The 68,951-nt window shown below is 52.6% G+C and overlaps 3 protein-coding genes across 3 annotated transcripts; 2 read left to right on the forward strand and 1 right to left on the reverse strand.

Moving 5' to 3' along the window:
* The first annotated feature begins 12,852 nt into the window (after positions 1-12,852).
* Positions 12,853-37,046, forward strand: COPG1 (COPI coat complex subunit gamma 1). Its single transcript, XM_061197340.1, has 24 exons — positions 12,853-13,003; positions 13,891-13,943; positions 14,381-14,461; positions 14,701-14,772; positions 14,901-14,980; positions 16,043-16,118; positions 16,328-16,420; positions 16,852-16,938; positions 18,108-18,265; positions 18,360-18,493; positions 20,228-20,295; positions 20,483-20,671; positions 22,580-22,675; positions 24,654-24,897; positions 25,681-25,756; positions 27,134-27,237; positions 27,621-27,746; positions 28,061-28,129; positions 30,694-30,836; positions 31,122-31,293; positions 31,917-32,014; positions 34,192-34,330; positions 34,565-34,663; positions 36,562-37,046. The coding sequence occupies exons 1-24, from the start codon at positions 12,967-12,969 to the stop codon at positions 36,690-36,692; spliced, it is 2,625 nt and encodes an 874-aa protein (XP_061053323.1). The 5' UTR covers positions 12,853-12,966; the 3' UTR covers positions 36,693-37,046.
* A 981-nt stretch (positions 37,047-38,027) lies between these two features.
* HMCES (5-hydroxymethylcytosine binding, ES cell specific) lies at positions 38,028-54,003 on the forward strand. Its single transcript, XM_061195619.1, has 7 exons — positions 38,028-38,097; positions 38,529-38,737; positions 45,080-45,223; positions 46,010-46,135; positions 48,456-48,637; positions 51,675-51,867; positions 53,328-54,003. The coding sequence occupies exons 2-7, from the start codon at positions 38,555-38,557 to the stop codon at positions 53,562-53,564; spliced, it is 1,065 nt and encodes a 354-aa protein (XP_061051602.1). The 5' UTR covers positions 38,028-38,097; positions 38,529-38,554; the 3' UTR covers positions 53,565-54,003.
* Positions 54,004-62,295: 8,292 nt separating this feature from the next.
* LOC133094863 (histone H1.10) lies at positions 62,296-63,684 on the reverse strand. Its single transcript, XM_061195621.1, has one exon. The coding sequence runs from the start codon at positions 63,348-63,350 to the stop codon at positions 62,709-62,711; it is 642 nt and encodes a 213-aa protein (XP_061051604.1). The 5' UTR covers positions 63,351-63,684; the 3' UTR covers positions 62,296-62,708.
* Between the last annotated feature and the right edge of the window lie 5,267 nt (positions 63,685-68,951).

The raw sequence follows: 68,951 nt of genomic DNA on the forward strand, positions 1-68,951 counted from the left end.
CTGGACCCCGCTCTGTACATTTTTTCCTTTGCTGATTTTATAAATTTATTTATTTATTTATTTATTTTTGGCTGCGTTGGGTCTTTGTCGCTGCGCGGGGCTTCCCCTACTTGTGGCGAGTGGCGGTTACTTTTCCTTGCGGTGCACAGGCTTCTCACTGCAGTGGCTTCTCTTGTTGTGGAGCATGGGCTCTAGGCATGCTCCATACGTCAATAGGCATCTATTGAGCTCTTCGACTAAGTGACCGTTTGCTAGCCAGGGAGTGACCAGAGAAGGTTCGTGTGGGTGAGGCCACTCTAGCTGCAGAGTGAGGGAGGACCAGGAGTAAAACAGGGCGGAGGCGACTGCAGAAGCCCAGAGAGACAGGCTGGCATGTGGACCAGGGGGGCTCAGTAGTTGCGGCGCACGGGCTTAGTTGCTGCGCCGCACGTGGGATCTTCCTGGACCAGGGCTCGAACCCGTGTCCCCTGCATTGACAGGCGGATTCTCAACCACTGCGCCGCCACTTCCAAAGTCCCTCCTTTGCTGATTTTAATCTCTGTTCTTCTGCTATAACGAACCGTAACCACGAGTTTAACAGTTTTTCTGAGTTGTATGAGTCCTCCTAGCACATCACTGAAGCTGAGGGTGGTCCTGGAGACCCCCAACACACCAATTAAACAGGAAACTTTGTTCTTCCCAGAGACAAAATGTCTAGGGTCCCCTGAACTTAAGTAACTTAACTGAACTGGATGCAGGTTCCACTTGACTCCAAAGGCCTGGCCCCCGTCACCACACACCATGTACTGCCTCTGGCAAGGAAGGAATGTGGAAGCGGGAAGGCCACTTGACTGAGGAGCTGACGTAGGGACGGCTGAGGCCCCTCCTGACTCCAACAACTTATCAAGCCATACGCCAATAGGCATCTATTGAACTCTTTGACTAAGCGACAATTTGCTAGCCAGGGAGTGACTGGAGAAGGTTCGTGTAGGTGAGGCCACTGGAGCTGCAGAGTGAGGGAGGACCAGGAGTGAAACAGGGCAGAGGCGACTGCAGAAGCCCAGAGAGACAGCCTGGCGCGTGGACCGGGGGTGGCAGTGGGGAGGGAGAGACAGGATGGATTCAAGCCACCACACGGGAAGCGGCTGTTGGGCCTCTCCGCTGGGAATCCACCCCCCCTTCCCCAAACTGGTGGTGTCCCGGCTTCAGCACTGAGGTAGGTGATACTGGATAATTAGAGTGAGAAACATAGCATCCTCTGGTCCCTTCCTTCCCCTTGCTTCACCCACCCCAGCAAATCATGTCATGTCTGCTTCTGAAATAGATCTGCAAGGGCCCTGTTTTCTCTCTCTCCACCTCCACCACCAAAGTCCAGACCGGCACCCCCTTTGCCTCTGCACCACCTGCTCTGTCCCGGGATGCCTGCCTGGCTAGTTCCTTCTCATCCCTCTGGCTCCGTGCGAGATGTGGCTCCTCAGAGAAGCTTTCCCTGCCCACCCAGGGAGAGGAGGCCACGCTGTCCTCTTCTACGGCCTCCTCTTTTGTTCTCATTTACAACTTTTCTCACTTTCTGCGACAATCACAGCTAGGACTTGTTGAGCATTTACTGTGTGCCAGACACTGCTCGAAGCATATTACTTCATCTTAGCTCACTTGGTCCTCATTTACCCAATTCCATTTTAAATTAACTTTACAACTAAGGAAACAAGTTTAAAACTACTGCCTCAACACGCCTGCGGGCACGAGGAGGGCAGGGAGCCCACCTGCCCAGGTTATTGCTGATCCAGAAGCCAGGCACACAGCCCGGTCCATAAGCAGGAACTCTGGATGTATCTGCTGGAGAGGCAGAGAAGCGTGCGGATGGACTGGATGTGGAGACGGGGAAGGAAGGTGTTGAGGGTGGATCTCGGTCTCTGGGTGAGGCAACCGGGTGGCACCATTGACAGAGGTGCGGAGGTTTGCCGGGCGAGCTGCTGTGCAAACCCTGTGCAAAGCCCTCTCTGAACGTGGGCTGGACCTGATTACTTGATTCTACCAAGTAGGACATGACAAAAGTGATGTGATGTCACATCTGTAGTTAGATTACAAAAAATTGTGACTTCCATCTCACTAGTAGACTTGCTCTATTGCCCTCCTGGTTTGCACACTCTACAGAAGTGAGCCGACATGTGGAGAGGCCCGCATGGCAAGGGGCCGAGGGCAGCGTCTGGCCAAAGCCATTGAACGACAGAGGCCCTTGGGCCAGTGGCACACAAGGAACTGAATCCTGCCAACAGTCACGCAATCTTGGAAGACCTTTCCCCAGCCTTCAGATGAGACCCCAGTCCCTGTGCAGCCTCGTGAGAGAGCCTGAAGCAGAGGACCCGACTAAGCTGGACCCAGATTCCTAGCCACACAAACTGTGAGGTAAGAAATGGATGGTTTTTTATTTTTTATTGTGGTGAAAAGCAGGTAGCATAAAATTTACCATCTTAGCCTTCTGAAGTGTCCTGTTCAGTACTGTAAACTACATGCATATCGCCCCAGGGCTGAACTTCCTGGGGGTTGCCAAGTCACAGGCCCTTTACAAGCTGCACCAGGGTCACCCTCCAGAGGAATGCCAGTACCAGGTCCCTGCACATGAAATGTGTCCCCGCCTTAGTCACACAGTGTGACTTGTGTACACTCCACGATACCATGTGTGTGTATTTTAGCTGTTCGTGCAAAGGCAGACTTGCTCTGGGGCCTTTCTGACTGCAAAATCCGCAGAACCACGTACAACCCAAGGTTGGTGGGCCCCGTGGGGTGGGTGTAGGGCTCGGAGAGCTCATCACAGGTACTCCCTGTTGGTTTATTGAGCTGTCACTATTCTGTCACTGTCCTCCAGTCTGCTGGCGGGTAGAGATGTGCCCAGCCCTTTCTATTCACTGTCACCAGCTCCTGGTGAGTCACTAATAAACAATCCAGCCCCGCCACCCCTCCTGGAGGGTGAGAGCCTGCAGAGGACTGCTTCTCCTCCTACTTTGCAGCGACAGGAGAACTGTCTCTGGGGAACCTTGAAGCTTTGTTGCAGGCCCATCAGGCTTACAGCCACACATCCAGAGACGAGCAGGATGGGTGTTAATTTTGTTGCTTGGGAACTGAGAAGCCACAAGAAGCTGAGTTGCCTGACACTCCCAGTCCGGGGCTCTTTCATCACACAAAAAGAACACCATGCGGGGCTTCCCTGGTGGCGCAGTGGTTGAGAATCTGCCTGCCAATGCAGGGGACACGGGTTCGAGCCCTGGTCTGGGAGGATCCCACATGCCGCAGGGCAACTACGCCCGTGAGCCACAACTACTGAGCCTGCGCGTCTGGAGCCTGTGCTCCGCAACAAGAGAGGCCGCGACAGTGAGAGGCCCGCGCACCGCGATGAAGAGTGGCCCCCGCTTGCCACAACTGGAGAAAGCCCTCGCCCAGAGACGAAGACCCAACACAGCCATAAATAAATTAAAAAAGAAATTAAAAAAAAAAAAAAGAACCCCAGCCTTGTAAATGGTCTAGTCTTTAAAAAAAAAAAAAAAAAAAAAAAAAGAACACCATGCATTTGCATGCGGACACTGATTTGACTTCAGATGTTAAGTTTTTCTTTTCAGTCAACCAGCAGTGATCAACGTTAAGGAATGTCTTATTGCAGAAGAAGAATAAACATGGGGTCGCTCAGAGCAGGGCTGGAGTCTGGGCTCTGTCATTCATTCATCCCACTGCTATTTACTGACCACTTATTATGTGCCAGTTGTCAGGAATATGCCAGACAAGGAGCTGCCTTAGCAGCTGAAGGTGGAGAGATGACAGTAAACAAGTGTGATGGTTAACTTTATGTGTCAGCTTGACTGGGCCATGGGGCACCCAGATATCTGGTCAAACATTACCCTGGGTGTGTCTGTGAGGGTGTTTTTGGATGAGATTACATTTAAACCACCGGACTGAGTAAAGCAAACTGCCCTCCCCAATGTGGGTGGGCCTCACCCAAACAGCTGAGGGCCTGAGTAAAACAAAAAAAAAACTGAATAAGAGGGAACTAAACCTGCCTAACGGCCTTTCAAACGAAGATATCAGCTTTTTTCCTGCCTTTGGACTCAAATTGAAACATCAGCTCTTCCTGAGTCGAGCCTGCCAGTCTTCAGACAGAAACCACTACTCAGCTCTCCTACTCCTCAGACCTTTGGACTCGGACCAGAACTTAATCATTGGCTCTCCTGGGGCTCCACATTGCTGACTCACCCTGCAGGTCTCTGGGACCTGCCCACTCCCATAACTGCACGAGCCAATTCCTTACAGTAGATCTCAACCTCTCTGTCTCTCTGCCTCTATATATACACACACACAAACATACACATCCTATTATTTCTGTCTTTTTGGAGAGTCTTGACTAATACGACAGGCCAACAAATGATCAATCCAGACAGTGATAAATTGCCATGAAGAAAGTAAAACAAGATCGTGGAAAAGAGAGGGGGTGGTACTTTAGCCACAGAAGTCAGGAACGCCTCTCTGAGCAGGTGGCCTTTCAGCTGACCACAGCAGGATAGCAACAGGCACATAAAAGCTGTGGGGGACGGGCTGGGCAGAGGCCTTGCCCACAGGGCAGGGTCACGGAGAGCTGGAGGAACAGGAAGAATCCCAGCGAGGCTGGAGGGGACCATGGCAGGAGAGTGAGGCAGGATGCAGGGCCTCACAGGCCACGGGGGGGGGGGGGTCTGGATTTTATTCCCAGTGTGAGGGGAATCCTCTCGAAGCTTTTCTACTTTTTTGGGGGGGGACCGCACCTCACAGCATGCAGGATCTTAGTTCCCTGACCAGGGATTGAACCCATGCCCCCCGCAGTGGAAGCACGGAGTCTTAACCATTGGACCACCAGGGAAGTCCTGGAAGCTTTTAAGAAGTTGCTAACCCTCTGGCTGCTTTGTGTCCCTAGCTTGCTGTGTGATCTTGAGCAAATGAATGTACCTCTCTGAGCTTCAGTTTCCTGGCGTTGTTGTGACGATCAAATGAGATAACGTAAGAGAATGAGTTAGCGTCCTGTCTGGCGCAAAGAAGCGGCTGTGGAAATGTCAGTTTCTCTTGCTGGTTGTTCAACGGGGGCACTGATTGGTAAATGCTGACACTAGAACTAGCTGGGGAAGTAAAACTGACATGAACTTTCTGGAAACAGGGGCAAAATGTATACCAGAGATGTTTATCACAATGTCGTTTACACGTGGAGAAACTGGAAACAGCTAAATGCCTGAGAGGAAGACGCTTTGGTGCATTAAAGCTAGAGGTGTGGGGACTTCCCTGGTGGTCCAGTGGTAAAGAATCCACCTTGCAATGCAGGGGACACAGGTTTGATCCCTGGTCAGGGAACTAAGATCCCACATGCCGCAGGGCAACTAAGCCCGTGCGCCACAACTACTGAGCTCGGGTGCCTCAACGAGAGAGCCCACGTGCCACAAACTACAGAGCCCACGCGCTTTGAACCCCTGCACCACAACTACAGAGCCCACGCACCCTGAAGCCTGCACGCCACAACTAGAAAAGAGAAAACCCACATGCCACAACTAGAGAGAAGTCCACGCACCACAACTAAGACCTGATGCAGCCAAAAATAAATAAAATTTAAAAATAATAAATACATCTTTAAAAAAAAAAACTTGTAGTCAGACAGACTTGGGTTCAAACTTTGGCTCTTCCGCTGCCTCCCCCGGGCAACTTTTGGCAAATCATCAAATTCTGTAAGCTTCAGTGAACTTGGAAAATGGGGACTGTAAGAATTAAATTAGAGAGCTTGTGCAGCCCATAACACAGTACCTGGCACCTGTCAGAGACACCGGGGGAAATGCAAGTACCAAGGTTACCTTTATTTTTTAAAATTTATTTATTTTTTATTTTATTTATTTTTGGCTGTGTTGGGTCTTCGTTGCTGTGCGCAGGCTTTTTCTAGTTGCGGTGAGTGGGGGCTACTCCTCGTTACAGTGTGTGGGCTTCTCATTGCAGTGGCTTCTCTTGTTGCGGAGCACGGGCTCTAGGCGTGCAGGCTTCAGTAGTTGTGGCACGCGGGCTCAGTAGTTGTGGCTCGCAGGCTCAGTAGCTGTGGCGCATGGGCTTAGTTGCTCTGCGGCATGTGGGATCTTCCCGGACCAGGGCTCGAACCCGTGTCCCCTGCATTGGCAGGTGGATTCTTAACCACTGCACCACCAGGGAAGCCTGACTTAATTCAATTCTAATTAAAATCCCATGGTTTGTCTATGGAACAAGCAGAGGCAAGAATAAGATGGAAGGACTCGCCTTCCTAGATACTAACATCAACGCTTATCCTGACTATGATGATTAACGCAGTACGGAATTGACACAGGGATAGACAGACTGACAATGATACAGAACAGGAAGCCCAGAAACAGACCCACAGAGATGGCCCTTGATGGATAACATACAAACAGAATATAAATGGAAGTTTGATATGGGGCAAAATGGCATTGCAAATCAGTGTGGAAAGAAAGGATTATTCAATAAAATGTGTTAGGCAATTGATTATCCAAATGGAAAAAAAATGAAATTGACTCCTTACCTCACACCATACAAAAAAAAATTTATGATGAAGTCAGAACTTAAATGTGAAAGGCAAATTTAAAATCTTTGGAAGAAAACATAAAACTGTGCTGTTCGATACAGCTCAATATAAAAAAACCAAACAACTCAATCAAAATATGGGCAGAAGACCTAAATAGACATTTCTACAAAGAAGATACCCAGATGGCCAACAGGCACATGAAAAGATGCTCAACACTGCTAATCATTAGAGAAACGCAAATCAAAACCACAGTGAGGTATCACCTCACACCAGTCAGAATGGCCATCATCAAAAAGTTTACAAATAATAAATGCTGGAGAGGATGTGGAGAAAAAGGAACTCTCCCACAGTGTGGGTGGGAATGTAAATTGGTGCAGCCACTATAGAGAACAGTATGCAGGTTCCTTTAAAAAAAAAAAAACTAAAAATAGAACTACCATATGATCCAGCAATACCCCTCCTGAGCATATATCAGGAAAAGACGAAAACTCTAATTCAAAAAGATACTTGCGGGTCTTCCCTGGTGGCGCAATGGTTAAGAATCCGCCTGCCAAAGCAGGGGACACGGGTTCAAGCCCTGGTCTGGGAAGATCCCACATGCCGCAGAGCAACTAAGCCCGTGCGCCACAACTAGTGAGCCTGCGCTCTACAGCCCGAGAGCCACAACTACTGAGCCCACGCACCGCAACTACTGAAGCCCACGCGCCTAGAGCCCGCGCTCCGCAACAAGAGAAGCCACCGCAATGAGAAGCCCGCGCACCGCAACGAAGAGTAGCCCTCGCTCGCCGCAACTAGAGAAAGCCCGTGCACAGCAATGAAGACCCAACGCAGCCAAATAAATAAATAAATAAATAAACATAGACCTGTAACTGCTAACCCCTCCCCCAAAAAAACCCTGGAAACAATTTAAATGCCCAGCAATAAGAAAACAGGTAAGTATGTTGTGGTTTATTCACAATGGGGTATTATATAGCAGTGAAAATGATGAACCACAGCCAAGTACACTCAGGATAAACCTTGGATAGTGCTGGGGACAGCAAGTCACAGAATACTACCTATTGTGTGATACCATTTTCATGAAGCCCAGAAGCGAGCAAAAACTACAGGGTTCATTAAGCGTCTACACGTACGTGATTTTTTTCAAAAGGCAGGGAGACAATAAACTAAAACCTCAGGATGAGAGTTACCTCTGGGCATGGGCAGGGCATGACAGTGCGGGGGGACTCTGGTTATTGGTAATGTTCTAGATCTGCACTTGGGAGGTGAGTTCTTGGGTGTTATTGCATTGCTATGCTCTAGAACTTACATGTCAACATATACTCTTTCGTATGCATCAAATATAAATAAAAATGTAGTAAAGGAAAAAAGTGGCCAATTTTCTCCTTTTTTTTTTAAACTTTGTTGTATTGTTCTAATGTTCCCTCCCCTCAAATACATATGCTTTTTATCCCAATCAGAAAGAAAAGAAATATATTAAATTACCTGGGAAATGTCTCTTGATAAATTCAGGAGTCGTTTACAAGTAGAATTGTGCTAAAGGGCTCAAAAGAAATGGTGTAAGAAAGCGTATCTCGGTGGCCATCTAATAACCGTGTGTCCAGGGCAAAGCTTCCTGAAGGTGACTTCACCCTGAGACTCCCTCTCAGTTGGTGGATTGGGGTTCAGGGAAGCAGCCGTCTTTGGAAACCCAGCTCTGTCACTCAGCAGCTGTGTCTCCTTCGAACACGGACGTAACCTCTCTGAGATTCATTTTTGTGACTATGAAAGCATAATGATGTTTACTTTGAACTTCCTTCTGGTGGTTAAGGATAAAATACATGAAGTGTCTGTCCCCTGGTGAGTCCTTGCTAAATGCCAGCACTTGCATTGTGATCCCCTGCCTCAATAATGATGGTAGCTTATTAAAGAGTAGCCCTTGACAGTTTGCAAAGGTGCGCATGGGGGGGGGGTTATATTCTTTATCTCATCCTTAAAAAGTCTAATTTTTTAAAATTCTTTTGGCTTTTTTTTTTTTTTTTTTTGCCCGCGCTGCGAGGCTTCAGGAATTGAACCCGGGCCCTCAACAGTGAAAGCGCCAAGTCCTAATCACTGGACCTCCAGGGAATTCCCAAAAAGTCTAATTTTTATTACTAATAATGACTTACATGTCTAGAGCACTGGCTGTGTTTATAAGCAGTATATAATAGTGGGTCCTCAGTAAGTGCTGAATGAATGAGCAAATGAGTGAGTGAGTGAATGAATGAATGTTCTCAAAGCAGGAGCAGAGAAGAAACAGGGAGAACTCTCTTATAAGGCTAGAAGCCACCCCTAAAGCAAAGGCAGCCCTGAGTCTCCCTGTTACCTTGGGGACAGACAGGGCAGGCCCAGGACTCTGCCTGGAATCATGCTGGTGGGCAGCCAGGGCCTGGCAAGGGGCCCTGCTCTTGGCGAGAGGTCCTGGCAGAACCTCTTCCTGCTGTGGCTTCTGAAAAACTAGAGGTAAAAAGAGAGAGTTGGTGCCACCTGGAGGGCAAGAGTGGGCACCTCAGAGGAAGGCTGGGGAAATTCTTAGTACAAAACAGTTTTTTTTAGTTTGGGGTGGGGTGTGGTGTCTGTGTGATGGTAGTGGTGGTGAGAAGGTACCATTAAAATAATCTCTGCCTTTTTAAATTAAATGTTTATTAAGGTAATTGTAGATTCAGCTGCAATTGTGAGAAATAATGCAGAAAGATCTTTCATACCCTTTGTCCAGTTTCCCCCAATGGTAATATCTTGCAAAACTATAGTACATAGATCAATGGAATAGAATTGAGAGTCCAGAAATAAATTCACACATTTATGGTTAATTGCCCTTGAAAAAAGTGCCAACACAATTCAATGGGAGAAAGAACAGTCTTTTCAACAAATGTTGTTGGGACAACTGGATGGCCACATGCAAAAGAATGACATTGGACCGAACCTCACACCTTATACACAAACTAACTCGAAATGGGCCAAAGACCCAAATGTAAGAGGTAAAACTATAAAACTCTTAGAAGAAAACATAGGGATAAATCTTCATGACCTTGGATCAAGCAATGATTTCTTACATATGACACCAAAAACGTAAGCAACAACAACAACAACAAAAATGAATAAATTGCACCTCATCACAGTAAAAAACTTTTGTGCTTCAAAGTACACCATAAAGAAAGTGAAAAGACAACCCACGGAATGAGAGAGAGTATTTGCAAATCATATACCTGATAAGGGCCTAGTATTCAGATTATATAAAGAACTCATAACTCTATGATAAAAAGATAAATAACTCAATTTAAAAATGGGCAAGGGATTTGAATAGACATTTCTTCAAAGAATACAGATGGCCAAAAGTACCTGAAAAGATGCTCACCATCGGGGCTTCCCTGGTGGGGTGGCACAGTGGTTGAGAATCCGCCTGCCAATGCAGGGGACACGGGTTCGAGCCCTGGTCCGGGAAGATCCCACATGCCGCGGAGCAACTAAGCCCATGCGCCAAAACCACTGAGGCTGCGCTCTAGAGCCCGTGAGCCACAACTGCTGAAGCCCACGTGCTACAACTACTGAAGCTCATGCACCTAGAGCCCGTGCTCTGCAACAAGAGAAGCCACTGCAATGAGAAGCCCGCGCACCGCAACGAAGAGTAGCCCCCGCTCGCTGCAACCAGAGAAAGCCCACACACAGCAATGAAGACCCAACGCAGCCAAAAATAAATAAATAAATAAATTAATTAATTAAAAAAAAAAGATACTCAACATCATTAGCCATCAGGAAAATGCAAATCAAAACCACAACGAGATACCACTTCACTCCCACTAGAATGGCTATAATCAAAAAGTCAATAAATGTTATTGAAGATGTGGAGAAATTGGAAACTTTAATACCCTGCTAGAGGGAAAATAAAGTGGGGCAGATGCTTTGGAAACCAGGCAGTTTTGCAAAAAGTTAAACAGAGTTATCATATGACCAGCATTTCTACTCTTATATGCTCAAGAGAAATGAAAACATGTGTCACACAAAAGCTTGTACACAAGTATTCACAGCAGCATTATTCACGAGAGTCAAAAAGTGGAAACAGCCCAAGTGTCCATTAACTGATGAATGTTAAATAAACAAAATGTGTGTGTATATATATTCATAAATGCAATATAATTCAGCAATAAAAAAGAATGAAATACTGATTGATGCTGTGACATGAACCTTGAAAACACTATGCTAAGTGAAAGAAGCAGACACACAAAAGGCCACATTGTATGACTCTATTTACATGAAATACCCAGAACAGGCAAATCCACAGAGACAGAAAGTAGATCAATGGCTGGGGCAGGGAGTGAGGGATGGTGAATGACTAGTAATGGAGACAGATTTCTTTGGGGTGGTGAGAATGTTCTGGAAGTAGTGGTGATGCACGCTCAACTGTTTGAATATACTAAGAACCACTGAAGTGTACACTTACAAAAAGGTGAATTTTAAGGTATGTAGATTATATCTCAATTTTTCAAAACGAGTAAAGTTAATAAAAAAAAATACCACAAGCAGGATATTGATATTGGTACAACCTACTAATCTTATTCAGATTCCTTAATTTCTCCTGTACTTTCAGTATCCTGTGTTTCTACAAAGGACTCAGCAATTATGGTGAAGAATGTATACTACAGGGACTTCCCTGGTGGTCCAGTGGGTAAGACTCCACACTCCCAGGGCAGGGGGTCCCGGTTCCAAAATAAATAAATAATAACTAAAATTTTTTTAAAAAAAGGAATGAAGTACTGATACATGCTGTAATATGGATGAACCTTGCAAATATTTTTTTAAAAAGAATGTATATTACAGTTAAAAAATAATAAAAACCCTACAATTACGTATTAGCTTATACAGAAAGCTGGACTCACAACCCACAATTCTCATTATAAAAAGGAGGTATTATAAAAATTGCCCTTGGTATATAGTTCTATAGAATTAATATCATAATATAAAAGGATATTTATCTCAACACACATTACCCGTACTTCACGGTCTTAACACAACAATGCAATTCTCTGGGGTTCTTTTCTGGTTTTTAACCATGAGGCATACTTATTTCACCTTAATTACGAACACTTTTACACCCTGCTTTTCCCTTTTAACGTCTCATTTTGCTTAAGAAGTTTGGATACTGCCTCCCAAGTCCTCAGAAATATCCCTTTATAAGGGTGTGGAATATTTCATCCGATGGATGCACCACAATTCCCTTAATCATCTCCTTACTGCTGGGCATTTAGGGTGTTTCCAATTATCTTGCTGCAAACTGCTGCAGTGAGCAACTTGATTTTCTTCCTTTGGATGATTTCCTCCGGATAAGGAAGGGGTGGGGTTACTGATTAAAGATTTTGCACATCTTTCTGGCTCTTGACAATTTCACGTTGGCGCAAGACCCCCGCCCCCCCTCCCCCGCGGCCCCGGGCCCCGGGCCCCAGCTTCTGCAAAGCCGGACTGCAGAGGCGGGCCCCTGCGCATGCCGGGGTCCCCGCGCGTTGCGGTCCACGCCCCCCGCACCTTGGGCACCGCCCGCGCCCCGGCTCACCTGGACTCCCCCTCTCGGGCCAGGGGACTCCGTCTCGGTGTCGCGCAAGTCCTCACCTTGGCCTCAGGGTGTCTTCCCAGGTCGGTGGAGGTAACCCTGGGCGACGTCTGTCACTCCTTCGCGTCCTTTCCCGCCCCCAGCGCCAGGCGGCGCATCCAGTAGGTGCTCGATAAATACCCACAGATTTAAAGAGCAAGTTGACGTTGCCGCGCCCACCTTTCACTCTAGTCAGATCCCTGGAAGTTAACCAAGTACCAAGCAGTTCGCACCGGGAGCGGATGTGAGGGGGGTGGGCAGAGGTGAACTGTAGGAGCCCATTCATGCAACAATTGTCTGAGCACCTACTGTATGCCAACATCATCCACCGCAGGGACTAAAAGACAGTCAAAGCGGTAAAGTTAAGAATGTACTTAGTGTGTCAGACGGCGATTCGAGGTAGGCAGAGAAATCCGGCAGGGGAGGGGCTGAAGTGAGGCGAGGCTGGCGGGCCTCCCGGAGGCGGTGACCAGAAGAGGTAGCACCTCGGAGGTGGGCGGCTGCTCGGGCCAGCGTGCTAGGGCCTCGCCTCCGAAAGCACGTTTAAACTCCCGCCACAGGCAGTGAGGCGGGAACGAACGTACCGAGAGGAGGGCGTAAGGCCCCGAATTAAGCCCCGGTCCCTCCCGGCAGGGACGGGGTTAACGCCTGACGGGGCGCAGCGTCCCGGGTGTGCGCATGCGCGGAGCGCGGAGTGCGCCTGCGCACAGCTCCGGGCGACGTGGCTGGCCGGAAGTGGCCCGTGCGGAACCTCCGGAGGACCGCCGTCGTCAGTCGGTCTGTCCTGCGCTAGGTGCTGGTTCGCGCCCCCGCCGGCACCACCATGCTGAAGAAATTTGACAAGAAGGACGAGGAATCGGGTGAGGGGGGCGAGGCCTGGGGGAGGCCGGACCACTGCCCAGGCTCTCGGCGCCCTCCCCGGAGGCCTCTGTCCCGACCCGAGGCCCCGGGAGGGACGGGGGCTTGTGCGAGGGGCTGCCGCCGGTCAGTGGCAAGCCCTGGAGAGCCCGAGCAGGCTCCACTGCCCCGCACTCGTAAGCTCGGACCGCGATTCTCTGGGTGACCTTGGGCGGGTCGCACGTCTCTCTGGGCCTCAGTTTCCCCATCTGTCAGGGGAGGGGGCCGCGCGCGATGCTCTTGTGGGGATTCGCTGGAGCTGCGTCGGTGCTGGCCAGACTGGGGAGCACAGTGTCCCGTGGCTGAGAACCCTGACTCTCATGCATTTACCCAGTAAACATATATTGAGCGCTTACTGCATGCCAGGCTGTACTGTGCCGTGACATTACAGTAGAACAAGTGAGACGCTCATTGCTCGAGCTGGGAATATTAGAATGGTCGCGACGTAGTGGAGGAAACAGACGTCAGTCAGATACTGAGGTGTGTAACTACACGTGTGATATCTGCCAAGCACAGACCCTAGTCGCTGGAGGTGGGTCCCGCACGTAGTAGGGACTCAGTTAAGTACCAGTTGCATAAATGAATGCAATACGTGACACTCTGAGAGGCACACAAGGACTGTACCAGGGCTGCTGGGTGACTGTGAGTCAGTGGTTTGGGATGGAGGGAGCCCCCTTTGCAGGAGGGTGGCTGGATCTACTGGCAGGTTGTAGAGCTTTGGTTGCCGTTCAGAGAAGTTGGAACTTGACTAGGTCGGGCACTGGGACATGCTTCCCTTGGCTACGTCTGGGAGAGTTCTGAAATTCAGGGTCACAGCCTGTGCTCAGTCGTGCCTGTTCTCTGACTGTAGGCGGAGGCTCCAACCCATTCCAGCACCTTGAGAAGAGCGCCGTGCTCCAGGAGGCAAGTGTCGTTTGCTCCCGTCTCTTCTGTCACGAGTGTTCCCAGTCGGCGTGCGGGCGCGTTCAGAGTGCTGGTTTAAAGGACAGCCGGGGAGAGACCTGCTCCTAGAAAGACGGGGGCACTTTGTTCCCGGGGAGGGTTCATTAGGCCTTTTTCTTCGTCTTCGTTTCTCTTTCTAGTTAATTAATAAGCGTTGCCTGAATATCCGTTAGTCACTAAGTCAGCACATCCTCAGCTAACATTTAGGGAAGATTTCAGGAGTTGTTAGTAGGCAAAGTAAGAAAAAAGCAAAACAAGACTCTTTCCTTATGAAACTAAGGTTGGGCAAGTGTATTTATTTACTCTGGGACTTCTCAGACCTCGAACGTGCTTGAGGGCAGTCAGGGAAGGGAAATAAACTCAGCCAGAAGGTAATATCCTTGGTCGCTTTTTCCTAGGCCCGCGTGTTTAACGAAACTCCTATCAATCCTCGGAAATGTGCCCACATCCTCACCAAGATCCTCTACCTCATAAACCAGGTAACAGGGTGAGGCTTGGGGTTGGGGAAGATGGTACTGGGGTGTGTTGGGGGGAGGGGCACAGCCCCTGTGTAGTTGTAGCCAGCGGCCCAGCTCTGGGTCCCCTCAGCGTCCCACTCTGATGTGTCGCCCTGGATGGAGCCTCTGCAGGGTCCGAGGATCTGGCCTGGGCTGATCTGGCAGGAAGATCATTGTGGCCCGTCTGTCCCAAGCTGAGACTTCTTTCTTGATTAAAACAGGGGGAGCACCTGGGGACCACAGAAGCAACCGAGGCCTTCTTTGCCATGACTAAACTCTTTCAGTCCAACGATGTAAGTGTCCCCACCCCAGCCCTCCCCTAGAGGGGGCAGCTCTGACAGGGTGGTGGGAGGGCCTCCTGTCAGCGAGGCTGCCTCATGCTGCGCCAGGGGTCAGAGGGCTTTTCGCATCTCTTGCCCAGCCCACCCTCCGTCGGATGTGCTACTTGACCATCAAGGAGATGTCCTGCATCGCAGAGGATGTCATCATCGTGACCAGCAGGCGAGTCTTGGTCTCTGAAGGATCCACCGACACAGAGCCCATCTTCTCACGAGCACCAGGCGCTCAGACTTCGGCTGACGCGTTGCCCGCGCCCTTTTCTCCTTTCCTCTCCTGTCTCCCTCGTCCTTCAGTTACCCCGCCCACCCATGGCGGCCTCCAGGGTGGGCGGTTTCCCTTTTAATTCTCTGGCCTGAAGTTAGGCACAGAGCCTTCCTTCCCTTGATTCTTCTCAGTCAACTGAGGCAGCCGGAAGTTTCACAAAGACTCTAGGGAGCACCAAGAGAAAGCCCAGGAAGGATGCACGTAGGGGTCTATATACACGGGGAGCACAGGCAGACTCGCTCACTAAGGCCTGCTTTGCTCACTAAGTGTTAGGCTGAGGGATTCAGGGGACAGAGGGGACCGAAATATAATCCCTGGGCTCAGTTTTCTTATTTCTTCTTGCCACAGTTTCGGGGGGGATGTTATACATTCGTGTGTAGGTTCGTTTAGACAATATTTATCGTCTGTCGGCCCCCGTGTAACTCTGGGAATAGAGCAGCAAACACGACAGGCGTGGCCTCTGCAGCCCCAGAATTTACCGAGAAGTAACCCAGCAGACAGGCATTAGGGAAGTGTGACGGCTGTGAGAGCAGATCAGGAGGACAGCCAACTTGAATTTGGGCCAGGAAAGGCCTCCTGGAACGGTCTGAGTGGAGTCCTGAGGGCTGAGTGAGAAACAGGACAGAGGTGGAGATGAGGGGCCAGTGCGCCCGGCTGAGGGGGCGCAGGTGTCAGGGCCTGGGGTGGAGAGCGCGGCCTGTTTGGGGACGTCTCTGTGAGGGGCTGATGGGGATGGCAGCAGGAAGCCTCGGGAAGGTTTCAGTCAGAGCAGGGGAGTGACCTGGTCAGTTCTCAGTTTTATGAACAACCCTCTGGCTGCTGTGTGGTGTTTGGCGGGGAAGGGTTAAGAGCACAGAGAGGATGCCTGTTAGGAGACTGGCGTGGTGACCCGGGGTGGGCAGGGCAGGGCCGGGGGGGCAGACCCGGCCCCTGCATGAGGCTATCGCCTTGTCCCCGCAGCTTGACGAAGGACATGACCGGGAAGGAAGACAGCTACCGGGGCCCAGCCGTGCGCGCCCTCTGCCAGATCACTGACGTGAGTCCCCCTTGGCCAGCTCGGTCACTGCGGGGTCTCACCCTTCACGTGCTGTAGCTCGTCCCTGGCTCCTGGGAGGGGTGCAGGAACACAGGACGTGAGCCTGCTTCCTCCCTCCTGCTCGTCCCTCCTCCACACCCTGTCACCTGCACTCCTGAGGGCGGCAGGGACTGACCGGGCCCCCTCCCGCCCACCGCTTGTCCCCACAGAGCACCATGCTGCAGGCTATCGAGCGCTACATGAAGCAGGCCATCGTGGACAAGGTGCCCAGCGTCTCCAGCTCTGCTCTGGTGTCTTCCCTGGTGTGTAGCCTCAGCAGGGGCCGGCGGGGCTGGGGGCGGGGGCTGGATTGGGAGACTGAAGAAACATCAAAGTCACTTTCCAAAAGAAAAAAAAAGCTTTGTATCCCCAGATCTGAGAGTCCCACCCCCTTCTCAGTGAAGAGCGCCCGGGGAACTCTGGGTCAATTGAGGGGCCAGTTGGACAGCCTTGACCCATCCTTTGGGGTGACAGATTTTTGGAATTTGAGCCTGGCAGGAAGTCTGCCAGGGCAGGGAGAGTGAGGGTGGGAGCTGTCCCGAGTCTGTGCACTTCTCAGAGGACCCGGACGACAGAGGGGCCCTGGGCTGTGTCTGAGGGAAGACCCAGAGCCAGCTGAACTGTGGCCAGGCCGGGAGGTGTGATGGCAGAGCATCCTGCCTGCCCACCGCTCAGTGTGCCCTGTGCCCCACAGCACCTGCTCAAGTGCAGCTTCGACGTGGTCAAGCGCTGGGTGAATGAGGCCCAGGAGGCGGCATCCAGTGATAACATCATGGTGCAGGTGAGCAGAGCAGTGATATTGAAGGTACTTAGGCTGGTGGCCCTGTCCTGGCCGTACAGCATGGACTCGTACCACGGAGACCCTGGCGGCCCCTGGCTGGAGCAGGCTTTCATCGTTTTGTCGTGGTGGGGAGACTTGGGGGGTTTGGGGAAAGAATCCAGGGCACCACTTGCAGGGGGAGTTGGGTTAGAGACGTTACTAGCTGGTACCGAAATATCGAGTATTTTGATAACCAGCTGAGTGTTGTTTTGGGGTATGCGACATAGGTGACCTGGCCCAGGCAGGCAGAGGGCCTTTGCCTAGCTGGCTTTGTTAGTGATGCATGGAAGCATCCTGGTGGGGCTTTCATGTGCTGATCTCTTCTTCGGTGACTTCAGCCAGGAACCCCTTTATTTCCGTGAGTCTCAGTTTCCTTGTCTGTAAAACAGGAATGAAAGTCCTTGCCTCACAAAGCTGTGAGGATAAAATGAGAGCCTCGGTAGCCTCTGCCCATCTGGCCCCTACCTGCAGCCTCCCTGTGTGGGCATCTGTTCCCTCCCTCTGTGCCCTTTGTGCTGGGTCTCGTCTCCAGGACCAGCTGTGGCCCCTCAAACCCTTACCAGGGTCAGAGAAGTTTCCCACGTAGAAGGCCCTTGAGTGTCACCCTGGTAAGGAATTAGGAAAGAGCAGAGGGGACAGGAGGTAACTTCGTGTGCCTTCCCTCTGCAGACCTAGCCTTGCTGGCAGCAGCCACGAGTCCTTGGGCAGGGCAGTGGGGGCAGAAGTACCTGTCACACGGTGTCACACGTAAGGTCTGACACTGTGAGGGCTCACGTCTGCACAGCACCTTACGACACGTGTCCCCCTCGAGGCCTAGCTCCCGCTTTCTCTTTCTGGTCAGAGACACCTGGTCTCCTCCTGTTCTTCCATCTGTGGCGCCTGTTGTCCCCTCCACACCTGCACTCACGCTGCCTGTCGAGGCCCTTGCTGAAATTGGGGGCGGACGAGGACTGCAGACACCCAGGTGGCTTGTTGGGCACGGTTGCACCCAGGCTCTGGAGGAAGCAACCACGATGCCCATCCCAGAGACGAGGAGGCCGGAGCCCAGAGGGACCGTGACCTCCAGAGCCCCACGGCCAGGGGGCCCGGCCTCACACGCCCGTGCTCTGCTGCCCTCTCCCGCTCTCTAGTACCATGCCCTGGGGCTCCTGTACCACGTGCGGAAGAACGACCGCCTGGCTGTCAGCAAGATGATCAGCAAGTTCACGCGGCACGGCCTGAAGTCCCCCTTCGCCTACTGCATGATGATCCGCGTGGCCAGCCGGCAGCTGGAGGAGGAGGACGGCAGGTAGGGGCACTGTGTCCCCCCTCACGCCACGCGAGGCCTTGCCCGTCTCCCGGGCGGGCCCCCCAGCGTCCTCTTGCCGCCTGTTGTCCCGCAGCCGCGACAGCCCGCTGTTCGACTTCATCGAGAGCTGCTTGCGCAACAAGCACGAGATGGTGGTGTACGAAGCCGCCTCGGCCATCGTCAACCTGCCGGGCTGCAGTGCCAAGGAGCTGGCCCCGGCCGTGTCAGGTGACCAGGCGCTCCCCACCCAAGCCCCGCACGGCTCTGCCTGCCAGGAGCTAGGCCCTGGGCCAGGGGGCGCGGGAAAGAAAGGAAATGCCCTCAGGCGGGCCGCAGGCTGAGGTTAAGAGAGGGCATCAGTCCCCAGGCAGCACCTGCTCCCTGCCGGGCCAGGGCCTCTCACCTGGGCTCTGGCGGGTGGCGGAGGCGAGGTTCAGAGGCGCTCTGCCGCCTGCAGGTGGCTGCTGTGGCAGGAGGGCCCGGCGGAGGAAGCCCGCATTTATGAAGCCGGGGCCTGGGCCGTCTCGGGGAGGAGAAAGAGGGCTTGGTCAGCGTCTGGACAGGAGCCTGGGCTTGCAGTCCTGGCTCTGTGGCGGGGCAGCTGGGCGAGCCTGGGCGAGCCAGCTGTCCTCTCCGCGGGAAGGATAGCAATCGTGCCGTTACACTGGCAGCGTGGTGCACGCGGCACCTGCGCTCTGGGTGGTCGTGCAGCAGAATCCGCTGGGCGCCCGCTGCTCTCGGGCCAGCTGCCGAGTGATCAGTGCCTTGGTCGTGCAGGCCCCAGCGCTGAGCGCCGCCGAGTGATCAGTGCCTTGGTCGTGCAGGCCCCAGCGCTGAGCGCCGCCGAGTGATCAGTGCCTTGGTCGTGCAGGCCCCAGCGCTGAGCGCTGCCGAGTGATCAGTGCCTTGGTCGTGCAGGCCCCTGCGCTGAGCGCTGAGCTCTCACTGCATGTCGGGGTAGCAGGCACATGACGGTGGGCTAAGTGGTTGGTCCTGGAAGGCGGGTGCGTTGAGAAGCGAGACTTGGAGCAGGAGAGAAGGGGCAAGCGTCCCAGAGGGACAGACCTGGTAATGAAAGCCATGATGCTCTGGCCAGAGAGTTCCAGCTGCAGAGGCTGAGGGATGGTTGGCCCTCCTGCTTTTCTCATGTTCTCCAGAGTAAGGTTGCAAACCTGTCAGGCAGAGAGATGGGCTTCACGCTTGCAGAGAGAAGTCTCTCCTCCTCCTTGGCGACAGAAGCAAAAGAACTAAATGAATTCATTCCCTGGTTCAAATGTTTGTTCTTTCTTGTTATATTACTCATGTTCCAGAATAATGAAAGTCAGACAGAGAGAGCTTTTAAAATAAGGGTTGTTTAAAAAAACCGTAAATAAGTGCTGAAAAAGTATAAGACAATGGAAGCCAAGTTACGAGGAGAGGCGCGTAGACACTGCAGAAAACAGCAGTCATGTTCGCCTCTCCAGCGAGTGCACGCGGAGCCTGAGCTTCCTGAGGCCAAGGCGCGGGCTGGGGCGGCCGATGCTCTGCCGGGACCCCGGGTAGGGCAACGACTCGGGCCCCGGGACGGGCAGCCCCGGATGTCAGTCCTGGTTCTGCCACTTCCTGGCTGCTGGCCTCGTTCCTTCAGTTGCTCTGCCCCTTTGTGCCTTGGCCTCTGTGTCTGTGAAATGGGGAGATACGGGAGCTGCTTTGCAGGCGTGTGGGGACTCGCGGGGACACGGCAGGCAGTGCTCAGCCCTGTGCCCGGCACCGTAGGCTCCTGCGTGTGAACCGCCGGGCAGTTGCAAGCGTGCCCACGGGGAGGACGGCTGTCTCCTTGGTTGGGGTGGTAGCACCAGGGAGATAGCTGGACGCAGCCTCAGAGCCCTTGCATGTGTGCCCCGCCGCTGTGCCCGGTCCCTGCCCCTCGTGGGGGCCCCTGGGCTTCCCGGCAGCCCAGCACCCATATCCGTCTCCCCGCAGTGCTCCAGCTCTTCTGCAGCTCCCCCAAGGCTGCGCTCCGTTACGCCGCCGTCCGCACCCTCAACAAGGTGAGTTCGGAGTGGGCGGAGTGGGGCTGGGGGAGTGTCTCCTGGCCCCCGCCCTGCGGGAGGTGCAGCCCCGGTCCGCCTCTGTCCTCCGGCGGTGACGCGAGCTCACCCGAAGGACCAGCGGAACGGTGGGGGGCCTGCTGTACCCCGTCCCTGTCCTCATCTCTTTCCTCCCGAATCAAAACAGGTGGCCATGAAGCATCCATCTGCGGTGACAGCTTGTAACCTGGACCTGGAGAACCTGGTTACAGACTCGAACCGCAGCATCGCCACGCTGGCCATCACCACCCTCCTCAAGACGGGCAGCGAGGGCAGCATTGACCGCCTCATGAAGCAGATCTCCTCTTTCATGTCGGAGATCTCGGACGAGTTCAAGGTCCACAGTCCCCGCCTGCCGCGTCCCCGCTCCGAGCCGGGGCGGGGGTTCTGTGGGGCTGGTGGGGCGGAGGGCTGGCAGAGGTGCGCGCGACGCTGCGTCTGGCTTTTGTCCAGCAAGGCCAGGAGCCTCCAGGCCAGCTTGTTAAGTTCTTCACTGTTTCTTGTGCGCTTGCCGTGTGCTGGGCAGAGTTTGGAGAAAGGGGAACAGAGCAGTGGACAGACCAGTCCTGCTCTCGTGGAGCTTGCTTGCTGGGGAGGGGAGGTGGATATTAACAAGGCGGGGACACGGTAATTTCACACGCTAGTGCAGGGGGGAGACCCCACAGGGTAGGGGTTCCCAGGAGGAGCCGCCCCGGGGAGGTACCTGGGAAGACGCGGGAGAAAAGGCAGAAGCAAGTGTGTTGGGAACAAGAGGAAGGGGCTGAAGTGCCAGGTTGGGGGCTTCGCGGCCAGTGGAGGCCATGAAGTCGGAGCAGGTGGTGGCGAGACTGTGTGAGGCCCGGGGGCTCGTGATAAAGAGCTGTGGTTTTAAGGAAGCTGGTAAAGCGTTTTCTGTAGTGTTCTCTAAACTTTCATTTTCAAACAATTCACAGAAGGTTGTAAAGAAATATACTGAGAATTCCCGTGCTCCCCTCCCCCAGCTCCCTCGTCCTCCAGCACCCGCAGGGCCACAGGACAGTGTCACAGCACAGGCACAGGCCGCAGTTTACTCACCAGTTACACGTGTGTGTGTGTGTGTGTGTGTGTGTGTGTGTGTGTGTGTGAAACTCTGGGTAAGATATAGGATGCTCAACTACACCACCACCAGGAGACTCCCTGGCGTTCCCTGCGTAGCCACACCCATCCCCTCCTCCCCATCCCTACACGCTGTTCTCAATTTCTGTAATTATGTTATTTCACAACAGTTACTAAACGTTAGTATGTTGTTGGAGAGCTTTAATCAGGGTAGAAGGCAGACAGACGGCAATGTGAATGACTGTGATAGAGAGGTGATGAGTTCTGTAGCAGGAATGACACAAAGTAGGCAGAATAAACTGTGGGTTATAGGAATACTTTGTAGACTGTGGAATGACACAGTGAGACTTGCGTGTAGAGAGATCCTTCTCAAGCTGCTGGAGGGTGAACTGGACTGAGGCTTGGCTGTGGGAGTTGGGCAGAGAGGCGAAGGCACCCGCAGGCCTGGGAAGCGGGAGGGGGGCTGGTCTCAGAGCCCCTGGGGAACAGAGCCAGGTGTCGGGGCGCCATGTGGCAGCTGAGGGCGTGAGTGTCCTCAGAGGTGAGTCCGTGTTCTAGTTTGGGTTCGCGGTGCTTTGGATGCGTTTGGGGAAGGAGGGAGACGGTCTGGGCTGAGAGGAGGGAAGCAGGGGTAATGGTGGTGATTGCGGCCGAGTTTGAGGTGCCTGTGGGCACCAGGTGCGGTTGTGTGGTAGACATTTGGAAGCACTGCTCTTGAACTCAGACCAGAGACGAAGATTTGGGCGTCGGGGGCATAGAAGAGGTGGTTAAAACCATGGGAGGAGATGAGATTGCCAAAGAGACTGAGAAGAGAAGAGGGCTGGGGCCAGAGCACCCCAGGGGGCAGCCTGAGCTGGAAGGCTCAGGGGTGGGAATGGTGGGGGAGGGGAGAAGCAGGACAGGCAGGATGGAGGGGCTGGCGGACTTTCCTGGAAGTCTGAGTAGGGGGACCCAGAGTCTGGATCTGGGCCTCGGGACTGCTGTGCGTGCCTCCCTGTCTGGGGGGCTCGGGGCTGCGGATCCCCCGAGGGTGGAGGTGGGGCTCCCCTCGCGTCTTGGCCTGTTGCTCCCAGGGCCCGGCCCTGCCTGAGGAAGGACTCCGCTGGCACTGGGTGCATGAAGTAACCACCAGGTGGCGGGGCCGCCGCTCACGCATGTCTGTTTGGCCCAGGTGGTGGTGGTCCAGGCCATCAGCGCACTGTGTCAGAAGTACCCTCGCAAGCACGCCGTGCTCATGAACTTCCTGTTCTCCATGCTGCGTGAGGAGGTAAGAGCAGGGCGCTCGGGCGCCGGGTCTCCTGTGCGGGTGGTGGCCTGGCCGCTGGCTCCACGCCCAGCTAGTTCTCGGGTGTACCCGGTCCACCTGCTGGCCGGCTGCTTGCCTGGTGCCCGCGGCCCTTGAAACTCCTCATGGGCTGACAGTGTAAACATGCACCGATCACTAATAACCCTAATGACACGCTACCCGGGCTCTAAAGACCCAGCAGATGCCCCAAGGTGATGCTTGTGTAGAAGATGGGAAACCGAGTTCTGTCTGGTGTCATCTCGCGTAGAAGTATTCCAGCCATTCCAGGAGCTCCAGGGTGGTTTCTTGGGAAACTGAGGCTAGTAACGTGACATTGGTTCTATTTTTGTTCCTGACGTGAATTAGTGATTCACGTGGGCCACCTTTCTCGGTTGTCTCAACAAAGCCGGTCCGTTGAGAGGAGCAGACGCAGTGTTCATCCGTAGATCTGGTCCCCGGATATTGGGTGGCCCTTCGCCGCAGCCCCAGGTGGGCCCGTGGACCAAGGCAGTAGAGGAACCGTTGCCTTGGGTGCCTCTGGGGTTCCCAAGAGTACGAGAAGGGAGCAGGGCTTAGGGTGCCTTCAGCTGACGGCCCAGCACAGTGGAGACATCACACAGCGTACACAATCTTGTGATCCTCATAACAGGCCTTGTCGTAGACGTCATTTTCTCCCTTTAAAAATCTGGGATCTGAGACCGCCTGCCTGTGGCCACCTGGTCAGTAAATGTCTGGCTCCAGAGCCCGTGGTTTTCTCCCGGACCTCCCTGCCTCCCAGGACAACATGTGGCTCCACGGAAGACAGCGTGAGAGCTTCACTCATTAGAACACAGCACTCAGACACCGAGACCCTGTGTGCTAGAAAAGGGTCTGTCCCTCAGCACAGGGTGTGTCGGCCACGAGCCGCTGCAGGCGAAGCCCTGATGCGGTTACTCTGAACCTGTCAGTGCCCAGTCGGCGGGCGGGCTGCAGAACCGGGGTTATAACTAGGGCACCTGCTGACAGAACAGCCTTATTGAAATGTAAGGCGTGTGTGTAATTCACAGAGCGTATTTATTCTTCACAATAACCCATGAGGTCAGTATGCTAATGGTCCTTGTTATGAAGGTGCCTGAGGCTCAGACAAAGGGAGTGACTTATCACGGCCGTAAAACAAACTAATCTGAGAACAGGGGCCAGATTTGACCCACAGACAAGTTCTACTTGGGTTGTGCAGAGTTTTACACATTTTGAATTAGTAGCCGTTATTTAAAAATCAGGAAAACCACCTCGATAGATTTCCAGTTTCTCTTTAAAAACTAAGACCTGGCAACGCTAGGCTGTGTGGTGATTTCGCTCTTTAGATGGGATGGGCACTGTGCACGGCGCCACCATCCCATCCAGTGTGCTGCTCATTGCCGGGTTACGGCCGGGCACCTGGGGGCATCTCACTTGCCACTTCTGTTATTAAAGTCTGTAAGTGGCAGAGCATAGATTTGACCCGGGATCTTTTGTCTCTCTACTGCCCCATTCTGCCTTTTTCTAAACTGTCATAAAATACCCACGACGTAGAATTCTATCATCTTACCTGTCTTTAAGCGTAGAGTTCAGTATTGTGCAGTACATTCACACTGGCGTGTGGTTAACCTCCAGAACTTTTTCATGCTGCAGAACTGAGCTCTGTTCCCATTAAACACTAACACCTCACTCCTCCTCCAGCTTCCACATCACCCATTCTGCCTTTATCTCAAACTTGGAAAGAACATGAAGTCCCAGATATTTCTATTAAACCACCTACTCTTAGAACAGGAAGGGCCCCAGCGAGCATTCAGCCTGAGCCTTTTGTTTTACACAGAAGGGAGGTAGAGGCCGGGAGAGCTGGGCGCTCGTCACCAGGTTCAGTGCCTGGACCGCTGTGCCGGGTCCCGGTTAGGCTCTGGCGAGAGCAGCCTCGGCACTCAGCTCGCCCCTTGTGCCGCAGGGCGGCTTTGAGTACAAGCGGGCCATCGTGGACTGCATCATCTGCATCATCGAGGAGAATGCGGAGAGCAAGGAGACGGGGCTGTCGCACCTGTGCGAGTTCATCGAGGACTGCGAGTTCACCGTGCTGGCCACGCGCATCCTGCACCTCCTGGGCCAGGAGGGGCCCAAGACCAACAACCCCTCCAAGTACATCCGCTTCATCTACAACCGGGTGGTCCTGGAGCACGAGGAGGTCCGGGCAGGTGGGTCAGAGCAGGGCTGGCCCTGGGCCCCGGGCTTGCCCTGGAGTAGACGCCCCAGCAGAGGGCCCTGAGCCCCCGGGGGGACACGGGCACCCGGTGTTCTTGCCTCACAAGCTCAGTGTTCTATAATCTTGTAGGAAGGACCTTAGATGTTTGGGCGTCATCTAGGTGAATGGTTCTTAACCTCTAATTCACCTTAGTGATTTTTTTAAGTGTCACTATATGTTGTCGTTTAACTTTCTCTCTTTCTCGCTCCCTTTTTCCTTTCTTTCCTCCTCCCTTTCTTTTTGGTGTTTAGTTTTTTATTTTTAATAATAGCTTTGTTGAGATATAATTCACATACGATAAAACTCACTCTTTTAAATGAGGGTGCAATTCAATGTGCAACCATCATATTCTTAATTTTACTTTTAATTTACTGCTCTTTTCTTCTCATGCCCTCTCTGGACAAATGTTCCTCTTTCAGCAATTGTTACTCATTCCGTAGTAGTTTGTTCTCTCGTTTATGGTCGTGTACTGCTTCACTGCGAGCTGAGGCCATTTGGATACAGAAGTTGAGGGCAGCTCTCGTGGCCTCTTAGTTAATGCTGAAAAAGACTCCTGGGACCCAAGAACAGGGCTGCCTTCCCCGTGAGAGGCAAGGAGTTGAGGCCGGGTGGTGTCCACGTGACCGAGGCTCCTTGTTTCATGGTGTCGGGTTGGGCCTGCTGGGTCGGGGCTGCTTGGCTCTGGATGGCCCGTTCCGAGCCCTGGCAGTAAATCGTATTTGCTTCATAAACACAGGCGCCGTCAGTGCTCTGGCCAAGTTCGGAGCGCAGAATGAAGAGATGCTGCCCAGTATCTTGGTGTTGCTGAAGAGGTGAGTCCAGGCCACGGGCCTGGTGGACAACAGTGTTCCCCCGGGCCCAGGCAGCTGTCCTTTGTCTCTTTTTAACTGAAAAAGGGGAGAAAAGATACACAACTATTGATTATAGGAAAAAATGGAAACACAGAAAAGTATGGGACTTCCCTGGGGGTCCAGTGGGTAAGACTCTGCCCTCCCAATGCAAGGGGCCCAGGTTCGATCCCAGGTCGGGGAACTACATCCTGCATGCTGCAACTAAGAGTTCCCATGCCGCAACTAAAATCCTGCATGCCGCAACTAAGAGTTCCCATGCCGCAACTAAAATCCTGCATGCCGCAACTAACACCCGGCACAGCCTAAATTAATTTTAAAAAAAAGAAAAGCATGAAAAACAATGTCACGCAAAAATCCCTCCACCTAGGCGTTAATTTGAGGTGTTTTCTATTTTAAAAAACAGCTTTATTGAGATATAATTTGAGACCCATACGATGTACCCATTTAAAATGTATAATACGATGGTTTTAGTACATTCAGAGTTGCATAACGATTGCCACAGTCTAAGTTGAAAACTTTTTTTTTTTGGCCATGTCACGTGGCTTGTGGGATCTTAGTTCCCGACCAGGGATGGAACCTGTGCCCCCGGCAGTGGACGTGCAGAGTCCTAACCACTGGACCACTGGGGAAGTCCCGACAACGTTTTTAGCACCCCCAAAAGAAACAGTGTACCGATTAATAGTCACCACAACTCCCCCCAGCCCCCCAGCCCTAGTCAACCACTCGCTTGCCTTCTGGCTCTGGATTTGCCCGTTCTGGACACCTCATATAAACTCAGGCATACAGTGTGTCGCCTTTCATGTGTCTGGCTTCTTCATGATGTTTTCAAGGTTCATCGTGTTGTAGCATGTGCCAGTGCTTCATTCCTTCGTATGGGCAAATAATATTTCATTGCATGAACAGACCACATTTTGTTTGCCGTACATCTGTTGATAGGCATCTGGGTTGTTTCCACTTCGTGGCTGTTGTGACTAGTGCTGCTGTAAACATTTGTGTGCGACTTTTTATATGACATGTTTTCAGTTCTCTTGTGTGTATACGCAGGAGTGGAATTGTTGGGTCATATTAAATTCTTTTGTGATGTATGCTGTGGGTGTAGGAGATTGCCTCCCTCACTGGGTGGGCTCTGGGGAGAGGGTCCAGGGAGTATGAATACGGCCACCTCCTAGTTAATTAGAGTCCCGGGGGCCCTTCTGTGCATTTGATGCCTGGGTCCACATCCGAGGACTGAGCTTTAAGAGACCTGGTTCCTCTCACTGACCTCTGCTGAAGCCCTGCAGCATCCCTCCTGCCACCCCGCGGGGCCCTGGTCAGGAGGACCTTGTGTTCTGGCCCCAGGTGTGTGATGGACGATGACAACGAAGTAAGAGACCGAGCCACCTTCTATCTCAGTGTCCTGGCGCAGAAGCAGAAGGCCCTCAACGCAGGCTACATCCTCAACGGTGCGTCCTTCCCGGCTGACCCTGACCCAGCCCCCCGACGGAGCTGCAGTCTCGCCGGGCAGGGGGATTCGGAGGCAGGACGCCCTCGGCGGGGCTTTCCTGGCACCTGCAGAGCGTCCCTGTGATCTCAGGAGACCCGGGGCCCTGCGTTCACAGCCCTGTGGGTGGAAACAGCCCAGTGAATTGAAACATGAGTTAGTCATAAGAGCCTCCATTTGCAGAGTGCTTTACCCTTTTTAAGTCCCTCTCCTATGTCCGTTTACTCCCCACATCAGTCCTGCAAAGGACGATGTCATGAGAAAGTGGGACCTCAGAGGCCTAAGTGGTTTTCTCAAGGTCCTACAACCTCGACCCCAGGACCTCCGTCTCCCACTGGCCTCTAGGTCTGACCGTGTCCATCCCTGGTCTGGAGAGGGCTCTGCAGCAGTACACTCTAGAGCCATCGGAAAAGCCTTTTGACCTCAAGTCTGTGCCCCTGGCCACCACACCCATGGCAGAGCAGAGAACAGGTAAGTGACACCTGCACTCCTTTCATAGGCCCTCCGGTCCAGGCCTCCGCTGGAGGGTCTGCGTTGGCTGCAGAGTCACTAAACCTGCCCAGGATGGATGGGGCTGTGCTGGGCGGCGGAGGGAGTTACCCCGTCTGCCTCTGGCCGCAGGAAATGAAGACACGTAGGCACAAACACGTGCTCTCTTCCTCACGTGCTCTGTACTTCACACTCTCGGGGGTAGAAGTGATAATCCCTGAGTAACAGCACCGTGGTCAGCACTACCCTGGCCCGTTCCTGGAGTTGTGGGTCACCATGCATGTTTGTTCCTGCAGAAAGCACCCCCATCACAGCAGCCAAGCAGCCTGAGAAGGTGGCAGCCACCCGCCAGGAGATCTTCCAAGGTGAGTAGTGGTGCTTGGTGGGGCTCCCGGGACCGCGGCTAGGGTAGCGGTTCTTCTCCAGGGAATTAAGAGTAGGAACTGTCATCGGTTGGGTCTCTCCTGAGTGCTGGGCTCTGAGAGTATTTAGACAGCATGTTTGACCCTCAGGTGGAGGTTATTGGGTCCATTTGGTATTGGAAGATTTGGACGTTCAGAGAGAGACAGTGATTTGCCCAAGTTTGCACAGCAAGAAGGGGCAGTGGGGGTTGGCGGTGGAATTAAGATCCAGCTCCAACTGGCTCAGAGCTGCCTCGGCCTTGGTTCTGAGGCTCAGTTCCCTGAGGCCCAGGCCAGTTCAGGATGTCTGATGCCACATAGCTGACTCAAGGGACACGGTCCTTTGTCTCGGGTTCCAGATGTGTTCCGTCCACGTTGTCTTGCAGGGTTTTGTTTAGGTTTTCATCTGTCCCTCTGCGTGTTTTAAGGGGAGAGGCTGCGCGTCCAGTTGCCAGACCACGTTATCCACTAGATTCCTACCTTTGAGGCCTAGCACGTGTCCCTCGTCCTTGGTGATGCCCCCCCCCGACTCCTCTCTTCTCTTCCGTGGTCCTGTGCAGTTCTCCACGTTCTGTCGTCTGTATTCTCTGTCACTGCACTTAGTGCCTTCCTTCCTCACTGTAGGCTCCCGATCATCGTTGAATTAAATTAAATCCCACCTTTTCCATTCCCTTCCCGAACCCTGTCTTCCATCAACATACTGTCTCAGATTCAGCAAAACTAGGATCCTGAGCCGACTGGGATCACTCTAATCCGAAACTTTTCCTTGTGTGTTACTTCTCTCTTGCTGCTGTCACAAGTTACCACGAAGTTAGTGGTTTAACATAACACAAATTTATTACCTTGTTCCGAGGACAGAAATCCAAAATGGGTTCCGCCGTGTTGGCGGTGCCGAGCTCCCTCTGGAGGCTCTGAGGGGTTCGTCTTTGGCGGCCGCCTACATTCGCTGCCTAGAGCCCCCGTCCTCTGTCTTCAAAGCCAGAAGCACAGCCACAGTCACATCTCTGCCTCTGACCCTCCTGCCTCCCTCTCACCAGGACCTTGTGGTCACATTGGGCTCACCCAGATAATCCAGGAGACGCTCCCCATCTCAAGATCCAACGTAATCCCTGCAAAGTGAGGGAACATACTCACAGGTTCTGGGAATTAGCTCGTGCACATCTTGGGGGCCGTTGTTCTGCCACGCCCTCCAAGGAAGACTCCTTTGAAGCCTCTTTGAGGGACTCAAGCCCATTTGTAAACGACCTTCCGAAGCCTAATGTTTATTGATCACATGTTAAGTTCCAGGATCTTTGCTAGATCTTGACCTTTATTGCCTCTTTTATCTTCACAACAACCCTGTGAACAAGATTATTGTATCTATTTTATTGATGAAGAGTCTGAAACTCAGGGGCATTAGTTTATAGCTACTAGCAGAATCCCCCAGGCAGTAAGGGGCATGTCCGCAAACTTGATGCCCAATGAAATAAATTCCCATAGAAAAGCACTCTGGTGGCTGATGCTCACAGGGGTCCTGAATGTGCCTCCTAATATGTAAGCTGGCTCTTTCTGGGCTTTTTATCGCCTGCACGTTCAGAGGGCTGAAGCAGGCACACAGGCTGCCTCTTTGTGGGGGGAGAAGACCAATAATAATAATGCCTTCTTTCTCTTCCTATCCGTGAAATGTGAATCGAGTACCTACTCAGGCAGAATATCAAATCCCTGGCCTCAGGCACAGTTCTTTTCCACATGGAGTTGAAGTTAACTGGGAAGACAAGTTAAAAATCTTGAGTAGTGGTCTTCAAATATCAGTATACATCAGAGTCATCTGAGGAAACTTGTTAGAAATGAAATTGGTGGATCCCAAACGCAGAGATTTTGATAGAGCCGATCTGGGGTGGGTCCAAGAATCTGTGTTGTTAACAAGCCCTCACCCCCAGGTAATCCTGACACAGGTGATTCATGACCGCTCTGTGGGGAATTCTGCCCCTGACGTAGAATAGGGGCAGCTGCCAGACGCCTTGTTCACCTGGACTCACCAGGGCTGGAACCTGGCTGTGGGCTGCAGGGAGAGGCCTTACGGAACGCCCACCGTCCACACTAAGTTGGGTTTTCTGCAACACTCTGAACCTGCAGCCTCTCCTTTTGGGCCACCGTCTTAACTGCCACATGTCTAAGACCAGTTTGTTCTTTCACCTGGTTCCGTGGCCATCACAGCATTCAGCTCCTCTTAGTCTTTTCCCAGTCTCCCTCTTTTAAGAGTCCTTGCTGAGCTTCTAAGGTTGAGGGAGTCCCCAAATGGATTAGGCCTGGGACGTTGGGCCTCGTGTCCGTTGGTTGCGCTGGCGTCTTGTGTGGGACAGCGGGGCGGAGTGTCTCACGTGGCTGGCACAAGCTGGGCAGAGGGAGGGAGGTGAGGAGACGCTCGGGCTTGTTCGGGAAATCGGGAGTGACTGCTTCAGTGGGTGGCAGAGCTTGAGGACCAGGCCTGAGGGTTGGTCAGAGACATCACTGAGCAGCTGAGTGAGCGTGTGGCCTGGGGGTTTCAGAGCAGCTGGCGGCAGTGCCGGAGTTCCAGGGGCTGGGACCCCTCTTCAAGTCCTCGCCTGAGCCCGTGGCCCTCACTGAGTCGGAGACAGAGTACGTGATCCGCTGCACCAAACACACCTTCCCTGAGCACATGGTCTTCCAGGTGAGCTGGGGGGAGGCCCTCCCGCAGGGCCCTGGCACCCCACACCGGTGCTTGGAGCCCAGCCCGATGCCAGATCCACGACCAGCTGCTGTGTCCCTCGAGTCCTTGATGCAGGGCCTCTGTGGCTCCTGAGTGTCCACGTGCAGACGGGGGGCCTGGGACGGGGGCCTGGGATGGGCGTCGGCGTGGCCCTGGGGTGAGAGGCAGGACCTCCTGGCTGCTCCTGGGCAGCAGGCTTGGGTCCAGGGCAGTGTCTCAGCGCCCACTCCCCGCTCGCTGGTCCAGTTTGACTGCACAAACACGCTCAACGACCAGACCCTGGAGAACGTCACCGTGCAGCTGGAGCCCACGGAGGCCTACGAGGTGCTGTGTTACGTGCCCGCCCGGAGCCTGCCCTACAACCAGCCCGGGACCTGCTACACGCTGGTGGCCCTGCCCAAGGAAGACCCCACGGCGGGTGAGCCCCTCTGCAGATGCCGCCCTGGCCTTGTGGGAGCCCCCGGGGGTGGGGTGGGTGGCTTGTGCACCAGCTGTTTGCTTCCTGTCAGAGCTTCAGCTCCTCGAGGTCAGTCCCGAGAAGAAGAGAAGGATGGCTAAGTCCTAGGGGCTTTTCACACATCAGCTCATTTCCTCCTCATAGACCCCTGGGGAGCAGGAAAGTAAGACTCGGGTTAAATGGCTTGTCTGAGTTCACGTGGCTGGTAGGACGCAGAGCCCAGGTCTGCCTGGTCCTCAAACCAGGACTCTCTCATTGTACCAGGAGAGAGCACAGAGGAAGGCCCAGAGACAGGCACAAACATGGACCGTCCCAGGTCCACTCCAACCAAAGAAACCAGTTGCTTTTTCCAGGAGCCACCCTGCAGCATCTCTGCCTTCCTCTCTCTTCCTTCCCTGTGAGGGCAGCTCCTGGGGGCTGCAACCTGGCTCTCCTGCCTTCTACAAGCCGGTGCCCTCTGTCCAGATTTGTGGGGCCGGGTGGCATGTGCCGCTAGGGCAGATGCAGCTGAGGCCTAAAGGGCAGGCTGTGGCCACCCGCCCGCAGAGGACCTCACCCGACCGCCCGGCCTTCCCTCCCCGCAGTGGGCTGCACGTTCAGCTGCATGATGAAGTTCACTGTCAAGGACTGCGATCCCACCACTGGGGAGACCGACGACGAAGGCTATGAGGATGAGTATGTGGTAAGAAGTTGGGGCAAGGAGGCTTCCGGAGCTGACAGCCAGTCTTGAAGCATTTTCTTGCTGGTTTTGGTTTTGAAAGAATTTTTTTTTTAACTTAAAAAAAAAATACATGTTCGTGTGTAAAAAGAAAACTTGGGAAATACAAAAACAAAGTATACACAAACAGGAAAACATTACCCATAGTCCTTGGAAATGACTGGGGGGGAGGAGTTGTATTGTTGCGGTTATTCCGTACATTACAGATCTTGCTGTGCTCACTTAGAACCAGAGTGTATTTTCCTGCCATTACAAATACTTCATAAACACAATTTTTAATGACTTTAAGATACTCCCTTATCTTAATATATCCTAACTCACTTGACCTCGTATTCCTTAAACACTTGGCATTTGTGATTCCAAATTTTCACTTTTAAAAAAAGATTTTTTTTTTTTTTTTTTTTTTTTTTTGGCCGCACTGCACGGCTTGTGGGATCTTAGTCCCCCAACCAGGCATTGAACCTGGGCCCTTAGCAGTGGAAGCGTGGAGTCCTAACCTCTGGACTGCCAGGGAATTCCCAAATTTTCACTTTTTAAATGCTACATTAAGCATCCCTTTGGGTACAAATTTTTATCTGCATTTCAATTTATCTTCTTAGGACAGATTCCTAGAAGAATAATTGGGTCAAAGGCTAAGCCTGATTTTAAGACTTTTTTGAGGGACTTCCCTGGTGGCGCAGTGGTTAAGAATCTGCCTGCCAATGCAGGGGACACGGGTTCAAGCCCTGGTCCAGGATGATCCCACATGCCGCGGAGGAACTAAGCCTGTGTGCCACAACTACTGAGCCTTCGCTCTATAGCCCGTGTGCCCTAGAGCCCATGCTCCGCAACAAGAGAAGCCACCGCGGTGAGAAGCCCGCGCACCACAATGAAGAGTAGCCCCCGCTCGCCACAACTAGAGAAACCTCGTGCACAGCAGTGAAGACCCAACACAGCCAAAAAAAAAAGGACTTTGATTCATACTGTGAAATTGCTTTCTAGAGAAATTGGATCAGTTTGCATCTGCTGGGCAGTCCTTTCATGCACTGAAACGGCCCTTCCAATTCCAGCTCTCGGAGCTTGCATGGAACTGAGTGCAGGGTTGTTCTGGGGTTTGCCCAGGTCACAGTGGCTCAGTGCCATCTGAGTGCAGACCCTGATACTAAACCTGGGATGGAGATTGTCAGAGCCCTCATGTCCAGAGGGGCAGTCACCGAATACAGCTGATGGTCACTTGTGTCCTCCCAGGTCCATTGTTGAGGATGGGCCTTCCCTGAGCCAGCAATGACCTAAGGGCGGGAACTGCCCTAGGACAGGAGGGCTGGGTCTGGGGCATAGCTTCTACCGTAGGAGCTGAGTCCTACTTGTGAACACCTTACACGTGCACAGGAGTAGGGGCTCAGTGAAGAGCTGTTGGGTGAATGAATGGGGAACGTTTATGTACAGTTAGTTCAAGGTGGGGGGCAGTATGACGTGTCGGCCCCAGGGAGGACACGGCTGAGTCACAGGATGCGGGCCTCCTTCCCGTCCGGTCTGGCACTTACTCTAGGCTTCAGAGTGATGTGTTCTCACTGCTGCCACCCGAGGATGAGGACAGCGGGCCCTCCATAGCTGTTGGTTCTGCCTCCATGTGTTCAACCAACAGATAGAAAATATTCAGAATTGGGGTGGGGGGTGTTCCAGAAAATTCCAAAAAGCAAAACTTGAGTTTGCCACACAAGGCAACTATTACCATAGTGTTTGCATTGTACTTACAACTATTCACATAACATTTACATTGTATCAGGTATTATAAGTAACCTAGAGATGATTCAAAGTATAAGGGAGGATGTGTGTAGGTTAAATGCAAATACTGCAGCATTTTATATAAAGGACTTGAGAATCTGCGATTTTGGTATCCGAGGGGGTCCTGGAACCAGTCCCCACAGATACTGAGGGACGGCTGTAAACGGGTGAGGCGTTTTCTGCTGAGGGGACACCACTTGGCTGTGAGCACCCTGAGGACAGGGAGCCGGTCAGGTGGTGCCTGTCCCCTGACCACAGTGCCTAGCAAGCACCTGCGGCTGCGCGGTGGGAAGGGGCGGGCGGCCAGAGCAGAGCAGAGGCTCGGAGGTGTCTCTCCCCTAGAGCTGTGTGCCTAACGCGCCCCTGCATCTCCCCAGCTGGAAGATCTGGAAGTCACGGTAGCTGATCACATCCAAAAGGTCATGAAGCTGAACTTTGAAGCAGCCTGGGATGAGGTAGGGGATGAGTTTGAGAAGGAGGAAACATTCACCTTGTCCACCATCAAGACACTTGAAGGTAAATCCTGGGGATGCCATTTCCGGCTTGCTTGCCTTACAAGATCCTTGGCTACTGTTGAAGAGCTCCCCCCGTCCCCCACCCCCAAGTCCCCAAAGATCCAGGGCCATGTCTAGAGCACGTACTTCAGATGCCACTTCATTAAAAACTGCAGAGTGGGGTCGGGGGATGGGGGAGTGGTGGTGGCACCACGGGGAGATCGTGGGTTAATAACATTGGGATTTCTCCCCACAGAGGCTGTGGGCAATATTGTGAAGTTCTTAGGAATGCACCCTTGTGAGAGGTCAGACAAAGTGCCGGATAACAAGAACACGCACACGCTGCTCCTGGCAGGTAAGCGGCATTTCTGGTGGGAAGGGTCTTGATGCCACTGCATCCTGGGCTGAGGGCTCCCCCCTGGGAACCTGGGAATTCAGAATTCACAGCGTTGAATGTTCACAGGGCATAAAGAGACCTGCAGTGAAATGTCTCCCTCCCAACACTTGCTGCCAGTCATTCAGTTTCCCTTCCACCAGGCAACCAGTGTTAAATTATAAAGGATGCTGTATATCCTTCCTGTGATCATAGGGATGTAAAAGCAAATGTGTACGCATTTCCCTTTTTAAACTCAAATGTTTATATCCAGGTGGTGTATACGTTGTTCTGCACTTGGTTTTTCACTTGATGGTGCATCTTGGAGAACTTCCCTATCGATACTCAGAGCTTCCTCTTTTTTTTTTTTTTTTTTTTTTTACATAACATGAAATTTACCATTTTAACCATTTTTAGGTGTACAGTTCAGTGGCATTAAGTACATTCACATTGTTGTGCAACTATCACACCATCCAACTCCAGAACTTTTTCATCATCTGAAATTGTGCTCATTCTTTTTTGTAGTTGATTACTATTCCATTCTATGGATGGACCATATTTTGTAGAACCAGTTCATGTATTGATGAACATTTAGATTGTTCTAGTCTTTTTTTTTTTTTTTTAATATATTTATTTATTTATTTTTGGCTGTGTTGGGTCTTCGCTGCTGCGCGCGGTCTTTCTCTAGTTGTGGCGAGCGGGGGCTACTCTTCGTTGCAGTGCGTGGGCTTCTCATTGCGGTGGCTTCTCATTGTGGAGCACGGGCTCTAGGCGCACGGGCTTCAGTAGTTGTGGCACACGGGCTCAGAAGTTGTGGCGCGCGGGCTCTAGAGCGCAGGCTCAGTAGTTGTGGCACACAGGCTTAGTTGCTCCGTGGCATGTGGGATCTTCCCGGACCAGGGCTCGAACCCTTGTCCCCTAGCATTGTCAGGCGGATTCTTAACCACTGCGCCACCAGGGAAACCCTCCGTGTAGTTTTACTTTACATTTCTTGTATATTGAAGGAAGTTTAGTATCTTCTCAAATGCAAAGTGCCATTTGTATTTCCTTTTCTGTGAATTGTTTTCAGATCCTTTGTCTAATTTTCTATTGGGTTGGTTGGTCTTTTCTAATATGAGTGGGATTTTAAGCACTTATCATGGAAATTTTCAAATTTACACAAAAATGGAACCCCCAAGTACTCATCCTCCAGCTGCAACAACAGATAGGTCTCTACCTATACTCATTCTCCACCCCCAGATTATTTTAGAGCAAACTCTATATATAGACATTTCATATGTAAATGTTTCTGATCCGTATGCTTCTCTAAAAGCTAATGACCCTTTGTTTAAAAGGGAGGCAATACACTTATCACACCTAAAACAATGAACGAAAGGAAATTTTTTTCTGAGTGTTTGTAAACAGAGTTAGGAAGTAGTTCTGCTTCAGTGCCCTGCTCACAGCTGACAGCCCCCAAGCCCATCATTTCTGACCACAGTGAAGCAACCCAGTCCCCCGGGTTTTGCACACACCTGCGCTGCGGTTTTGTCATGGTGGGGCTGTCCCTTCGTCTGTGCTCTTAGATTCCGTCAGCGTGTGTGAGCGCCCCTGTGATGTCAGACACAAGCCATATGTGTCCACTAATTCATTTTAGCTTGGCCGAAGCGTGAAATACAGCTAGTAGAGTGATCTCTACTGAGATCATTGATGATGCTGCAGCTCAAGAGGTAAAGTGATGTGCCCAGGGCCTCACGCAGGGATTTCAGCCAGTGCTTCTGGTTGCGGGCCCCTCCCATCTCAAGCCCCAGAGCTGCCTTCGCCAGTTGTTGCAGGTGCCCCTCTCAGCCCAGCTCCCAGCCCCCTTCCGCCTTACACACCTGTCCTTCTCACTTCTCTTCCAGGCGTATTCCGGGGGGGTCATGACATCCTGGTGCGCTCCCGGCTGCTGCTTTTGGACACAGTAACAATGCAGGTGACAGCCAGAAGTTCAGAGGAGCTGCCAGTGGACATCATCTTGGCGTCTGTGGGCTAAGAGGCCAGCCTGCATAGGATCACATCCTACCCTTTCCCCCCCAACACTGTGCAGAAGCCAGGCCTTCCTTATGAACCCAGTGGAAACTCCTTTCCAAGCCAATTGTATTCAAAAACAATTAGGAATCAATGAGGTGTTTTTTGTTTTTTTTTTTAATTTAACCCCTGCCCCCAAAACTCCCTGCTGAGGGTAACTTTTGAAAGAGGGGGATGATTTTAGCTTGTCCTAGAACTTGCTGCCTTGCCTGCCAGGGAAGGGACATCTCAGATGAATAAAGTGCTTGCACCACCTCTTGAATTGATCCCCTAAGGAACCATCTTATCCCTATAAATAAATCAGCATGTATTTATTGAATGACTGCTACTTCTGCAGACTCGTGCTTAGGGGTCCGGCTTCCCTACCACCAAGAACACCTCCGCGTCCCCTTTGCACCTGCAGCCCTTTGCCACTGTACTTACCATGAGGCAGGACGCTCTCACTGGCCTCCGTCCGAGCCCCATGCCCAGGAGCAGGAGCAGTGCAGGTTTGCTGAGGGAATGACAGCAGCTGGCAGGCGTTGAGCCTTTGCCCTTAAACCACCCTCCTTTTATAGGACATGAGTGAGGCCGGAGGGTTTGGGTGGATTACCTGGCTGTTGCCTAGTGCCGGGTCTGAGGTGGCTGGTGCACTTCCGCTGGAGGAACAGCCCTTACAGAGCAGAAGTCCCTCATTTCCTCTGCTGGGCTTTTAAACACAAGCCAGGTGGTTTGCCAATTTTGTGGCTGAAATACACCTGTAAAGCCTATTTTTAAAAAACATAGGCCTCAACCCTTAGAGATTCAGGTTTGGGGGTGGGGGAAATGTGGGGCCTTGGAAAGTGTTCTGGTGCCCACCGAAGTTTCAGAGTGACTTGTGTGATCCATGGCAGTTTTCCTGATGGTTTTTCAATTTTTGCCCGAAACTATGGGCCGTTAGTAGGACTGCGAAGTAAAGAAAATTTCCCGATTTCACCCCTACGAGAACCCGGTGCCCTGGAGTCGTGGTTCCCGCTGTACGGAGAGGGGGCTGCAGGCCCCCGGGTCGCATCTAGGGCCTCTGCCAGCCTGCACCCTCGGGACCCTTCCCGGCCCATTCCCGAGGTTCGCCCTGGGAGGGAGTTAACCCCGCAGGGGAACGGCCCACACGGAGGACGAGTCCTCGAGACAATCAGCGGCTCCTGCTCGGGCTCCTTCATGATTGTCAGGTCCCACAGCCCCAACCCTCTGCACGGTGCGGGAGGGGAAGAAGCCCCAGCGCTAGGCGGAACCGCCGGCCGCTGGGGGTTGGGGCCGGCCTGCTGGGGGCGGGGCCTGGCGCTGGGGGCGGGGCCTGGCGCGGGCAGCGCGGGCGCGCCGAGAGCGACGCCGACACTGGGTCTGAGGTGGAGGTGAGGAGGGGACGGGTGGACGGGCAGGCGGGCCTGAGGGGGAGGCGAAGTGGGACGGACGGGGGCTGAGCGGCGGTGAGCGGGGCCGAGGCGGGACGGGAGGGCGGCGGGCCTGAGGGGGAAGTGAGACCGGATGGGCGGCGGGAGTGGGGTGGGGGTGGGGCGCGGTCCTCGGGGTCAGCGGTCCGGGAGGGAGCGGGGCGGAGCGGGGGAGGCCGGGGCCTGCGGGGCAGGAGGAGCCCCCGGCCGAGAAGCTTCCTTTCCTCGCCCGGCCGGGCCGCGGGGCGGGAGGTGTCCCTGTGAGCCCGGCGCGCGGGCCTGGGGTGGGGGTAGGGTAGGGTAGGGTAGGGTAGGGTGGGGCGGGGCGCGGAGGGAGACCCAGGGGGCCGAGGCCCGCGTCTGAGGCGCTCGAACCCCGTCCTCGCGTCCAGGGCCCGCGGTGTTCGCAGCGCCGAGGATGTGCGGGCGGACGTCCTGCCACCTGCCCAAGGAGGTCCTCGCCCGGGCCTGCGCCTACCGGGACCGGCAGGGCCAACGGCGGCTCCCAGAGTGGAGGGACCCGGACCGGTACTGCCCGTCGTACAACAAGAGCCCGCAGTCCAGCAGCCCGGTGCTCCTGTCCCGGCTGCACGTGGAGAAGGTGAGCACGGACCTGCCCTGCGCCCGCCGCTGCGCCTGTGCTGACGCCTCCGGCACGGGTCACTCTTCCTGGGGCCCCAGCTGCGTGCTGCTCTGCACGAGGCGCGCCAGCCCTGCTGCCTGCCCGGTTCATATGCATTTGAAAGCACTGTTGAAGGTGGCGTCTTTCAGACCTCACCGATCATCAGGGACCTTTCAATATCTTTAAAAAAAAAAAAAAAGGATTTCCATGCCCCTTACGAGTCCAGCGAAGTCAGAATCTCTGGGCTTAGGGCAGGATTAAGACTAGCTAGTCTAAAAACACCTCTGACGTTTCTTGAACATTTAAGTTTCTATTCTTTCTGCTTGCGTCTTCCATCTTTTTATGTTTGTCTTTTACTGAAGCTAGGAACAGAGGTATTTGGTTTGGTATTCTGAAGTTTAATTGCATTCTTTATCTTTGTAGAGTCTACTTCTGTAGTGTTGGAGTGGCCGATAATTTATAATCATGTTTTGGTTCTTGGCTTTATCTCCTGAAAGAGGGAGAGTGTGTGTCTGTATGCATGCATACCTGCAGTGTAATAAAAATGCTTCATTCCAGAAATTAGTAGTTCTTCCATGTCTTAAATATTTTAAATATCCTTGATATGTTTTTTAAAATCCTGATTGTTTCCATCTTGGATTTTTATTCTTTCTGATCCATAATGCTTAAGTCACTTGATACAATTGACTATACCCCTGCTGCATACTCTTCAGAACTGTTGTGATAATATGATAGTCAAAAAAGTTTCATTTTTCCGTTACGGGGATCAGATTATTTTGAAAAAAAAAAAATGCCAGATGACTTTGATCTTTTTGGTTGAATGAAGCCATTTACATGAAATAGTTATTCTCGAGCCATTTTTAGTGGATGCATACTTGTTGAAACTAAACAGACTTTTTTAAATGAGAGGCAAATCAAAGTAAAATCACTATCATGGGGAACCTTGACTGGGAAAGGAAAAAATAAAACGTTTCAGAGGGAGGCATAATTTGAAGAGAAAGAAGGATTAACTGTGTGAGGTTTCTTATTTTTTAGCCTTGGTTCTCTTTGTACCACGTCATTAAAATTATAGAATGAATGTTAGCTGGAAGAAAACTTTAACAGATGTAAAGACAGAAGTGTAGAAAGATTGTGAGTGGTCCTGGGTTACCCAGGCAGTGAGGGAAGAGCTGGTACCGAGGTCCCGTCCACTGTTCCCACTCCAGTGGATACTTCCTGGAACTAGGAATGGGGAAGGTGGAGCCCCTAAACACGCATAGCCCTCCTCTTCTGTCAGTGATGTCAGTTTGCTGATGGAATGTTTTGACTCCACATCTCCAATAAATTTTATAAAGATTGCTAGGGTTTCCTAATTTTCATAAATATTTGAGGTTTCATTTATCTGAAAATGAACATCGTAAATTGTAAAGCGAAAATAGAACTATTTCAGATCGCTAATCCATACCATCAGTGTCAGCACATGTGTATAGATTGTAACATTTGCATTTGAAGCCACTGACTTGCAAGTTACTTCCTCTTTCATTTATCTACCCCCAGTGCTACCAGCTGTTCAGGTTACGAGTCCAAGAGGGTAGAGGAAAAGATGACTAATATTGAGCAATATTTTCTAAGTATTTTGGCTTAGAAGCCGCTTTCTATTCATTGCTCCCAGTATGGGGCAGCCCTATATTTGGGTTTGGTTTACAGTTGTCCATTGAACACACTCAGGTTAAAGGTGATCAGTGGAATTCGTACGAGCATGATTTCTCAGCCTTGGCACTATTGACATTTTAAGTGGGATAATTGTTGTGGGAAGCTGACCTGTGCGTTGTAGAATGTTTAGCAGCGTCACTGGCCTCTACCCAGTAGATGCCAGTTTTCCCTAGGTCATCATAACCAAAAATGTCTCCTGACATTGCCAAATACCCATGCGATATACCCACTCGATGCCAGTGGGCCAGCCCTCACCCCCGGGCTTGGTGAAGTGAAGGTGGGGGGGGGGCGGTGTCAGAATTGCCCAGTGTCCAGAACCTCAGATCTAGAGTCTTGTCTTGTAAATTTCTCATGCGAGATTGTTTAGTTGGCTGTGAGATAATGTTATCTCTTATTTTCATTTATGCTTTGTGCCGGGGGCCCTTCTGCTTGGAAGCCACATTTGACACATTTGATTCCGGAAGAGAAAGAGGATTTACAAAAGCTCTGTGTTTTCACACATTCTTTCTCTTCCTTCCTTCTCTACCCTACCATTTCTTCCAGGGTCACCTTTTCCTTAGTTATCCTGCGAGCTCGTTTATTGGTTTTAAAGGCTGCTTCTGTCTTTAAGGAGGAAGAAACACATGTATGTATATATGTATGTCTGTATATATGTATATATACATGCAATTGATCCTCATTCTTCATAGATTCTGTGTTGGTGAATTTGCCTACTTGCCTACTTTGTAACCCCCAAAATAATACTCATGATGCTTTTGTAGTCATTCGTGGACATACAGAGTGGTGAAATATTCAAGTTACCCAAATATGTATTCCTAACTGAGATCAAGTAAGATGAAGTTCTACTTTCTTGTTTCACTTTTTATACTATAAACAAGTGTCTTTTTTGAGATCTGTTTATTGCCATGTTTTTTGCATTTCTATGCTTTTTGTTGGTGATCTTAGTGTTTAAAATTGTCCCCAAGCATAGTGGTAAAGTGCGGGCTAGAATTCCTAAATGCAAGAAGGGCGTAATATGCCTTACAGAGAAAATACATGTGTTAGAGACGCTTCGTTCAGGCATGAGTTACTGTGGCTGTTGGTCATGAATTCAACATTAATCAACCAACAATATATGTTAAATAAAGTTTAACATATAATAATAAATATGTTAAACAAAAACACAGAAGACAAGGTTGTATATTGATCAGTTGATGAAAATGTTGTCACTATAGGTTCCTGGCAACCTAACGGTGTTTCCTCTAAGAGCCGCAGTTCAGTGTTCCCTACTTCAGTGTTCATGGCAACTTTGTACAACCTACCTGCCATGTATAACAAGAATGGGTCTGTGTTGTGTGTGTGTGTGTGTGTGTTTGTATGGCAAGGGGATTAACTAATACAGGCAAGATTTTGAAAGAAGTGGGACAGGATCCTGTGAAGAGCACAGTGGAGGAATTAGCTTTAAACAAAAGGGAAGCCCAGGACTTCCCTGGTGGTCCAGTGGTTAAGACTCCACGATCCCAGTTCAAGGGTCCTGGGTTCGATCGCTGGTCAGGGAACTAGATCCCACATGCCGCAACTAAAGATCCCACGTGCTGCAACTAAGACCCGGTGCAGCCAAATAAATTTAAGAGAAAAAAAAAGGGAAGCCCTTCTAAGACACTACTACTGACGATTCCCCTCTTGGAATTCCATCCTCTCAACTTTTTTCATTCTGCTTTTATCTCTCTAGGAACTTTTTGTTGGACTGCACTTTTTCCTCATTTCTCCTTTTTGTTTTTGTACCCCCAGGTTTGATCCTGTGATTGATTTGCTCTCTAAGAAACTTTATCCTAATGGCTTTACCAGTCACCTTTGTATAGAAGATTTTGCTGTTTCTTTTTCATCATAACCTCAAAAAATATTAAACTACAATTAGTGTGCCTATTCCATGCCGCACATCTAACCTCATAAGTAGCGGAGAAGGGACTTTTGAACCAGGGTCTTCTTACAAAGGCCATCTTCTTTCCTTTATACCAGAGGTTGGCAAACCATGGTCCTCAGACCAAATCTGGCTCACTGCCTGTTTTTATAAATAAAGTTTTATTAGAATACAGCCATGCTCATTTGTTCTTTGGCTGCTTTCACACTACCAACGGTGGCAGAGTTGAGTTGAGTTGCAGCAGAGACTGTGTGGACTCAGAAAGCCAAAAATATTTACTGTCTGGTCCATTACAGAAAAAGTTTGCTGACCCATTCTCTGTACTATGCTGCCTCTCTCCTAAGCTTTAATTCCACATGCTTGTTGGACATAGTAAACCTTTGTCTGTGGATTTTATTCTAGTAACTCAGAACAACCTTTATGTTATGTTCACCAGTGAGGAATTAGGAGAAGGCATTGCAGGTATGGTTTGTCTCTTCTCTGGAGTCTGGGGCCTCAGCTGAGAAGGCATTGGGGCTAGAATCATCTAGAGCAGGAGGCAGAAAACTAGGGCCCTCTGATCATTTTTGTAAATGAAATTTTGTGGGACAGAGCAACATCCATTTATCTGTTGTCTATGGCTGCTCTGTCCCTATAATAGCGTTTATAACAAAGACTGTAAATTCTACAGTACTTAGCCTTTTAGAGAAAAGTTTACCAACATCTGATCTAGAGGCATCTTCACTCTCTTATCTGGCAGTTGATGCTGGCTCTGAACTGGGGCTTTTGACCAAAGCCCCTACATGTGGCCTCTCCACAAAGCCTGGGCTTTTTCACCAAGGTAGCTGGATTTCTTATATGGCAGCTCAGGGCAGCGAAGGCAGTGTCTCGGCAAACAAGGAGGAAGCTGAAAAACCTTTTCTGACTTAGCCTTAGAAATCATACAGTGTCACTCGTGCCACATTCTGTTGGATAGAAGCAGGTCACAGGCCCGTCCAGATTCAAGAAAAGGGCACATAGGTCCCCCACACAGCTCTTGATGGGAGAAGCGTCAAAGACTTTGGGACCGTTTCTCTAAGCTGCCACAGACTTCCTGCTGTTACCTGAAATTCAACGTGTGCTCTTTCCCCACATCAAACCTCTTTTCGGATTTTTCTCTTTTGTTCAATAGCACCGTCATTATTTCAGGCTTCTGGGCCTGAAAACTTAATCATCCCTGTTTTCTTTGTCCATTTGACACCACAATTTCTTCTCTTTTTTTTTCTTTCTATCTTTTGAATGTCTTTTATTCTCACTACTGTCACCAGACCTACTGTACCACCCTAGAAGAACCTAAAATGTACTCTCTGCTCACTGGTGTCTTCCAACTCAGTGTAGTACACCGTGAGAATAGTGTGTGTGCGTGTGTGTGTGCGTTTTAATCTGTAGATTTCATCAAATTCTCAAGGGGCCAGTTACCCAAAAAAAGTTTAACAACCATGTGTTGAGGGTGAGGCCCCAAGACTACCCCCACATTTGGAGGTGCGTTCGAAGGACTCAGCATGTGACGTGGCTAAGCTTTATTACAGTGAAAGCATACACAGTAGAATCAGCAAGGGAAAAGAAACAAGTAGAAATCTGGAGAAATTCATGCACAAGCTTCCTTATAGTCTCTCCTTCCTGTGAGGGGACACACCAAGCATGTTTTCTCTCCAGCAGTGAAAAATGTAGTAACATGCAGTGTTTCTGCCCAGGGAAACCCATTAGAAACTTAGGCCCAAGGTTTTTGTCGGGGTCTGGTCATGTAGGCACTCTCTGCCTAGCAAGTAACAAAATTCTAGACTCCTAGAAGGAAAGCAGGTGCTCAGCATAAACCTCATTTTTTGCACAAAGTAGGCATAGTATACCATCTTTATCAGTTAGGGAAAGGTGGAAACACTCAAAATCCAAGTTCTCAGATCCTAACTGAGGGCCAATCCTGTAAGCAGGCCTTCCTACAAATAGCATACTCAGGCTTGCTATAACTTGGCTGCACAAAACCACTTCCTGCACATTCTTGACACGGCCTCTAATTTCATATCTGGTCTTTCCTCCCATCTCTTCTCTGTCTGATTCCTGTACCTCTTGTGGGATCCAATCCAAGAGCCACCTCACCCTATTCCCTCCCCTCTGCCCTTCCCAAGGAGTTGATAATACTTCTCCATTCCATCTCTCACAGATCACTCTCCACTGAACTTTTTTGACACTCCTTGTGTGTACCACTTATATGGCCCTTAGCCTATGGTATCTTATTACTTCATATTTTTAATGTCTGTGCGGCCTCACGAGTTATAGTGCAAGCCCTTTGAGGTTAAGCACCTTCCATGTGCCCCCATACTACCCTATGTATCCCTTAATCATAGCATGTACCTTTTTGTATGATGGTTGCCTGTAACGTGTGCTTCTTGAGAGCTGGGGCCATGTGAAGTGCAGGGCCTAGTACTATGTCTCTCCTGCAGTAGGCACTCATTAAAAGTTTACAGAAATTAAACCTCTGTGTATCCCCCATCCTACCCAAGCAGAATGTCATACATTTTAATAAATATGGTTGCTGGAGAACTCAAATTACGCACATCATGATACGTCATTAAAATTGTTTTCAAGTAGAATCTTTCCCTATTAATAATCCTGTTTGTATTTTGATACTAGTAGTAATGTAATGCATGTACTGAATTAGGTTTTCTAAATTTCATTATGATCTCCTCACTGGATCTTAACCTTTTTCGTGGCAGGGCGCAGACTCATCTGAGCGTATCATTGCTCCCATGCGGTGGGGCTTGGTCCCATCTTGGTTTAAAGAAGCTGATCCTTCCAAGCTGCAGTTCAACACTAGCAACTGTCGTAGTGATACCATAATGGAGAAACGGTCCTTTAAGGTAGGTAGCTGGTCTATGGAAAAGGCACATATTCTGATATTTTATCTAACAGAACTATTAGTGCCTTATATACCTGAGAAATAGTTCCGAAGTGTGTTCCCAGTTATTAATGTAGAGTGCTGTTCTCTTTATTACTGTGTGACAAAGCATGCCAAGACAACAGTTTATTATTTCTCATAATAAACCATGGGCTGCCTGGGCTCAACTAGACAGTTTTTACTCAACCAGAGGTTCTCATGTAGTTCTAATCAGATGACAGCTGGATGTCCCAGGTGGCGTCTTAACCCACATGTGTGGCACCTCAGGTGGGATGAGTAGAACAACTGGAGGCCTTTCCATGTGCCTGTTAGCGGGTGTCAAGGTAGTCAGGCATCTCACATGGCATCTGGCTTATCCAGAGTTCACCATCCAAGAGAGCAGGGCAGGAGCTGCAGGGCTTTGTGACCTTGCCTTGGAAATCATAACAGCGTCACTTCTGCTGTGTTCTGTTGGTCATACAGAGCCAGCCTGAGATCACTGAGGGAGGGGACTACATAGCATGTGAATATTGGTAGGCGTGGTTCTCTGGGGGGCCAGCTTTGGGGACTAGCTACCACAGTGCCTATTTCCTGCTATGTACATTATTTAATCTTTTCAACATCTGTGTAAGTGTGACTTTATACATAAGAAATGTGACATACAGAGGAATTAACTGCTCTGAGGTCACACATTGGCAGATCTGAGATTTTAAGTCCATGAAACATGTTTCCATCACTAAAACCATATCTTGCTCATGTTTTCCCTCAGGTGCCTCTGGGAAAGGGAAGACGCTGTGTTGTTTTAGCAGATGGTTTCTATGAGTGGCAGCGACGTCAGAGAACAAACCAGACGCAGCCCTACTTCATCTACTTCCCCCAGATCAAAACAGAAAAGGTATCATCAGCAGTGTATATCTGTGTCTGTGTCTTTGTGTGTTTGGTATGTTCTCTGAGCTTCTTGCATTTTTGGTTTGATGTCTTTCCTATTTTTTTGAAAATTCTCAGCCATTATGTATTCAACTATTTCTTCTGCCCCATTTTCTCTTCTCTTTCTGGCATTGTAATTATATATGTGTTAGACGGTTTGATATTGTCCCATAGTTTTTGGATGTTCTCTTCTGTATATTTCATTCTTTTTTCTCTGTGTTTCAGTTTGAGAGATTTTTATTGACCTGTTTTTAAGTTCACTCTTCTTTCTTATTTCACTGAAATTGCTTATCTGCCTGTTCATGTATATTTTCTACCTTTTCTATAAGAGCTATTATATATATATATATATATATATATGTAATACATAGCTAATATATATATATAGTAATTACACTTAAATTTCTGTCTGATAGTTTCAGCATTTGGGAAATGTAATCTCTTGAGTCTGGTCCTGTTGATTTCTATATATCTTGGCAATTCATTGGTTATTTTTGGCTTTTTGTATGTCTTATAATTTTTTATTGATTGCCAGACATAGTAGATAGGACAGAGACTGAGATCAATAATATTTGTGTCTGGAAATGGATATGTTTGTTCTTTTTTGGCTGTATTGGGTCTTTGTTGCTGCGCCTGGGCTCTCTCTGGTTGCGGCGAGCGGGGGCTACTCTTCGTTGCGGTGCGCGGGCTTCTCATTGCGGTGGCTTCTCTTGTTGCGGAGCACGGGCTCTAGAGCGCAGGCTCAGTAGTTGTGGCGCATGGGCTTAGTTGCTCCTCGGCATGTGGGATCTTCGCAGACCAGGGATCGAACCCACGTTGCCTGCACTGGCAGGCGGATTCTTAACCACTGCGCCACCAGGGAAGCCCCTGTTTATTCTTTCATTAGGCCATTAATGTCCGAGGTTGAGTTGATCTCGTCCGGAGCTGAACTGGGTTTGGTTTTGTTGTGCACCACAGGCTTTAAATATTTCTCTGCTGTCACCTTGTGTTCAGGGTAAGGGTTGGTTTTCCAGAGGGTTTTTCTCAATAGCCCTGCTCCCTGCAGCTGTTGTTACGTCCCTTTGAGCCTGTGCCTTCCAGAGGATCTCTCCATGCTCTTGCCCCTCCCCCAGAGGTAGACTGCTGTTGCTTGTCATTTGGTGTGCAGGGAGGTGGAGAGAGTTCTCCATTGTCTTGGTTCAGTCTCAGTCTTAAGCAGAGCTGTGCCCCCGGCTCTCAGGCTCAGGCTTTCTCAGAGATCCTGCTCCTTCCCCAGGGGCGTAGAGGGTTTTTTTCTTTTGCCCTTTTCCAGTCTCAGGGGGTCTTTACCTGTATCTTAGGAGCGATAGGATTTATCACTTCCCCTGGCCCCTTAAGCTTTTTGTTCTTTAGAGGAGAAGTGACCAGGTGAGGCTTCTCACCATCCCTGAGGCAAAAGAGCTCCCCGTGTCTAGCACGCATTGGCAAGGAAGCTTTCTCCAGTCTCCTGCCCCCAGTCTCTCTCGATAGCACCTGTGGAGGGTGGTCTGCAAGCTGAGGCAAACTTCCCTGATGTCTGCAGCCCCCAGGGGTTCTGTGCTCTCAGGCTAGCCCACACTCTGCATCGAGCAATTTGATGATAATTTTATCTGAATTCTTACCTGCTGCATGAAGGAGGCCTTGTTTTCCTTCTGTTACCACTGGGAAGCCAGTACTGGTGTCTCATCTCCTCTTGGATGACCCTGTCTTTCCATAAAGTTTAGGCTAATTGGTTGCCCTGTGACCTCAGTTCTCTGATGAGTTTAAGTTACGGTTATTTAGATTCTCTACCTTTTTTTTTGTTAGGGTGGAGGTGACACTTTCCAGCTTTCTGTATTCTAGGCCTTGAACTGAATCTTAAATGGCAAGTAGGAGTTGGCATGATGAAAAAGGGAAGGAAAGACCTTTGGGGCAGAGGAAAGTTGCTTCTGCGAGATAGAGGGGCATGAAATTGCATGAGGGCATCATTTAGAAATAGCTGGGCTTAATTCAAGTTAACATTGTAATTGAAAGCCGGAATGATGATCCAGATCATGGAAGGCCTGAATATCCACTGAAGGTGTTAAACTGTATTGTGAAAGCATTAAGGAGCCATAAATCTATTGCTTCAGTGAGTATCTGCCACCAAGCCTCTTTCCTTCTGCGACAGTGGATCAAGAGGACCCATGCTAAAGGCATGGGCTGAATTACTTCTAAAATGATCGCCATGCTCTCAAGTCTGTAATAGTACCCAACCTGCAGGGGGGAAGGCGGCTGCTGAGTATCTAATCTACCATGGATTTTGCTTCCAGTCAGAGAGCATGGGTGCTGCAGATGGCCCTGAGGACTGGGAGAAAATCTGGGACAACTGGAGGCCACTGACAATGGCCGGGCTCTTTGACTGCTGGGAGCCCCCGGAGGGAGGAGACTGCCTGTATTCTTACACCATCATCACAGTGGATTCCTGCAAAGGCTTGAACGGCATCCACCACAGGCAAGTCACACTTCTCATGCCTGGGTCCAAAAGGATTCAGGGCAGGGTTTGTCCTCTTTGCTTTTAGATAGGCAGCTTCTGTATGCACAGATTTAGAGAGTAGGAAACTAAGACAGTTGTTCACAAAATATAGTCAGTTTGGCTGTAACATGATATGCATTCCTAAAAATCACCACACTATGCAAAATTGCACTATGAAAACCATAGGACTTAACGGGAAAAGTGGGACTAAGGGGACAACACTTAAAAATTTTGTCAGTGACACAGTAAAAAAAAAAAAAATAGGAATCTAGTAAAAACAGTACTATCGTTCCATGCATTAAGTGGTTAAGAAGTACATAGATATTACAATAAATATGGTACTTTACCTTAGAAAGACCTGAAACTGACTTGTGAGGTGAGTGTGGGAAGAGTTGCAGCTTGTGTTATTGTGCAGTGGTAGAAGGAAGATTCTGCAAAATTATCGTCTTTTGCAGTCTTAAATCCTGGGGCATGTTCTTCTGCCTTTGAAACGTTGTTCCTTCGAGGCATGCCTTTATAACAGATATGTATTTAATCAAAACTGAACATTTTGGTCCAATGTATGGCCTCCTCCAATTAACTTCAGTATCACTAGTGGAAATTCCTTAACAGCATCTTCATCTGTACTCACGTCTTCTCCCAACAGCTGAGAGCTCTGGAAATTGCAGCAGTGTTTGAGGCCACCAAAACAGCCATTACTAGCACTAAGAGGAGCCACCTCTGTGGTGTTTGTGTGGTCTTTGTGTATAGAGAGGGCATTCTCTTTGTGAGAAAGCTTTCAGTTTTTTAGTTTTTTTACTGTTCGGCTTTCAGTCCATATACTAAATCTTTCCATTGCTTCTATTCCTTCAGACCTGGCTGGTATTGACTTTATAACACTTCTTGCAATTGTTCCAGCCGTGGATGTTCCTTTTTTCCCAGCCCTGTTACTGTTGTGGATCCTTTATGTCTGTTGCTTGGGAGATATCACATGTTCTCTTCTTGCTTTCAAGACGCTTTATTATTATTTCAAGCTTCTCGTCAAGACTTACAAGTTTTCTGTTTGCATGCACTGCTTAGCGTGTTTGAGCCAGGAAGCTTAGACATGTTTGAGATGTTGAATGAATAGTTTTTTTAATATAGAGAAAAGTTTACAAATGCAAAATGAGAACAGAACACAACTTTGGAGGATAATATGCAGTGAGCCAAGGTAGCCGTCAATGTTTGAGGTGTGTGCATTTTGTGTACTCTTACAAGGCTCAGTTCCGCGGGGTGCAGTTTTCTGTGTTCACTTTGTGTTTCTCACAGACAAAACCATATATAAGCAAAGGCAAAATCTGCATTATGTTCTGATAGATCAATCACATTGGAACAGATTTTCATTTTAAAAACAAGCGTTACAGGACTTCCCTGGTGGTCCAGTGGCTAAGACTCTGCACTCCCAATGCAGGGGGCCCGGGTTCGATCCCTGGTCAGGGAACTAGGTCCCACATGCATGCCGCAACTAAGAGTTCGCATGCTGCAGTGAATATCCCGCACAAGGCAACAAAGATCCTGTGTGCTGCAACTAAGACCCAAAGCAGCCAAATAAATAAATAAATAAATATTTAAAAAATATATTTAATAAAATAAAATAAAAAACAAACGTTAGCAGAACTGACTATACTTGTGTAACACTTTCACAGTTTTTGCCAGATCTGAGTGTCCTCAGAAGTAATTTTATGATCTTTTGCTGAAAAGAACGCAGTGCTGCACATCCTGGATTACCTATTTTAGCCCTCTTGTCCTAAGTGTTCTGTCTGAAATGATGCTTTCATGGGATATAATAGTTCTAGTTTTTGCTAATTCACCTTAAAATAAATTCCTATTTCATCTAATCTAAGATTTTGTACCACTATTTTATACATTGTTAAGAAAAATAAAGTGCTGCCAATTATTGCCAATTAAAGTGTGATACAGTGCAGAGATGCCATTCATCATAAAATGCATCTGGATTTCAAAGATCTTAAAATACCCTTTTTTTTTTTTTTTTAATATTTATTGATTTATTTAAATTTATTTGGTTGCCCCAGGTCTTAGTTGTGGCAGGCGGGCTCCTTAGTTGCAGCATGTGGGCTCCTTAGTTGTGGCATGCAAACTCTCAGTTGCGGCATGTGTGTGAGATCTAGTTCCCCGACCAGGGATCGAACCTGGGCCCCCTGCATTGGGAGCTTGGAGTCCCAACCACTGCACCACCAGGGAAGTCCCTTAAAACACTTTTTAAAAGTACATGTTTGGAGGAATTCCCTGGCGATCCAGTGGTTAGGACTCCGTGCTTCCACTGCTGAGGGCCCGGGTTCGATCTCTGGTCGGGGAACTAAGAATCCCATAAGCCATGCAGTGCGGCCAAAAAAATTAATTAAATTAAAATAAAATAAAATGTTTGACTTGTTGAAGTAATAATAATTATTAAAATAGATGTTAACGCATTTATCTCCTATCTGTACCACCCACCAATGAAGTGTGTACATTCTTTGCATTGGCCTAGAACATAAAATTGGGGGCTAAACAAGGGATCTTTTCCTAACATCTGCTGGGTACCAGGAGTCATCTGAGGCAGGCTCTTTGCTTTTCTGAGCCATAGTTTCTTTTTGTTCACAATTATATAAATAGCTCTTTCTTAGATAAATCTTCCACGGGTGATAAGGCTGGAGAGTATTGTTGATAGACACGTTTTCCAGGGTTTATTTTCCCTTTAAGTCTAGGCTGGAGTGTCATAAAGGTCACCAGTTTGCTAGCGTGTACACTGGAGTGGATCCACTCATAGCACGGGGCACTGTCTTTGCCATCTGACTCTGTTAAGCTGGCTCTCCTGGTGTTGAGTTTTGTGCCCTGTTGTTCCCTGGGGGTGGGGGGTGGGGGACACCGGGCAGCAACTGGCATGTGAGGCACGGATGGGGGGTGAGCTGCTGCTTGGGGCAGTTTGCGCTTCAGCTGACCAGGCCTCTCCCCGCCCCCCCCTGCTGCTCCCGACCACTGTCTTCACCGCACGGGCTAGGATGCCTGCCATACTAGATGGAGAGGAGGCAGTCTCTACGTGGCTGGACTTCGGGGAGGTCTCAGCTCAAGAAGCTCTGAAGTTAATTCACCCCACAGAGAACATCACCTTCCACCCAGTCTCCTCCGTGGTGAACAACTCCCGGAACAACACTCCTGAGTGTCTGCTTCCTCTGCGCTTGCTGGGCAGAAAGGTAGGGGCTCTGACTGCGGCGGTCCTGTCTGAGCTTCCTGCCTTCCGTCAGTGTGACCTGCTCATTTCATGCTGTGACCTTTCACAGTCAGAGACTGAATACAGACCACCCCAGATTCACCTTCCTCGTGCACGGCAGGGTGGACCAGGGCAGTGACTCTCAAAGCGGGCTGTGACTCGGGAGTCCTCAGGAGACCTGTTGCAAAATGGAAGTGCCAGCCTCTATCTAGACCTACTGCTTCAGTATTCAGGGCTGGGCTTGGGCTTCTGTATCTTTAAGAAGCTGCCTTGGTGGCTCTGATAATAAGCCAAGTTTGAGGATTCCTAATCTAGAGGGTGATTGTGAGAAGGACAAAGGAGCCCTTGACCATAACTGTATCTCTCGCCAACCAGAGGTGTGATTTATGTCTGTTCTCTGCACCTCTGTTTTCCCAACCACAAGATGGAGGCGTTCCAATCCTCGTTCCCCTTCAGGGGGATTGGAGACCATTCCTGCCGTGAACTTCAACTTCTGAGAATTGGCAGGGATCCAGATGATGTATTTTGAAGGGGAGGTGAACAGGCAAGAGGCCTCAGTGAGAAGGAAATCCCAGAGCAGAAGCTGGCCCCTGCTGATACCCGGGGTGGAGGTTTAGGAGTAGCAACTGTTTGTCGGTGGCATAGAGGGACCTGAAGTAAGACATGGGTCTGAGTGTTCCAAAGTAGGCATCTTAGGGTGCCTGAGAAGTGTGCAGGACAACGATGGCTAGAACAGCTGCCCCCTTCCCCACTTTTCTAAAAGTTTATTAAGTTTTCATACTCACTGTCAGTGTCATCCTTTTTCTTCAGTTCTCTCAAACTCCTGCTCCCCTGACACTTTTTTTCATTACCCGTCTCTAAAAATGTCATTGTATGTATTCCTTTTGCACTAGACACTGCCCCGTTTCTGCCATGGTCTTTCCTCCAGAAGAATTCACATTCTGGAGAGGTGGCGTCGTGTGAACTCAGAAGCTTCAGTCCGGGGTTGGCGAAGGTGTAGAGGAAGCAGAGGGAGCGGGGCTGGTGGGGGGCTGTGCGGAGGGCGGTGCCGCGGGAGAGGGCTGCGCTCGGCCCTCGGCTGACTCCCGCCCTCCAGCTCACCTCCCCACCCCACGCTGCCTGGTCTTGGCTGAAGCACACACTTTCCCTGACACTGCTTCATTGTCTGCCCGTGTTTGGAGTGCCCAGCAGCCCTCTTCTCTGGCTGGCCCCACACACCTCCTCTGGGAAGCCTCCTCTGAGAGCTGCTCCCTCCTCCTTGCAGCCCTTGGAGCACACTCTGCTCCTCTCCTCCCACTCCTGATTAGGGGCCCCAGCTGGCCCTTGGTGACATTTTCCATGCCGAGGTCAATACCTAATGCCTCTTCCCTTTTCTTCCCTTGGAGTTGGCCTGTTTCCAAAAGCTTGAGCTGGTGGTTTGAGCTTTTCCTTCTTTCTCCTTAGGAGCTCAAGGCAAGTGGCAGCAGCCAGAAGATGTTGCAATGGCTGGCCACAAAGTCACCCAAAAAGCAAGACACCAAAACACCCCAAAAGGCAGAGTCAGATGTGCCCCAGTGGTCCAGCCAGTTCTTGAAGAAGAGCCCGGTCTCCCCCAAGAGAGGCGGCGCTGACCTCCTGAAGCGATGGCTGAAGCAGGAGAAGGAGGAGGAGCCTGTGGCCAAGCGGCCTCACACCCAGTAGCGCAGGACTTCCAGAGGCCAAGGCCGAGGTGCGCCGCGCTGAACACCACGGTGATGACAGGTTGGGGGGGTGGGTGTGGCTTGGAAGAGGTAGCACAGTGTTAGTTAACAGTTGTGGCTTCTTGGGGGAGTGGCTGTCCTGACTGTGACTGGGAACCCCCAGGGGGGTGGGTGGGCAGCCTGGGAAAAGAGAGAGGCACCACCGTCGACTCATGATGGCGGGGTGGGGGGGGTGGGGGGCGGCCCTTGTGCCCACAGCTCTCTCCTGGTAGCCCGGGACCTTCCCTCAGAGTCTGACCCTGCTGGCAGTCCTCAGCGTCACCTGGTACTGCTTAGCAGAGGCTGTTTTCTGTTTAGCCTTCGGGCTCTTTCAGTGCTTTGGAATTAAGTTCTTAAAACATTGTATTTTTTTCTGAATAAAGTGTTTGATAAACTGTTTACATTTCAGAAAATGCTGCTGGTGGGAAGAACTCTGGATCTCACTGTTTTCTCCTGGCATAGTCCTAGGGAATGGTTTTGTCACAGTGTGGGGCATTGGGGTTTTTGTGGACAAAACTGCTTTTCTGGAAACAACAAAAAGGCTTGGTGGGGCGCTCTTTATTGAGTCTCTGTTCACTCGTAATACTTAAAAGTTGCCCGAATCTTTTAGCTTAAAACCAGCCAGAGTGCCTGCCAAACACGAGCCAGAGTAGCTGCCAAACACGAGGGGTTGCAGAGGCCAAGACCCCTGCATGGGGAGCGTAGGATGTGGGTGCGAGCCCTGCCCAGGTTCGCGGCCCCTGGGTGGAGCAGGGCACGGGGGGGTGACACGGGTTTGGGGGCCATCCCCCCCCCAGCCTGGTCAGCGCCCCCGCGGTTTGTTCTGCAGGCTCGTCCCAGGCACCAGTCACTCTGTAATTAGATGTTTGGGTGGTTGTGACTGTACGCCTCCCCACCCAGATGATTGGGTCCGTGAAGGCAGGGACCGCTTTCTGCCCACGTGAACAGGAGGCCTGCAAAAGCTCCTGCAACGTAGCTGCGCACTAACTGCGCGCGCAGCCTTCCAGGCTTAACCGGATGCCACGCCTTGGGGGGCGAGGAGCGGGCCGGCCACGGTGGGGGCGCCGAGGCCGAGGGGCCTTCCCAGGGGTCCGGGGACAGCCTCCAGGAGGGCGGCGCCGGGCACGCCCCCCCCCCCCCCCCATCCGGGCGTCCGGGAGACGGAACCCGCCAAACGCAGTCCTGGCGGCGGGATGGATGGGGCGCCTCCGCGCACAGGCTGCCGAGCGCACGCCGCCGCCGGGCCTATGCAAATCAGGGATCGCAACCTCACCAATCAGAGTGGGGCCCGGCGCTGTTCCTGCCAATGGGGGCGAGCGGTGCCGGCGGGCGGGATCCCCGCCCCAGACCCTAGGCCTCCAAATTCTTCTTCCGGTGGCGGCGGTGGCGGCGGTGGCGGCGGCGCAGTGGCGTGTGGGATTTGGAAAGCAACCTCGGCGCGAGGGGCGCGGGGCGCTTTCCCGGGGCCTGCAGTTTTCTCTGAGCTCTTTGGCACGGGGTTGTAGTAAGAGATCTTACAGATACAGATACCTTACCAGAATGTTGACTGTTACGAGTTTTGTCGTATTAGCTTCAAGTTTAATGAGCGACAAAAGTAAAATTCCCTTTGTTTCTCCTCGCTTTTCCCCACTCTTTTTCAGGGTTGTCAGTTTGGTGGGGTCTTTTACGAGGCAGAATAGAGTGTCCTCAAGAGTCTGTGTCCTTTTCATTCAGGTTTTTATACTTTGACATAAATGTGATGTTAAAAGCACATTCTTGTATCAAAACATTGTTTTGTGATACTCAGCTTTACATAAATGGTATCATCTTGGGCATTTCCTTCGGCAGTTTTTTTCCCCCTATCTGAGTCATCAGCTTTACTAGGTATTGCCAAGTTGCTCTCCAAATTTTCACTAGTTTCAGGGGCATGTGATTACCATTTTCCCACCTTTTACCAATACTTACTCCTGCTTGTTAGAGCAGCATAGCATCCTGTCCTGCCCTTTGTTTTTGTTTTTAATTTATTCATTTTTTATTTTATTTTTATTTTTGGCTGTGTTGGGTCTCCTATCGTGGTGTGATCTAGTAGACCAGGACCCCAACTGTTCTCAGGGCAGGAGGTACAGCTCTTGAATGAGGCTGTCTGGCCTCTCAGCTGGGCTCCCTCCCGGCTGGCAGGCCCTCCTCACCCCACCCTACCTGCACGATGACCAGGCTTGGCTCCAGGCCTTAGGGGACCCTTTCCTGCTCTGCAGCCTTAGAGCAGGCAGAGGGTCCCCTAGACTCCAGATTCTAGTAGACGGGTGTCTCCCCCGCTGCTGTCTGCGGTCCCTCTGGATCCATCTCTTCCTGCAAAGCTTGTGTACCTGAAGCACAGTCCTGCTTTGTATAGAAGCAAGCAGAACAGACGCAGGCAAGGGAGGGGCTTGGCCCACAGCGCACAGCTTGGCGTAGGTAAGTTGAGGGCAAATCTGAGGGGCTCCTGGCCTGGGAACGGTGTCTCAGTTTGGAGAGTTTGGACAAGACCCTGCTTGCTGCCAGGAGAGCCCAGAGGGTAGGTCGGTGGTGGGCACCAGAGAGGGTAATGCGTGGCCTCCGACTCGCTCCCTCTTCTCAAGCAGAATGAGGAGCACCCCGTGATGGGGGGTGTGGGACCTCATTCCTTGGGGAAAGCAGCTTGGGCGCGGGCTGCATGGAAGGGCCCCTAGTACATACAAAACTGACCAAGTCCTCGGTCCTCTCTGAGACTTGGTTTGCCCGTCTCTGAATCAGGAGAGTGGGTGCTCACAGTTGAACTCCCAGGATCCCACAGCCACAGGCGCTGGTTGTTGGAGACTGCGAACCTACCTCTTGTCATGGTGTCCCTCATGTGGTGATGGGTGAGGGTCCCCCTTGCGTCCCGGGGCTCCAGGGAAGAGAGGCATGCTGCAGGCTCCGCAGGCAACACTCCCAGCGGGCAGCGGAAGCTAAAGGACTGTTTGGAGGAGCTGGGGCTTCAGGGAAAGGGGTTGGATAATCACACTGAATAACACAAAAAGTTTTATAGGGCAGCCAGGCTGGGGCAGGGCCCCAGGGCCACACTTTTTGCCCCTGATGGAGGCAGCCAGAAGAAAGCCAGGAGCTGGGAGAGGCAAGAGGAGGTGAGTGAGAATAGGGAAGCACATATGTGCAGGGTGCACTGTGCAAGGCTCTGGGGTCCTAGGAACAGCCCTGTGGGAGGAGGTGGTCACCCTGGTGCAGGCCCTCAGCACGGGCAGCCTGGTCTCTGCTGTCACCACTGTGTGGCGTCCTTTGGCTCCGGCTCCATCAGGACACCACCATTCGAAGCTTCTTGTCTCGTGAAGCAGCCAGAACAGCCCACATAGAAGATCAAGTTGAGTGATCGCAAAGGTGGGGACCGAAGGCCACACTGAGTCACACATGATTTTGCTTGGGCCATACGGTATTTATTTATTTTTAGTTGTGATAAAATACACAGGACGTAAGATTTACCATCTCAACCATTTTTAAGCGTACAGTTCAGTGGTATTAAATACAATACATTCACATTATTGTACAACCATCACCACCATCCATCCCCAGAACTCTTTTCATCTTGCAAAACTGAAATTCTGACCCCATTAAACACTAACTCCCCATCCCCCGCCAGCCCCTGGCACCCACCATCCTACTTTCTGCCTCTGTGAAGTTGACTTCTCTAGGGACCTCATATAAGTGGGATCATACAGTACTTGTCCCTTTGTGACTGGCTTATTTCACTGAGCACGCTGTCTTCCAGGTTCATCCGTGTTGTCTCAAGTGTCAGAACTTCCTTTTAAGACTGAATAATATTCCATTGTGTGTAGAGACCACACTTTGTTCATCCATCATCCATTGATGGACACCTGGGTTGCTTCCACCTTTTGGCTGTTGTGAATAGTGTTGCTATGAACATGGGTGTGCGAATCTCTCTTTGAGTCACTGTTTTCAGTGCTTTTGGGTATGTTCCCAGAAGTAAAATTGCTGGATCAATTCTACGTTTGATTGAGGAACCTCCATACCGTTTTCCAGCAGCTGCACCATCTTACATTCCCACCAACAGGGCACAAAGGTCCAATTTCTCCACATCCTCACCAACACTTGTGTTTTTTTTTTTTAATGGTAGCCATCCTAATGGGTGTGAGGTGGAGTATTTCTTTTTCTAAGCCCACATTTTAAAAGTGGGAGGTTTCACAAAAAGAAGTTTATAGTTTCCACATAAAAAATTCTCAGGAAGGACTTCCCTGGTGGCACAGTGGTTAAGAATCTACCTGCCAATGCAGGGGACACGGGTTCAAGCCTTGGTCCGGGAAGATCCCACATGCCGCGGAGCAACTAAGCCCGTGCGCCACAACTACTGAGCCTGTGCTCTAGAGCCCTCGAGCCACAACTGCTGAGCCTGCACGCCACAACTACTGAAGCCCGCACGCCTAGAGCCTGTGCTCTGCAACAAGGGAAGCCACCACAATGAGAAGCCCGTGCACCGCAACGAAGAGTGGCCCTGCTCACCGCAACTAGAGAAAGCCCACGCGCAGCGACGAAGACCCAACGCAGCCAAAAGAAATAAAATAAATAATTTAAAAAAAAAATTCCCAGGAGGCGGCTCTGACGACTGAGCCCCGGTGTGGGACCACTGCTGGCCGGGGCATCCTCCTGCCAGGCCTCCCTGGATGGCCCACGCCCCTCCATGCCTCGGGAGGGGAAATCAGAAACTTTCAGGAGGTGCTCCTAATAGGTTTGAGAAGGTGGGAAGCTCTGTCCACATTCCGCCGCATTGCTGCCTGGAGACCATCAGCAGGACTCTTCAGGGGGGTCTGTGTCCTCCAGCCGGGCAGGACAGCCTGGGGCCTGTGCACCTCTGTGTCTGAGACCCTGGTGCAGTTCACACGCACCCATTCTGTAGTGGGGAATCATGATGGCTTCGTACTGTGTCAGTTTGGCTGCACTGCACTACCTCTCCCAGAGCGCCCTCGCTTCTAGGTTTCCCGGTAGGGTGGGCCACAGGCAGATTCTTGCCAGATTTGGAAGGAAGCAACCATTTTGGTTGGTGAGCTGCTGATTTACCTCCTTGTTGGGAAGTGGCACCTGGGCCTGCAATTACTCTACTTTCCCTGGACTCTCCTTCAGTTTTTCTGACTACTGGGCCAGGTGTGGACATGTTGAGCTCGGGGTGAAAGGTCTCAGCTTCTGCAGGATACCCTCATCGCCAAGGTCAGAGGCAACATGGACATGGGTTTCAGTCCTGTGCTCAGTGCCAGGCCCTGTCCTGGCAGAGGACAGCTTTAGCTGGGTTGGTCCCCAGCAGTTGAATGGGTAGAGACCCCATTCTTTGGGTCGCTCGGGCTGCTTGGCCTGGAAAGGGGCCTTTGCAGTGTGTGCAGAGGTGTCCGGGGGCCCAGGGAGAAGTAGGACCCAGGAGCGCAGAGGGTAGACCCGAGATCCTGAGGAGATTCACAGGGAGGCAGGGTCCCAGCCCCGTGAGAGGAAGGAGGCGGCTTCACAGGAGGAGAGAGCGCTACCCCAGGGGTGCGAGGAATGGAGACCGAAACCTGAGACCCTGGCCAGGGGTGGTGTGTTCAGACCGCCCTGGTCAGCAGGTGAGTAGGAGAAATCTTTTTTGGCTCTGTTTATAGATGAGGGAACTGAAGCTTGGAGAGAACAGTCTCGCCCCAGAGAAAAGACCATGGTGGACCCAGGCCCAGAACCCTGACCTCATCCTCTGCGGGCCCCCCACCCAAGTCCCCTCCATCAGTGGGTGCGGGCCTGGGCTGTTGCTGTGCCCTACCGTACAGACAAGAAAACCACGTAGTCCTTTGTCTCCTTTGCTGCACAATGGTTACCTCCTCCAGGGCCTCACAGTGTCACGTGCCTTCAGTGTTCACCTGGAATTGAGGCCCTTTGAAGCCAAATCCAAGAGACACAGTAAGTAAATGGGCTCCCCCGCTCTGTGCAGGAGCTGAGTGTGGTGTCAGGGCAGAAAATACACCTTCAGCACCAGTAAGGTGAGTGTTGGAACACCTCCCTCGCTGGGCTGTCTTGAGGCTGAGGTCTCTAGCCTTCCTCAGAATGCCTGGCACACGCCGAGTGTTCATTCAACTTCAGGATGTGGGACCCATCTACAGAGATGCAGCTCGGCTGAAGGGTCTGAGTGAGCAAGTTGGGAAGGTGGGGGACCTGTGGGTGGAGGAGAGTGGGACCCTAGGAGAGTGGTTTTGAGGAAGAGCAATTTGAATAGATGACAAGGTCCAGGATATGGGCATGGGAGGATAAAGTGAGTTAAAGGAATGAGAGACCAGATTGCAAGTGACATAAACCCAATTTCAACTAGCTTATGTGAAAAGCAAGTATCAGCTCACAGAATAGCCAGGTCTGTGTAGCTTCAGGCATGGCTGGATCCAGATGCTGCATTAATGTCCTTAGTTCTTGGCTCCACCTTTATGTCTTGGCTCTTTTTTCAGGTGGGTTTTCCCTATGTGTTGACAAAGATGGCCACTGGCAGCTCTGGCCCCAGTGTCCCTACCCTTAGTGATCCTGGGCGAGAGAGCACCTCTTTCTCACTAGTTCCAGGAAGTCTCAGGATTGACTCATTGAACTCACTGGGGTCAAGAACCAGTTTCTCCAATCATTGTGGCCAAGGAACAGACTAAACACTCAACAGCCAGGTCTTTGGTCATGTGACCATCCCTGGGACTGGAAGGGTCAGACCCCCCAGAGCCACGTGGCCTGAGAGTAGGGGGGCGGTTTGTCCCCAGAAGAAAATTAAAGTGCTTTGTATTATCAGAAGAATGAGAGATGCTACCTGGAGAAGATAGGCCTTGGTGTGGACAACAAGCCAGAGGCTAAGTCTTCAAAGAATGGAGGGGGGCGGTGGTGACAGGAGAAGGGTGTGGGCAGCAGCATCAGAGGAGAGGCTGCTGGAGAGCCAGGTGGTGTGCGCAGTGAAGGGCGGATTCCAGTGGGAAATCTGGAAGGACAGTGCGGAATAAGGCCGACCTGAAGGGCACTTTGGGGCCTTGGAGCTCACGGGATGTCTTCCAAGGATAGAGAGTCAGTAGGGGTGGAGCTCTGGTCAGGGAGGACTCTGGGAAGGGGAGGTGGCTCAGTGTGAAGGGTTGGGCAGGAAGGAGCAGTGTCCACGTGCCCAGGTCCCTGCAGCCCTTCCCAACCCTCTCTGAACCTCAGGGCCACCTAGGAGAGGGTCAGAAACCCAAGCCCCAGGCCCCAGCCTCAGATGCTGACTTGGACAACTGGGGTGAGCCCAGGTGGCATCTGGGCTTGGGTTTCTGGTTTAGGGAAAGAGGGTGTGGAATGGGAGGGCTCCCGTTTAGCTGGTCAGGAGCACCATCCCCCAGAACCCTGGGGAGGCTGCGGCCTCTCACTGCTGCTGGCTGCTGGTGGCCTACTGGTTGGCTCTGCAGGCAGCTTGGGACCGGCTGAGGCTGGCACGGTGGCCCTGCAGCAGGGCACTGGGCACACTGCCCCAAAATCAAAACTGCAAAGTAGATGAAGCTGTTACTAATCAGTAAGTGGCCAGGACATGGGCTGGCAAGGTGGGTGGAGTTCCCAAGAATTGAAAACAGCCTTTGCCCTAATGCCAGCCAGATCAGGGCCCCATCTGGCTCTCAAGTGTCTCTCTCCGAGCTTCTGCCTTGAGGGCAATGATGTGGTACCCCTGTGACTTCTGTCTCCCCACTTCTCCCACACTGACTGGAAGCTTGGGCAGGGCAGGCACCTGTGCTGGTTCGGCCCGCTGCTGTGTCCCCTGGGCCCAGGCCAGGGCAGGGCAATAACACACTGGCAGCTGGCCCTGCAGTTCCCTGCAGCAGGAAGCAGTGGGGAGAGCCTGCAGCAGGGTGGAGAGAGACTTGAAGTGGGACTGGCTGGCCACTTGCCCAGTGTGGGAAGGGTCTGCCCTGTTACCCAGCCTGTGTGCCAGAGGAGGGTAGTGGCTGCCAGGCCATGGTCAGGGTCACTTGCTGGCCAGGGGCTCTTCTCCAGCGGAGATCCCCTGAAGCTCTCACCTACTTGCTCAGCCTGGTCTGTGCGTATGCACTATCCTAGAATGTTGTCTGGCTTTCCACTGCTCCAGGGTTCTCCCTGTTTTGCAGGGTTGTCCCTTCACAGGCACATCTGTCAGAATAGGCTTCAAGTCTAGTGCCCAACTAGAGGCACAGCTATTCCATATGCTGGACACAAAGGGTGGGAGGGTGTCCCAGGGCTGAATTGAAGGTCATTCCTGCCAATTTGTCTGTAACCCTCTGGGTCCCGTGTGCACTCCAGATTAACTTACAGGCTCCGGGAAGGTCAGCCTTGCTCAGACCACACCTCAGTTAGTGGTGAGTGAACCAGAACCCGGCTCCACTGGTCCTGTCACAGCAACACGAAGCCTCTCTGAATTCGGAGTCAGTAAGCTCTGTGAAGGCCCAGCGTGCGGTGACTTTGTGAGACCTGAGGGTCTCTAACCCGCAGACCCCGCAAAGCCCCCCGCTCCCCCACCCCCCAGGCGGTGGACCCAACTGCCCATCTACCAAGGTAAACTCCGCACTTCCTTCGGGGACCAACCGGCCCCCTCTCGTGCCGGGCTCCGGGCCTGCACCTCTAACGGATCCGGGGTGCTGGGCCCCCCCCCCCCATCCAGCCCAAGCCCCGAGGCGGCCGCGCCCAACCCTACTCCACTCGGAAGAAAACAAGAGCGATTCAAAGGTTTAAACAATTTATTGTGCCCAATTTATTGTGCCCCAAAAAAGGCGACGAGAAAAAACTGCGCCGCGCGGCCCCGCGCGATTGCTCGGCGCGCGCCCGGAGGCAGGGAGGGCGGAGGCGGGAAGGGCTGCGCGGCCCTCTCGTCCTCGCGCGCAGGCGCGGCGCGGCCTTCGGTGCCCGGTAACCAAGGCGACAACCGTTGCCAAGGGCGAGAGCCAATAGGGGCACCGCCGGGGCCGTTTCAAAAATCTAAAGCAAACAAAAAAACGGTCCCACGCGGGGGATGGGCAGGCCGGCGCGGGGCCGGGTCCCCGTTAAGTCGGAGCGCGCACGGCGGCCCGGGCCGGTGCCCCGCGCAAAACCTACGTGCACTCGGGGTGGAAAAGTGGGCGTCGGGGCCCCGCGTTCACTTGCGGCCCTTGGGCACTTTGGGCACGCTGGGCTTGGCCGCCTTCTTCACCTTCTTGCCGCCCGCGGCTGCCGCCTTCTTGGCCTTGCTGCCTTTGTCCTTCTTGGAGGCGGCACCCTTCTTGTGCGAGCGCTTCTCGGGCTGCGGGCCCTTGGCGGGCTTCTTGTCCGCGCGCCGCGCAGCGGCCGCACTCGGGGCCGCCTTCTTGGCTTTGTGCGCAGCAGGCGCCGGGGCGGAGGCGGGCGCCGGGGCTCCGCGCCGCTCCCCGCCGCCCTCCAGCTTCTTGCGGTTGAGCTTGAAGGAGCCGTTGGCGCCGGTGCCCTTCACCTGCAGCAGCGTATCGTTCTGCACCAGCGCCTTGATGGAGTACTTGAGGTAGGTGCGCCCGTTTTGTTGGTCGAACCATGCCACCTTCTTGGCCTCCGCGTAGATCTTGGCCAGCGACGAGCCATTGCGCTCGCCCAGGCGGCGGATGGTCTCCACCACGAGCTGGCTGTATTTTCCGGGCTGGTTCTTCTTCTTGCTATTCTTCCTTTTTTTGGATGGGGACAGCGAGGCCGAGCCGTTGGCCTTAGCCGCCTTCTTGGCCGCCCCTTCGGCGGTCGTCAGCGGCAGGGCCTCCTCCAGCTCCACAGACATGGTGGCGAGCGGGTTGGTGGCGGGCGGGGCGCGGAAGCCCGGGGGCCGCGCCGGGAAAAGGAAGGCGAGGGGCCGCGGGGGCGCCGGGGGGCTGGGGGCGCGCGGCGGCTCCAGGCGGGAGCGGCCGCGGCCGTGCCTGGGGCCGGGCGGCAGGGCTGGGGTGGGGGCCGGGCCGGCCGGAGCGGGGGTCCCGAGCCGGGGCCGGCGCGGGGGCGGTCGGAGCGCAGGAGTCCGGCGCTAGGCAGTCAGAGCGGGGATCGTCTCGGAGCGGGTTTAGTCAGCCTCGCGAGCGTCGCTGCCGCCTCCGCCAGAGCTTGCTGGGCGTGCGCGCTGAGCTCTGGCGAGGAGGGCGCCCCGCTCCGCTTTTATGGGTCTACGGCGGACCACGTTGAGAACAACAACAGCCTGGTCCGGGGCCAGCGCCAACTTGTGCTTCTTGGAGCCCCTTCCCCGGCCGCTGGCTTCCCAGACCGCGCCTCTCCGGCGCCGCCGCGCTCGCCGCCGTGCGCCCCGGACAGGGCCCGAGCCTGCGGCACGGCGGAGAGGCGGCCCGCGCCCAGGGAGGGCTCGGCAGAGGGCAACGGAGGGACGCACCCTAGGCTGCGATAGCGCGAGAGGAGGGGGGCACTCCGTTTAGGGCCGAATAGCGCGGGCCCCCGGGGAGGCCCCGCGGCCCGGAGCTCGGCGGCCGTCAGCCAAGAGTGGTCCACGGGCCCCCAAGCCCAGACCGCGTCCGGGGGGCCCCGGGCCTGCCCGCTGGACGCGCTTTAATTTGTCCGAACTAACACAGGGCACGCCCTCACGCGGTCGGCTGGGGCAGTGTGGAGGGAGCCGGGACGTCTTCGAGGGGGGTCTCCGCCAGAGTGCAAGGGGAGAGCGGATGCTGGCGCCCTCCTCTGCGCGCCCGGGGTCTCCTTAGGCCTCGGGGGCCTGGGCAGGACGCGGGAGGCGGCGGAGAGGACCGCAGGTGCTTCTCTGGGGACATTTCCTAGCCGCCGCCCCCCGCCCCCGCCCCCGCCCCCGCCCCCGCCGCAGATGCTACCAGTGCCCCATTTTATGGTGGGTGAGCAGCCTCCACCATTCCCCCCAAAGCCAAATGGCGGCTCCGGCGGGAGAGAGAGGAAGGCCGCGGACCCCGGACGGTTTCCCGGAGAGGATGGGGGAGGGGAGTTGCTCTTCGTTCCGGGCCACACCCCTCCCCCTCCCATGTGGGGAGCGCAGTTGAGAGCGGGGGCTCCCTCTCCGGGTACCAGGCGGAGGCTTGTGCAAATCTGGTGGCCTTGCCGGTGGGTCCAGTATTGGGGGTGCGGAGGAGGCGCTGGACCATCTTTCTCGAAGCCAAAGGAGCCCCCACTTGGGGAGCTGAGGCCACGGGGAGACGCTCCGGGAGGAGGGCGGATCCCTTTGGGGTGAGTGATTTAGGCCCGGATCCTGCGGCCACGGCCACGGCAGGATAAACAGTCCCCTGAGGCCCGAGCATGGAGGAGAGGGGGTGGGACGGGGTGGGGGGGGTTGGCCTTGAGCTCCAGGGGTGAGGAGAGCTGCAGGCCGTGAGAGCCGAAAAAGCGGGGCGCGTTTTGGGCCTTCTGACCCAGCAGGCCCCCTGAGTGGTCTGTGCTTCCCCCGTCACAGCGCTTGTCCGGCCCGCATTTGCTTTCCGACAAGCTGGGGAATAAGCCCCAGGAGAGAAGGAAATTGAGGCTGGTGGGGTGTTTGCGGGGGTCAGGGGCTTGAGCCACAAAAGGGGGCAGAGAGTACAGCCCATAGGAGAGGGAAGATGGATCTCAGCCTGGGCTCCTGCAGAGAAGGCCAAGCCCCTCTCCCAGGGAGGAGGGCCGCTTAGCGAGCCCAGCCCAGGTGAGGAAACACCATCCGAAGTTCCTAACTGGGGCGGGGGGAGCGGGGTGGGGGGGGACACACGGGTCTGTGAGAGCTGAGCCCTGGGAGGAATGGGGAGCAGTGGCAAGGAGCTTATAGATACTGCATGGCTTGAGCAAAGACCTCGGGTTCCGAAGATGCAGGGTGTGTGCAGGGTGAGAAGCAGCGAGGTGTAGACCCCGTGCCCCCGAGGGGTCTGCCTGGGAGAAGCCCCGGGAGTGAGCAGAGGGTGGGTGTGCTGGGGGTGGGCGTGGCGGCCCTCCCGGGAGGACCCGGGCGCATTGAGGTGGAGTGGGAGCAGGGGCGCCCATGAGAGCTGGCCCAAGGCACCCGGCTGACTGGCAAGAGGGGCTCCAGCTTGGGTCTCTGAAAGGTCAAAGGGAGAGCAGAGGGTGATACCCCCGAAGGACCCCCGACTGAAACCTGTCCAGCCGTCGCCGTGGAGGGAGGCAGGTCGCTGGAAATGTGAATCTGGAGCTGGTTGCAGTAGTAGGCGGGGTGAGGGCTGTCTCCCCGGGTCATCGGAAGGGAAGGAAGGACGTGGGGCTGGCCGGAGAGGGAGGCTGCCCATTGGAGACAGAAGAAGAACGGTCAGAGAGGAAGGGAGGGCCAGGCGTGGCTGGTGTCCTGGAAGCAGAGGAGGAGAGAGTTTCAAGAAGGGCCGGTCTGTCCAGTGCAGCTCCCTCAGGAAGCTAGTTGATCCTCAGAGCCGGCTTCTGAGACCCTCTGCCTGGACCCTGCCTGTTTTGTCTGGTGTTTTACTAAAACCTAAATTAGTTCCAGGATTTAAAAATCAGGCGATTTCAGTAAAAATGCAGTCCAGATTTCAGATTTCCCTTTAAAAAATCTGAAGATTTGACCAGGGTGGGTTGGGGGGAGTGGGCAGAGGGTGCGGGGCCTGAGTAACAGTTCAGTGAGGGGTGCTGGGAGGCTCTCTTGCCGTAACTGGAGGAGAGAAGGAATCAAAGCAGGGAATGGACACACGCAGGCAGGGCAGTGTGGCCCAGACCACAGGGAGGACACAGCAGATAAGGCTCAAGAGTCCACACCGGCCCTGGTGGGCTCCTTGGCCTGCCCAGAGGGGGTTGCTGCCTGGGGCCCAGGGCTCAGGGAGACTAATTCTAGGCTTTGGGAGTGGGCAGGGAGGTGATTTCCTGCCAGTGACCTCATTATACAAGTGAGGACACTGAGGTCTAGGGTGGCAGTTAGTAGCTTTATCCAGTTCTCCAGGACTCTAGGCCTTCAGGGATGCCTCTTGAACCAAACACTCCTGGGTAGCCCCCTGCCATCCTTCTAAGGACATCACAGGTGGGGAAGGCCTCACGTGGCCAATGGGAAAATGCCAAAATACGGGAAAAGGAGCACCTGGAATTGGCCAGGGCCTGGCGGAGAGGGCCACCCCTTCCCCAGGGCCGGGGGTGCATATTCTGGGCGGGTCCACTCTCCCTAGGCAGGCTTCTCCAGTCCTGGGGCTCCAAACACCATCCATACATTGGTGACACCCATTTCTGTCTCTCTCCCGACTAACAGGCGGCCACGAACTGCCTGCAGCCTCCCCTGGGACGTCTGAAAAGTGTCTCTTCTGTGTCATTGCTGAAACAGAAACTCCCCATTTTCTCTTGCAATCCTGCTCCTCCCCAGACTTGCAGAAAGCATGGGTCCCTCCTCATCTCTTCTTCCCTCTCCCCTGTCCCCCAACCCATAGGTGCCTGCGTGCACTTCTCCCCCAGCTGCCGCGCTTGCCGCCCTCCCTCTCCAGCCTTTTCGTCCCACGCACCAGGGGCTCCCACCTTGGGGCCTCCGTACCTGCTGTGTGGCTAGCTCCTTTCACCCAGAACCCATTCAGTGCAGCCTCCAGGCCAGCCGGGCCAAGACGCCTCTCTGGGATTCCTGTCTCGTTACCCTGCTTTATTTTCTTCATAGCACTTACGATCATCTGACCCTGTTTTGCCTATTTCTGGCGGGGGCTCCAAGAGCGTAGCTGGGTCTGCCTTGCTCCTTGCCGGTCCCCAGCCCCGGGCACACCCTGCTTGGCGACGCAGCAGCAGGAAGGTGGACTCTGGGAGTCAGGAGCTCCCCTCCCCCAAACTCCCTGTGTGACCCACCTGCCTGGGCCCCGGGCGGGCTCAGTGTTGCCATCTGTATAAGGGGTACACGCACAAAAGGGCAAACAGAGGCACCTCCACCTCGGAGTGTTTCTGACAGCCTGGGCAGGAGCCCCGGGCAGGGAGGCCCAGAGGGCTGTGGGGTCTCCAGCCTGCTGTAGGAAAGGCCCAGTCGGCTCTGGCCGGGCTGCTGGGGTAACAGTTAAGAGGCCAAAGGGTCTGTCTCCCCAGAAGGTGTTTTAAACTGAGAGGTTGGCTCCAGCCTTAGCCTGGGCTGGGCCCAGTTTGGGGTTTAAATAAGAGGCATTCAGTGCTTTTCAGTATTTAAGGGGAGACAAAGGGGAATTCACCAGACGAGACTGTGGGGAGGTTGCCTTTAAGATGCAAATATGTATTGTGAAGCCTTGAATGGGGACGTGGTGAGGGCCTCTGGCCCCTCACCCCCAGGGCTGGCGGCGGGGCGGGGGCGGGACCGCCAGGCGGGAGGCTGAGATCAAAGGAGCGGACGAGTCGATGCTGACGCTTAGAGGAGGTGGAACGGGGGACTGAGCTGCCACCGCATTCCTGTCCTGTCCCCGGGGGCCCCGACTGCCCGCCACCTCTGCTTCCCCGCAGGGTCCCCTGCTGCAGACGCCCCCAAGGTGCTGCTGTCCTTAACGTGCAGTTTGTCAAGAAGGGACTTAGGTGCTACTCAGTGTGGAAGGAGCCAGACCTCGGCAGGACCCGCCACTGCCTAGCGCTGTGTGTCAGGGTCACAGTGAGGGAGGCCCCCCCTCCGGGGGACTGAGGACCGTGGGTTTCGAGTAAGGACCCCAACCTAGAGACGGGCCTGCAGTGCTGATCAGAGGCGCGGCGTGGAGACTGGAGCCCGTACGCTGGGACGTGAACAGTGGCTCGGCTCCAGGAGGGGTCCCACCCCCTCCCTCTGCCGCTTCTGCCCGAGCTGGGGACCTTCTCCAGGACTTTTACTTTTCTCTCCTTTCATTTCTTTAAGTGCTGGGTAGTTTTTTCTTGGTGAAGTTATTAGTGGTCTAAAACCCAACGGGAGTAGAAGGATGTGAAGTGAAAACAAAGCCCCCGCCCTTGGCCCCAGCTCGCGAGCTGTGCGCGCACAGGGCTGCGTGTTGCTGACTCTGGACACCAGGTCCGCGTCCAGGTGGCCTGTCCTGAACGGCTGCAGCGCCAGCCGTCTGGTCGTGTCCTCCTGCGGGGCAGGCGGGGCTGTTACTAAGGTGTTTCCGTGACTGTCCTTTGTTCACGAGCCCAGAACTAGCCGCCAGATTCACTGTTAAAAATTGAGTTAAGCCTTGCTGCCCCGCGACCGTGCAGCCCTCCGAGCGCCCCCTCCTCTCCGCACCCGCGTCCCCAGTGAGCGCCCATCCCGGCTTCTGTGACTCCACCCAGCCTGGCCTGTGTGTGTCCCCACCTCCCCACCCCACTTCAGGCACCGCCATCCCCCCGCCCCCGTGACCTGGCCGCCTCCTCAGGGCTTCCCGACCCCCCATCTCTTCTGGGCCGCGGCCACCAGCCTTTGGGGGCGTGAAGGGACGTGGCATCCTGCCCCCCTCACAGCCTGGCTCTGCCCTCCCCACCTTCCCCTGCCCTTCTTCCTTTCGGC

The sequence above is a fragment of the Eubalaena glacialis genome, chromosome 7 (assembly GCF_028564815.1).
Source record: "Eubalaena glacialis isolate mEubGla1 chromosome 7, mEubGla1.1.hap2.+ XY, whole genome shotgun sequence".
Classification (NCBI taxonomy): Eukaryota; Metazoa; Chordata; class Mammalia; order Artiodactyla; family Balaenidae; genus Eubalaena; species Eubalaena glacialis.

What these genes read in the sequence shown, in the direction of transcription:
- COPG1 (XM_061197340.1), top strand. Translation starts at nt 12,967, where the DNA reads ATGCTGAAGAAATTTGACAAGAAGGACGAGGAATCGG. An exon ending in CTGGAGGAGGAGGACGGCAG is followed by an intron (nt 18,266 to 18,359) that starts GTAGGGGCACTG and finishes GTTGTCCCGCAG; the next exon opens with CCGCGACAGCCCGCTGTTCG. An exon ending in CGCAGGCTACATCCTCAACG is followed by an intron (nt 27,238 to 27,620) that starts GTGCGTCCTTCC and finishes ACTGGCCTCTAG; the next exon opens with GTCTGACCGTGTCCATCCCT.
- HMCES (XM_061195619.1), top strand. Translation starts at nt 38,555, where the DNA reads ATGTGCGGGCGGACGTCCTGCCACCTGCCCAAGGAGGTCCTCGCCCGG. An exon ending in TGGAGAAACGGTCCTTTAAG is followed by an intron (nt 45,224 to 46,009) that starts GTAGGTAGCTGG and finishes GTTTTCCCTCAG; the next exon opens with GTGCCTCTGGGAAAGGGAAG. An exon ending in TGCGCTTGCTGGGCAGAAAG is followed by an intron (nt 51,868 to 53,327) that starts GTAGGGGCTCTG and finishes CTTTCTCCTTAG; the next exon opens with GAGCTCAAGGCAAGTGGCAG.
- LOC133094863 (XM_061195621.1), bottom strand. Translation starts at nt 63,350, where the DNA reads ATGTCTGTGGAGCTGGAGGAGGCCCTGCCGCTGACGACCGCCGAAGGG.